The sequence below is a fragment of the Pinus tabuliformis genome, chromosome 1_2 (genome assembly GCF_031772625.1).
Source record: "Pinus tabuliformis cultivar Carrire ecotype Pingquan chromosome 1_2, CPIR1, whole genome shotgun sequence".
Classification (NCBI taxonomy): domain Eukaryota; kingdom Viridiplantae; phylum Streptophyta; class Pinopsida; order Pinales; family Pinaceae; genus Pinus; species Pinus tabuliformis.
The window spans coordinates 843,916,952-843,989,040 of record NC_142298.1 but is presented as its reverse complement, the minus strand read 5'-3'; the positions used below and the strand labels follow the sequence as shown (position 1 = coordinate 843,989,040).

Genomic DNA, 72,089 nt, shown 5'->3' with positions numbered 1-72,089 from the left:
CATGGTATTCTTGCAAGTTGGTTGAAAGTTTGATGAATTGCATAATATGAGTATATTTTCAAATGATTTTTTTTAGATGATTGTACTAACATATATGTGTTGATATAGTTGATATGTACTTGAATATTAGCTTGCTAGGAAACACACTTGGTATTAGCTTGACAAGGTAATAGTCGATGTGTTGATATATGTAACAGTTGGGCGATGTGACAGTATATAGTACGCCTTGATTCCAACAAAGTAAAAAGGTAAGAGGAAGGAATTGGACAAGAATTCATTTGGCTATGTTTGGAAAACCCTAATTCCAAACGAATGAGTTCTTTGCATACAGGAAGTCTTATTAACCTCGATTTTGTTTGACATTATGTGGATATGTGCTAGATTCATGAACATGTACTTGATAGATATATTAGCTAGTCTCTAGTCACAGGTGGATATGTCAAGGGAATTAGAGTCCCTTGAGAGATGGAGTTGATGTGTTCAATTACAAGGCAATGCGTGTGGTACAATAGGCTATGGTAACTGATTTATTGCTATGTTTAATTATGCACTAACAATTATGTGTTTATGGCAGTATGATGCAGGGAGTTGCATGGAAAGAGAGGTTTCCATGAAACCTTGAAGAAGGATCAGGTTGAGTTTTCCTTTGGAAGAACTGGGAACCATGGGGATTGAGTCATGGTGTCTATTTTTATTCTTATGCTTTTGGTCTTTTGTGATTTTCTTGTGCTTGATTTGTAGCTTTTTTATGTCTAGTGCATGATCATGCCATTTTCTTCACAGTTTCGTATTATTGTTGGTTTTTCATGGTTTTCTCTTGTTTTCTTCTTATTCTTGCCTTTTATGTTTTGAGTCCTGGGAATTGGTTGGGAAAGGAGGAATTTAATGGAGCTTTGGGAGAGTTGTGTGGTACCCAACATATGATGTAAGACCCAGATGAATCTCGGTGCATGAGTAAGCGCAGCGGAAGGTGAGACTGTGATAGTGGGTTGGACTGGTTGGGCCAATTGTGGTAAATGGACAGTGGCAGTACGGACATAAGAAAGGTAACCATAAAAGGTAAAGTAAATGGATCTGAGGTGTCAGATGCCTTGGCTAAGTTGGGAACTGTGATTCTCAATGTTGCATATGTTGTGCCTAAATAAGGAAGTTCTCTTAATCTAGACCATATGTTATCTAGTCATTATGTTATGATCATGATTATGTTGATTTTTATATATATACACAATCCAGTGTGTATCTATCTCATGTTTGATAGGGTCTTCATGGATCATGATTGTTAACACTAACATTTATATGTATAAATGTGTTTGTATGTATGGAGTCATCTAACAGGACCATGATTATTCTAAGCTAATGCTTATATATGTATATATGTGTCCATGTCTCTATGTCACTATCTGACAAGGTCAGCAATAACCGTTCTTGTGGAGGAATGATTTCTTATGCAGGTGAATGACATTAAGAGATTCCTAGTTCATGAGAAATCAAGTGGGAAGAGTAGCCTAACAAATATATGAGGTCAGTATCATGTGGATATGAATTGATATTGTATGCTTGTATTATGCCTATGTTTATGTTATGATAGGTATACTGAGGGATACATTGGCAAAATGGAAACAATGTGGTTTTCGGCATGTTGGGACAAGCATGGATAAGACAATGGAAGCAAGGTTTCTTGGTAAATAAAGTGTTGTTTTGAATGTGTGGTCCTATTATTGTGCATATGGTTCTCTGTAGATGTTGGATATGAGGTGTTGTGTGCATATGGTGCTATGTACATGTTGGATATGCAGTGCTATGTACATGCAGTGTTTCCTACATGTTGTACATGTGGCATTATGTACATATGGTGTTATGTGCATGATTGTAGAAGTGGTTTTGTGTGCATGTGGTGATGTGTACATGTTTTACAAGTGGTGTTGCATGCATGTGGTGTTCTATACATGTCATGCATGTAGCACTATGTACATGTGTTGTCACGTACATGTGGTATTGTGTACAATTTTTTACAGTGGTGCAATGTATATATGGTGTTATGTACACATTATGCAGGTGGTGTCGTGTACATGTGATTTTGTGAACACATTGTGCCAATGGTACCATGTATATGTGATGTTGTGCATGCGTTGTACACGTGGTTGTAGTGTATAGGTGGTACTATGTAAATGTGGTACATATGGTATTGGTGTAGATGCATGTATTGCATGGTGTTGTATGTCGTGTGTGGTTATATGTGTGTGTAACGCATTGTGTGTATGCTCACATGCTTGAGGAGAAGGCACTAAGTGATTGTTGGGTGTGGAAAACGATCCAGGGTGTGTACAGAATAAAGACAAAGGTAGAAGCTAAGGCTTGATTAAAGGATAAGTATCATCATTTTAGTTCTATTTTATTATGCATGTTATGTATGATTCTGGTTTATGATGATTACATGTGATCTATGATTCTGGTTTATGATGGTTACATGTGATTTATGATGTTGATATATGATGTTTGTGTTTTGAGATAACCGGATGTGATATGTTTATGCATGATGTCTTGATCAAATAGTTAGTTTGACTTGTTGTGACAGGAAGTGAACATGATTGCAAGTGTACCTTATAATGAGTTACCAATTAGGTATGATTTGAGGTTATTTCAATTTATTTTAATTTAATGGAAATTATGTGCTTGGAACAAGAATGCATGAACATGCTCGGCTAGGTGGTTGAAATCGACTGTAAGAATTTCCAGTAACGATAAAAGAAATTGGAACATGCAGTAGTATGTTGGTAGAGTACATTAGGAGGAGGGCCATTGTGGGACACAGGTTCCCAATAGTGTCCATTGCTTTCAATGAGCATGCTATGACTAGTATGATGGTTTTGAGGCAGGTATATGCCTTGGTTGTTTGATCTTCCGATGCGAGTAAGCCTTGCCAAGGGATGGATCAACTGGGAAGGGGGTGACCATATTTCTCGAGGGACTATGTCACAGATAAGGGAAGGTCATGGATATATTTATTCTAGTTATTATCATTTCCAGATGGAATCAGATGCACATTGGGAGTGTGCCCTAAGAAAATGAGTCGATAATTTTTCATTGAGAGGATAAGTGGCATGGTATTGTAGCACTGGAGATTGGATGCATCTTTGACTGTGGCAGTGGATTCTAGACTTCCTGGGAAGGATGTGAATCTTAGTATTACTTTGAGGGTGGAGGTTTGAGCCTCTGGATTCCCTTATTACAAATGCAGGCATCGTATCTTTTTATTTTTTGGTTCAGAAAAATGTGCATATGTGTATATGTGATTATTGTAAATAACATAACGAGTTGTATTCTAAAGCTCCAGTATGTGGTGTGTTGTCATGTTTGTTAGCCCCATAATTTGCTCTCTTTTTTCCATTTTCCCCTCCCTAAATCATAACCTTTTACCACTATTTTACCTCTCTTATACACCCTCATCTTGCACTAGTCCAACCACGGTGACATATTTCGTATAAACTTTATTTTTCATACTTTTAATTTAACTTAGCGTTAATTAATCATTTATTACATGATTTCTTACTTTTAATCACTCTTTTTAACTTATCGATATCTCCAATGTTTATTTAGTAGTTAGAGTACTTACCGTGACTGCTAATCCTAGTGCAAGATTGGATCTTGAACTATTGCGAGCACAACAAATCCCTGCAGCAGATCTGAACCTCCTTGATCACTGCCTTGTTTTGAGCAGTTTCAACCACAACAACAATATTGATCCAAAGGCAGCTGAGATCGAATCACCTCATTTTGAGCAGCTTCAACCACGACAGCAAGATCAATCCAAAGGCAACTGAGATCGAATCTGTGAAGAGCAAAAGCTGGAGATTGTCTATGGCCAGTTTTGCTAACTGTCTAAGTTTAAAGGCCGAAAAGATAAATTTTGTGTTTGGTTATGTAATCAGTTGAATGAACTATTTTTTCCTTTGGCAAAAGATATATATAATGTAGAATGTAAATAGGAATAAGGGAGTTTTTGGATAGAACAGAGACACAACCAAAGAGGTAGTAACAGGTTGCTGTATTTTGTTATAGCTCGAATCTAGGTTGGACGATGTATTAACGTATGTACTTGCCTCAGTGAATTAATAAAAGGGAGCTCCGCCTCATGTTTCACAAATCCCATTTCTATATTTGAGCTGATGAATTGATTAAAGTATTGAGTAGCATTTTTATTTAAAGGGGAAACGCATTGGTTGGCTAGGGCCCAGCCAACCCAACACGTTTACACCCTTTCCTGTTTCCTGTAATTTGTGTTTACATTGTCAAGTGTGATTTAATTTTAAGCACATGCATTCCTGTTTGAGTGAAAGTGGATCCGTTGTGTGAAGTAGATAAATTTGCTTTCCTGCACTTGATTTGAGATTGGTTTTCCTCTGCCTAGTCCAAGAAGGAGAAATAACCCTGCACCAATGCACATTGGTGTGATATCTCCTTTTCTACAATTCCTTTTGATTGGTTTTCCTCGCCTGGTCCAAGTAGGAGAAATGAACCTGCACCAATGCACATTGGTGTGATGCAACAAGCCTTCTTAGTCTACTTCCCGCAATCTTCTTTCTTTCATTAATTCTTATGACAGGATAAATGTATATTGATTGTTTCTTTATTCCTGCACTCTATCAAGATCAGAAACATTCACTTTTTATGTGTTCAATTTGATTTAACAGTATAATAGCACTTGCAATAATTAAGCACTCATTGTAAGAATTAAATGCTAAATACAGGAAGCTTTGATCCGGTGCAAGAACTAGTTTCTTGCCACGAGATCTGAGTGCTTTGAACTTGGAAATGCTCAAGCCCTTGCAGGAAGAAAAAATCCTTTAGTAAAGACACCATTTATACCTTCTGCATAAATCTCTATTCCTGCACTAGTGCCAGCATACTGCGATAGTACAAGACAGATTAGTGCAAGAAGGAAATTTCTCAAAGAGCAGGTTTAAGGGCCGATCTGATGAGACTACTAAGTTTATCTGCTAAAGAAAAACACATACTCAGTAGTTAAACAATAATTAGCTAGAGTGATTGCCATTTATCTTTAATTCCCTCTTGAAAATGCATTCTTCCTTGTTCCAGTCTTAGATTATTTTTATGGTTCAAGTTGCCTGTTATCTCTTTTTAATTTGATTATGCAATCTTTACTTTAAAGAAAGTAGGGATTTATATTAGAAAGATTCATACCCTCTCTGGCATTGCTTGTGCTTCGTTTTTAAGTTTACGGATCCCCTGGGTTGACAAATTAAGTGTTGAGGAGTTTTCTTAAGTGTAATTCCTGCACCCAACATTTTGGCATCATTTTCGGGGAGGTGATTTGATTTGGTAAGAATTTTCTGATTATATAATAGAGGTAATTTTTCCTTTATTTTTGTAGTATTGTTTGAAAAAGCTTCATTGAAGGAATTTTACTAGTGTTAATTGATTTCTAATAGCATTTTTATTAGAAGTTGTTTGTTATTTTTATTTCCTTTTTGAAATGAATGCCTAGAAAAGGTAAGGGTTCGAAGCCCACTAAGGGCCGAAAGAATTCTGAAAACAATTCTCATATTGGGTCTCCTTCTGTAACCAGGAAGCCTAATCCAATTCAAACCCATCATGCAGGAAAAGTCCACCTAGATTCTGGTGACAACAGCTCAGGTGTGGTTCAGCGTGTTGAGAGTAGTTCAAGCAAAAGGGAAACAATGGCAGACCATGAAGATAATGTGGAAGGGACTGGTGAAAACCAGGTAAGTGGAGAACAATCCACTTCTGTGTTTCCAATTGTGGACCCTGATACTGTGGCACAGATTAAGAAAATTCCACCATCAGCTCTCCCTCATTTCCATGGTAAAGTTCATGAAGATCCTGACTCTTTTCTATTCAAGTTTGATATTCTTTGTAGAAGTTATGATTATTCAACTAACGCTCAGAAGTTAAGATTATTTCCTATTACTCTCAAGGACTCAGCTCTACACTGGTTTATGGGTTTAGGAGGAAGCACTATAACCTCTTGGGATCAGATGAAGAGAGTGCTTTTGTCTAAATATCAAGAATATTGCAAAACTCGTGACATGCAGGATGAGATTTTTACAATCATACAGGATGACGATGAAACTCTTGAAGATTACCTAGAAATATTTCTGTATATTTTACAAAGGTCAAAACTTAAGCTTGATCCCAGTGCTATTAGAACCTTGTTCTTAAGAGGACTTACTGATAATGCTAGAAATAATTTAAATATGTTAGGACAAGGTGATATTTCTCAGCAAACTTTTGAACAAATTTGTGAATTATGCAAGAAATTTTCAAGAAATCAGTGTAGATCTGGTAGAGGAACTCCAAACAGAAATAGAAAAACTAAATCTACTGATGCTATGATTATTGGACTAGAAAATAAAATGGAAAACATGAAAATTGATATAATGAATACTATTACCAAATAGTTGGACTCTTTAAAATTTTAGCAAAAACTCATGAAGGAACAAGAGTCATTATGTATCTTTTGTCCTAAATGTAGAGACAAGCATCCTCCTAAAGAGTGTCCTCTTAATTTGAAAGAAACTAATAAGTGTGCTATTTGTGTAGAAGACCATGTCACAAAAAAATGTCCCTCTATACCAAGACATAAAGTTGTATTTACAGGGGGGAAACCTAAAGCTAAATATCTTTATGCTATGGGAGCAAGAAGGAATTGGCCTCAGGTAGGTGCAAGTATTGTTGGAAATAATACTGAGAGGGGGCGTGAATCAGTATTATCGAATTCTTTTCAACATATCTTCCTTATTTATACTTTGAATAATTCTTCAAATATTGATCATTACTTTGCATGTCAGTATCATAAAATAATGAGCAGGAACAAGAAAAGCAAATAGTCACACAAAAGAACACCAGATATAAGGTGGAAACCCAATGTGGGTGAAAACCACCTGCTGCAATATGTCTCTATCTTCTTTTAATAAGAAACTCCTTTTACAATGATTTTGTACTGGTGCAGTCCTTTACCAATACGCAGGCTACAACCTGCAGAGAGCTACAACCCTCTTAGCTCTTGTACTAGCCAAGATACTAGTACGTAGGTGCTGGCCTACTGAAGGCTACAACCTTCTCTTTCTTCCAGGGACCATGTTTCATAAATTTTTAGACTTGATCCATGAACAACAATCAATCATCAAGTATATCTGCATCAAACAATCTCCTTTTCCCAATTAGCACTGAATCAAGTAAACACTTCTCTGACAGCTGTACCTAGAACACAGTAACAATAACCACACACCAAATTCTGAACCCAGAATACTGCAGCAATAGACAGAGGCAGCTAGATCATAATTTAAAGATATACGCTACTTCAACAACCTGAAACCTGCGTGCAGATCTATAAAGGATAATTCCTTCTTTCAAATATTCAGACACTAATTAACCCAGATTGTCAGATTTATAGATCAAGCATGCGCCTCATATAACAGATCAAAATCATGCAAAAATACTATTATTCAAGCATAAAGATTATGACCCATCAAAAGAACTTATCGTTCTTTATGCGCTAAGGTTCCTCCTTCATTCAGATCCAGATCTGCACCATAACCCAATCACAAATATTTCAGATCTAGCACTTGTTAGATATTCAATTCATTGGATGATCCTTTGCCAAATGATCTCCTTCCTCTTTTATAGTCTTAGGCCTTCCACAATACCACGGTCCAAAACCATAGGATCAAAAAACTGTTGGACTAATACCATGAACCAACCATGAAAGTGCGTGAGATCAACACTTTTGGATGCAATACCACGGGCCAAAACCATAGGATCAAAAACTGTCAAACTAATACCATGAACCAACCATGAAAGTGCGTGAGATCAAACCCTTTTTTTTTTTTTTACATGAAATAAAATTTTCTCTGCATAAAAGTGCATGAAATTTTCTCTCCATGAAATAAACTTTTCTCTTCATAAAAGTGCGTGAACTTTTCTCTTCATGAAATAAACTTTTCCCTGCATAAAAGTGCGTGAACTTTTCTGTACATGAAATAAACTTTTCTCTGCATAAAAGTGTGTGAACGTTTCTCTACATGAAATAAACTTTTCTCTGCATAAAAGTGCATGAACTTTTCTCTACATGAAAGAACCTTTTATCTTCATGAAAGTGCGTGAACTTTGCTGCACTATAATTTATCATCTTAGATGAGTGGGTTGCCATCAAATACAACATATGTATCATAATGCCAACAATCTCCCCCTTTGGACTTGATGGCAACAACAACCAATCACTCTCCCCCTTTGACATCAAGGGCAAAGGGTTATGCTCCCCCTAAGAACATGCTCCCCCTGACTATAAACCAGATCTGCAAAGAAGAACCATAATCCATCAAACACCATAAATGACCATGAAAGAGATAGAGACGTATTACAGCAATATTCAGACAAGCATCCATGATCTCCTTCTGTACTTCCTCCATAATGCCAACAATGCATGATATACTCCCCCTGAACCTGTGCCATTCGATCTTTAACCAATCCACAACCCAGCACATGTATGCATATACTTTAGATGAACCTTGCGTACAACCAACAATCAAAAGAGATTCAACAACAAGATGATGCATCAACAACCCCCAGCTTTTTCCTGAGGTATTCAAAGGTCTCCCTAGGCAATGGTTTGGTGAGTATATCAGCAACCTGTTCCTTAGAAGGAACATAATCCAACTTGACCTTTTGTTCAGGCACTTGTTCCCAGAGAAATTGATACTTGATTGGTATGTGCTTGGTTTTTGAATGCATGACTGGGTTCTTTGAAATGCTGATTGCACTTGTATTATCACATAAGATGGAGATGGGTGGTGTACAAGTGATTTGAAAATCTTGCAAGGTCTGCATCATCCAAAGGAGTTGAGTGTAGCAAGATGCAACAGCAACATATTCTGCTTCAGCTGTAGACAAGGCAATCGAACTCTGTTTCTTGCTGAACCAAGATACTAATCTGGAACCCATAAAGAATGCACCACCACTTGTGCTCTTCCTGTCATCAACGCTTCCGGCCCAATCTGCATCAGTATAGGCATGAAGTGTGAGATCTGTATCTCTAGGATACCATAAGCCATAATTTTGAGTCCCTTGAAGATATTTGAAGATTCTCTTTACTGCCTGAAGATGAGTTTCCTTTGGATTTGCCTGAAATCTTCCAACTATTCCCACTACATGCATGATGTCTGGTCGGGTACCTGTCAAATAAAGTAGAATTCCAATCATAGATCTGTAGGTTGGCTGATGTACTACTGCTGATTCATCATTTGCACTAAGGCTACATCCTGTGACCATGGGTGTACATACTGGTTTTGCATCTTTGATGCCATATTTCTTCAAAATCTGCTTGAGATACTTGGTTTGAGACAAGAAGATCCCTCCTTCCTTTTGTTGGATTTGCAGGCCAAGAAAATATGTCAATTCTCCAAGCAAGGACATTTCGAATTCTTTCTGCATCACCAAGGCAAAGCTTTGACTCATAGATTCTTCATTGTTGCCAAAGATAATGTCATCTACATACACAACAAGTATCAGCAATTTGTCATTTTCAATTTTTATATAAAGATTGCTATCTGCTGATCCTTTTGAAAAACCTTGTTGATGAAGATATTTGTCCAAATGATAGTACCAAGCCCTTGGAGCTTGTTTAAGACCATAGAGAGCCTTTTTCAATCTGCATAGAAGATTTGGATCATTTCCAAGAATGAAACCATCTGGCTGCTCAATGTATACTTCTTCTTCTAAGTCTCCATTCAGAAAGGCTGATTTCACGTCCATTTGAAATACTTTGAACTTTTGAAAGCTTGAGAGAGCAAGGAACATTCGGATGGCCTCAAGTCTTGCAACAGGAGCAAAAGTTTCCTCAAAATCTATTCCTTCTTGCTGCGCATACCCTTTACAAACAAGTCTTGCCTTGTTTCTAATTACTTCCCCATTTTCATTCAACTTATTTTTGAAGACCCATTTTGTCCCTATAACATTCTTATCCTTTGGTCTAGGAACCAACTCCCAAGTGTTGTTCTTTTTGATCTGCTCAAGTTCTTCATCCATTGCTTTGACCCAACATTCATCTTTGCATGCCTCTTTTACATTTTGTGGTTCAGTGGAGGAGAGTAATGCCAAATAGCTTGAAGCTTCTGCAATTGTTCTTCTTGTTTGTACACCTCCTTCTTTCTGCCCCAAAATCTGAGATTCTGGATGATTCTTCTGAACGTACCGGGATGGAGTCTTCTCTTCTATCCTTATCTGTTCCTTTGGTGCTTCTTGAGGTTCTTCTTCTTCATCATTCTGTGTTTGAGGGTAGTCTTCATCTTCTTCGATATTTTCATGATTTACTTGCCTAGGAATGTATCCCTTTTCATCAACCACTACATCAATGCTATCAACAATTCTTCCAAGTCTTTTATTGTAGCACTTATATGCTTTGTTGTGTGGAGAATAACCAAGAAGAATGCCTTCATCTGCTCTAGGTTCAAGTTTGCCAAGTTGCTCATCAGTATTCTTAATATAGCATTTGCTCCCAAAGATTTTGAAGTGCTTTACCGAAGGAGTCTCACCATACTAGAGCTCATGAGGAGTTTGAGTGCTGTTCACTCGGACATTTGTTTTGTTGAGAATAACAACCGCAGCATATGCAGCTTCACCCCAGAAAGTTGCGGGAGTTCCGGACTCATCAAGCATAGCACGGGCCATTTGTTGGACTATTCTATTCATCCTTTCCACCACTCCATTTTGCTGAGGAGTTCTAGCTGTAGAGAATTCCCTTCTTATCCCATGTTCTTCACAGAAATCGAAAAATTCATTTGAGGTAAACTCCCCACCTCTGTCAGACCTGAGGCACTTAATTTTGTAACCTGATTCATTTTCAACCAAGGCTTTGAAGGATTTTAATTTCTCGAATGCTTCGTCTTTGTGCTTCATAAGTCCTAACCAAACAAACTTGGAGAAATCGTCAATGAATAATATCAAGTATTCTTCTCCTCGAGGTGTCCTTTTCCTAAATGGGCCACATACATCTGTATGGACTAGCTCAAGAGGCATGCTAGCTGATCCTTCCTTCTCTGGAAAGTTAGTTCTGGTTTGCTTTCCAAACTGACATGATTTGCATATGGTGTTGTCTGGAATTTTGATATCTGGAAGACCACGAACAGCCTGATATTTGCATGCTTTCCTTATTTGTGAAAAGCTTAGATGCCCCAACCTCCGGTGCCATAACCAGTGTTCATCATCCTTGCTCAAATAGCATTGTTGTTGTCCTTCTTCAAATATGTATAGATTATTTGGAGTTCTTCTACCTTTGATCACTGTTTCACCTGTATCAAGATCACGAACAGGACATCCATTTGATCTAAATATCACCTCGGTTCCTTGATCACACATCTGGCTGACACTTAGAAGATTATGCTTCAATCCATCAACATACAAAACATTTCCATCTTTGACCTTTTCTTTTAACTGAGCAGTGCCTTTTCCTTTTATAGCTGCAGGAGTATCATTTCCAAAAGAAACTTTCTTTCCCTTTTCTAAAGTAGAATATGATTCAAGTTTTTCTTTATCACCTATCATATGTTTCGAACATCCACTGTTAATGTACCATAGATTTTCTTGTCCTTCTGCATAAAATGCTATCCCACATCTTTCTCTTTGTGGTTCCTTTATTCTACATGTTCTGGTGCTTGAGGCTTGTTCCTTTGTCTACTGAAACCTGCTGCTGCATTCAGAATCTTCATGACCAAAGTTATTTCAAATAGAACATTCAACTTCATATTCAAGAGCCGAAAAGTTGTTATAGGTCCTTTTTGTAATCCCGATCATACTTCTTTGTTTTTGAGCTTCTCTAGTCATGATTGTTTTATATGCAACACATTGAGCTGCTTTGTGACCAAAGTTATGGCAAGAGAAACATTGCCCATTGAAGAAACTTCTGCGATTATCAAATCTACCGGCCAAATGATTGTAATTTCTATTGTCATCCATTCTTGAAGCAAATTGAGAAGATTTTACCTATGGCTAGTTGTAGCTTTTGTTCATCCTTAAGACAGATTGCCCCTAGTTTACCTGATAGTCTTTGTTCGTTCTTGATGTAATTCATCCCTGCTTTACCTGGTGATCTCCATTGTGCTTTTGCTCATTCCTTCTTGCTGCATCAAGATAACTCTTTGAGGTGGATGCTTGAGATGTTTCTCCATTATACCCCAGACCTGTCTTGTTTAGCGGAGAACGCTGTACATTGATGATCTCATCCAGAGTTTTAGATCCTTTGACAAACTTAAGATTAATAGCCTTTGTTTTCTCAATTTCTTTTCTAAGGCCAACAATTTCACCTTCTAACTTTTCAAGATATTTTTCTTTTTCATCAATTTGAAATTGTAGAGTATCAATGATCATATTCTTTTCTTCTATACATGTCTTAAGTCTAGAAATCTCATCATAAAAACTATCCACATCTATAGCGTCCATGTAATCATCATCCTCAAATGCCATTAAAAGTTTATAGTCATTACCTCGTTCATCTTCATCACTATTTGATAGACCATCACTGTCTTCATGAGTGTAGTAGCTTTTCTTATTTGCATTCTGTTTCTTGTTCCATCTAGCAGGTTCCTTTCCTTTGTCAATCTTATCCTTATGAGGACATTTGGCAGCATAATGACCTACTCTTCCACAAGCAAAACATTTAAAAGGTAGCTTACCTCTGAACCTTCCAGTACCCCGTTGAAGATTTCTGACAAAATTTGATTCTTCTTCTTCTTCTGGCACATGACTTGATTCATAGTAGTCTCCTTTGCTTGAAGCCTTAAAAGAAGCTTCTCTCCTGTCTAATGGACCTCCTTTTCTCATTTCATAAGCAGTTAGAATTCCGTGTAGCTGAGACATAGTAAGAGTTCGTAGATTTTCCTTTTCTTCTATTGCAGATACTTTAGATTCAAACTTGGGGGACAATGATCTTAGGACTTTTTCAACCACAACAGCCTCTTTTATTTCTTCACCCAAGTTTTTCATACAATTAACAATCTCATCTACCCGAAGGAAATAGTTAGCCACACTTTCATCATTATAGATTCTGAGATTCTCATAATGAATCCTGAGGGTTTGAAGTTTTGCACGTTTTACCTATTCATCTCCTTCGTAGCTCAAAACAATCTTGTCCCATATTTCTTTTGCGGATTTATATTGCATAACCTTCACGAATTCAGATTGAGATAGACATCCTAGAAGAGTATTAACCGCCTTTGCATTTGTTTCATATTTCTTCTTCTCAGCTGAATCTGTAGGAGTAGCTGATGGAAAAGTATACCCTGTTTCTATAATGTCCCATACTTCTCTACCCAAAGATTGAAGATAGGTAGTAACTCTTACCTTCCAATATATGAAGTTTGTCCCATCAAAAGTCGGTGGCCTGATTGATGCTTCCCTCTTGTAGTTGCTCATGATGTTAGATCTTCCTTCAAGCGATCAAGCTTCTTCAGAAGGACCTGATCTGATACCAATTGTTGGAAATAATACTGAGAGGGGGGGTGAATCAGTATTATCAAATTCTTTTCAACATATCTTCCTTATTTATACTTTGAATAATTCTTCAAATATTGATCATTACTTTGTATGTTAGTATCATAAAATAATGAGCAGGAACAAGAAAAGCAAATAGTCACACAAAAGAACACCAGATATAAGGTGGAAACCCAATGTGGGTGAAAACCACCTGCTGCAACATGTCTCTATCTTCTTTTAATAAGAAACTCCTTTTACAATGATTTTGTACTGGTGCAGTCCTTTACCAGTACGCAGGCTACAACCTGCAGAGAGCTACAACCCTCTTAGCTCTTGTACTAGCCAAGATACTAGTACGTAGGTGCTGGCCTACTGAAGGCTACAACCTTCTCTTTCTTCCAGGGACCACGTTTCATAAATTTTTAGACTTGATCCATGAACATCAATCAATCATCAAGTATATCTGCATCAAACAATCTCCTTTTCCCAATTAGCACTGAATCAAGTAAACACTTCTCTGACAGTTGTACCTAGAACACAGTAACAATAACCACACACCAAATTCTAAACCCAGAATACTGCAGCAATAGACAGAGGCAGCTAGATCATAATTTAAAGATATACGCTACTTCAACAACCTGAAACCTATGTGCAGATCTATAAAGGATAATTCCTTCTTTCAAATATTCAGACACTAATTAACCCAGATTGTCAGATTTATAGATCAAGCATGTGCCCCATATAACAGATCAAAATCATGCAAAGATACTATTATTCAAGCATAAATATTATGACCCATCAAAAGAACTTATCCTTCTTTATGCGCTAAGGTTCCTCCTTCATTCAGATCCAGATCTGCACCATAACCCAATCACAAATATTTCAGATCTAGCACTTATTAGATATTCAATTCATTCGATGATCCTTTGCCAAATGATCTCCTTCCTCTTTTATAGTCTTAGGCCTTCCACAATACCACGGTCCAAAACCATAGGATCAAAAAACTGTTGGACTAATACCATGAACCAACCATGAAAGTGCGTGAGATCAACACTTTTGGATGCAATACCACAGGCCAAAACCATACGATCAAAAACTGTCGAACTAATACCATGAACCAACCATGAAAGTGCGTGAGATCAACACTTTTGGATGCAATACCACAGGCCAAAACCATAGGATCAAAAACTGTCGAACTAATACCATGAACCAACCATGAAAGTGCGTGAGATCAAACCTTTTTTTTTTTTACATGAAATAAACTTTTCTCTGCATAAAAGTGCGTGAACTTTTCTCTCCAGGAAATAAACTTTTCTCTTCATAAAAGTGCATGAACTTTTCTCTTCATGAAATAAACTTTTCCCTGCATAAAAGTGCGTGAACTTTTCTCTACATGAAATAAACTTTTCTCTACATAAAAGTGCGTGAACTTTTCTCTACATGAAATAAACTTTTCTCTGCATAAAAGTGCGTGAACTTTTCTCTACATGAAAGAACCTTTTATGTTCATGAAAGTGCGTGAACTTTGCTGCACTATAATTTATCATCTTAGATGAGTGGGTTGCCATTAAGCACAACATATGTATCATAATGCCAACAAGTATGGCTCCTGAATTTTCTCGACATTATTCTGGTTATAATTCACACGCATATTCTTATCCTAACACTAATTAGCAGTGGCAGTATGGGAATCAATATTAGCATGGGAAACCTTCTCAACCATGGCAACAAGGTTGGAGAGGGCCAACTCATTCTCCATATTCCTACCAGCCACCTATGCAGTCATATCCATCTACGCATACACCTTATTCAATGCCTCAACTTCTGAGTCTGTCTGCTCCAACGTTGCCTTTACCTCCTCCTTTTCGACCTCCTCAGTTGCCTGCTGAACCTATGCCCAATCCTAACAATATTAAAGCAGTGCAAATGATCTTTGTAACAAACCCACCTTTACCATTCGAGTGCCAGTCTATTCCAATTGGGGTTCATGATATTCAATTAAGATCGGGAGGGACTATAACATTAGAAAATCAGAAGCAACCTAGAGTCATTATTGAAGAGAAAGGAGAAGAGGAAACTCTTAACCATTCTCCGAAAGCTATCATTAAGTAGCCATTACCCTCTGAATCCTTGCCATCTTCTTCCAACTAGCCTCCCTTCCCAGAGAGGCTAGTAATGGAAAGAAGTGAACCTATTTCTAAGACTAGCTTGGCATCAAAGCTTCAGAATCTTTTCATTAAGATACCTTTGCCTCAAGCCATCAAAGAGATCCCCATTTGTACCAAGATTATTAAGGAACTCTATCTCCAGAAACCTGGGAGGAAGATATTGGAACCCCAAACCATTCAATTTGTTGGTAAGGCAACAAAGTTGATGACGGGATGTGTGTCTATGGAAAAATATATTGATCCTGGAAACCCTATTGTCTCAGTTCAGATTGGTAATGTCCTTGTCTAGAATGTTCTTATAGACCTAGGGGCAGCCATTAATGTCATGACTAAGTAAACCGTGGATCAAATTCGGTTATCTCATCTTTGCCCTAATCCCACTGTGCTTGAATTAGTAGATAAATCTAAAATTAAGCCAGAAGGAGTATTTGATGATGTGATCATCTCATTAGATTCTTGGGAATATCCTATTGATTTCATTGTGCTTCAGCCAAAGAACCCAGTAGGAGGACATCCCTTGATCTTGGGTCAACCATGTCTTGCTACATCTGATGCATATATTGGATGTCGTTCCAGTGATATGTATATTTCACATGGAGATTCTAGGAAGAAAGTTACCTTATACCCCCCTACCAGATCCATTCAGGACCTTCAAGATACTTTATGGTTGGATCAAAGTAGTGATGAGGAGACTTAGCCCATTTCCCTTATCCATCATTATACTATGTCTTCACAAGAAGATGAGATTCAATATTTCCTGAATAATCTAGACACTATGCCTAATTTTGAGGCATTGAGCCAGATTTTCAACCTAGATTTTCAAGATAATCGTGATTCTCATTCTTCTGTACCACTGCATTTGACCACTCCCTTGAGTACTCCTGAGCTTGATACTACTCTTTTTGAGATTAGCCTTGGTAAATCCTTACGTATTAGTTTAGATTTGGACTCATCTCAGTAGGAGCAACTTGTGAATTTGTTGCAAAACCATCTTAGTGCCTTTGCTTGGGGCTATGAAGATATGAAGGGTATTCCTCTTGAAATGTGTACACATCATATCTATATTCAGGAAGGAAGCCAACCTGTCCGACAACCCCAAAGGTGAATGAATCCAACTCTAAGAGATATTGTAAAGGAAGAAGTACAAAAAATCTTGGATGCCCGTTTTATCTATCCCATTTCCGACAGTCAGTGGGTCTCTCCAATAGTGCTAGTACCTAAGAAAGATGGAAGATGGAATATTTGTATTGATTATCGAGAATTAAACAAAGCCACTCTCAAAGATTATTTCCCTCTCCCTTTCATTGACCAAGTGCTTGATACCCTTGTAGGAAAGAAATATTTTTCCTTTTTGGATGGCTTCAGTGGTTATAACCAGATAAAGATTGCACCCGAAGATCAGGATAAAACCACTTTTACATGTCCACAGGATACATTTTCTTATAGAGTGCTTCCCTTTGGTTTATGTAATGCCCCGGTTACCTTTCAAAGGGCAGTACTGGTCATTTTTGCTGATCTAGAATTTGTAGAAATTTATATGGATGACTTTTCTGTGTTTCATGATTCTTTTCATGAAGCTCTCAAAAATCTGCAGAAAGTACTTCTTCATTGTTAGGAAGCCCATCTCACCTTGAGTGACAAGAAAGTAGATTAATGTGTAAAGCGGGAGTGATACTTGGCCATTTGATTTCTGGTAAAGGTATCCAGGTTGATCCAGCAAAGATTGAAATCATTCTACATCTTCCTGCACCCAAAACCCAAAGGGAAGTAATAGGTTTTTAAGGACATGCTGGTTACTATAGAAGATTCATTGAAATTTTTTCTAAGATAGTTGCCCTTCTTTTCCAACTTTTAGCTAAGGATAGTAATTTTCTTGGACCACAACTTGCCAACAGTCTTTTGAAACATTGAAGGAAAAGTTAGTACATGCACCAGTTTTGAGAGGTCCTAACGGGTCCCTGCCTTTTCACATTTCCTCTGATGCTTCAGATTTGGATATTGGCGCACCTTTAGGACAAGAGGAAAATAAGCAATCCTATGCTATTTACTATATTAGTAAGAAATTGTCTTCTGCTGAATTAAATTATACAATTACAAAGAAAGAGTTTTTAGCTGTAATTTTTGCAATTAATAAGTTCAAGAACTATATTACAGGATATGAAGTATTTGTACATATTGATCATTCTACGATTAAATATTTGATGAAAAACCATTAACTAGTGGTAGAGTTACTAGGTGGTTACTATTGTTGATAGACCAAGAAAATCTACTGTTGTAGCAGATTTTCTTTCTAGATTAGATAATCCTGGTGAAGCAACTCCTGTTAATGATGATTTTCCATATGAACATATTTTTGCTATGTCAACAGATTCTCCATGGTTTTCTGACATTGCTAATTACTTGGTTACTGGGAGAACACCACCCCACTTGTCCACTCGCGAAAAGCGAAATATTATTTAGAAAAGTGTTGCATACTCCTAGATTCAAGGAGATATCTTTTACACTGGTCCAGATCTGATTATCCGTAGGTGTGTAAGAGAGGAGGAAGTGTTTGACACATTGAAATCTGCTCATGATGAACCTTGTGGAGGCCACTTTGCTGATAAGTGGACTGCATATAAAGTATTGCGCGCTGGTTACTTTTTTCCTTCCTTGTTTAAGCATGCCAAATAGTCTGTCAAGCGATGTGATAGCTGTCAGCAAATGTTACAGCCTAATAAAACTAATGAAATGCCTTTATGCCCCCAAGTTATGAATGAACCATTTGAAAAATGGGCTATTGATTTTATAGGGCCAATAAATCCAATGTCATTAAGTAAAAGGCATATCTTGGTTTGTATAGATTTTGTTACAAAATGGGTAGAAGCTAGAGTTGTTTCCTTTGCTATAGAAAAATTTGTTGATTTTCTTTTTACTGAAATCTTTACTAGATTTGGTGTGCCTAGAGAAATTTTTTCTAATAATGGTTTGCAGTTTATGATCAAGGGCTCAGTACCAAGTGTCGTAAAATGGTCAAAAATGAAAGTGACCAGAACTAATTGGAACCTGAACAACTGGATAGAGCTCATCTTTTTGATTCCGACGCTGCAAACGGTTCGAAAAACGGTCGCCGTATGAGAAAGTTATGCCAAAAACAAAATTGCCCAATAAACCTTAGTTTTTGAATTTTTTTAAAAAAATTTTAAAAAAGAATATTCCACGAAATATTCCTTTTGGCCAGCCAATCACAGGCTGCCATGTGGCAGGCCCGGAGGGCACCACGTGGCCCATGATGACGTCAGAAAATGTTTGTTGGGCGCATATTAAAATTTCTATGGTGGCGGAGAGGTTTGAACCCACAACCTACTCCACACAAGTGCAATGCGTTACCAATGCGCCACACGTATGAGACTTGTCATATGGGTGGAGAATAGTATTAATGAAGTTTAAACTTCATTTGGGCGGAAACAAAAGGGGGCCAGCCCCCCCCTCATATGACCGTGACTCAGGAACCGTGGGCCAAACCCAACCGCCAGTCCGCAAACAGCCAGCACGAAATCCGAGGCAGCCCACAAACATTTAATGTAACTGCATTTTTGGCGGAAAATCTGGCAGGAGCGCCAAAATTGGCGGACCTGCCATATTTGGCGGGCCTAACTGGAGTTAACCAAAGTTAGCTGGAGTTTTTGTAGGGGCAGCTGGAAGTTGGGAGTAAATGGCCATAACTTTGGCTAGGAAAGTCCGTTTTGGATGAATTCTTTTTTAATTTTGGGTTATTTGGACATTCAGAAGCCATTGGCATAGATTTCACAGCCATCTGAGGTCATTTGCAGGTGTTTTTGCTTCGTGGAAGTTCCAGGAGCCACTAGGGCCAAACCAGTTTGGGAGCTGCATTGGGAATTGTGCAGCCAGTGAATGTGGAACGAAGGTCATTCCTAAAGGTTTTTAGCATTCTGAATCTATTTCTACAGCTACTTTTGCCTTCTAAGGCATTCTTCTCACTATTTAGCTTCAGGGAAGCTTTCAGGGCCACTAGGGCCATTTCAGGGATTGAGCTGTTTGGGGGCTCTGTTCATCCGTTTTTGGTGATTCAAAAGCCTATGTCTACTATTTTCGACCTCCTGAGTCTAATGGCAGAGGTTTCAGAACCAATTGAGGTCATCTTCACCTCGAAATTCTCCATGCAAGTTTAAAGGGCCACCAGGGCCAATTGGGGAAAGTATTGTACAAGGTACAAAATTCATTGTTTAGTGTTTGGGAAAGAGCATGTTTAGCTAATTCCTATCTTCTGATTCTGTATTTACAGTCAGATCTATCCTTTGAGACACCCATATTCTTGTATTAGCCTTTGTAGCAATTTTAATACAAGAGGACAAGCCTAGTTGGAGAGGCTTGGTCTAGCAGATGTAGCCCAGGAGGGGGTGAACTGCTTTATCATTTTGATGTCTTTATTTGCTGAAGATGAGATGCTAAACAAAACTGATATAAAGTTTTAAACAGCAAATAAATATAACTTGCATACACACATAATCAACTGTTCAGCTGCCGAAAGTTACTTGTCTTATTCCGCAAGACCTTAAACTTTAAGTATGTGTATGTCAAAGACTTCTAAGTGTTTACCTTGTTATTTCTTTAGGCAGAGCCTGTAGAGGGCCAGGTAGCCTCTGGAACTCATCCTCTTTTTAGAGGTGACATGTCCAGTGAATGCCCCTACAGTCTATCTCTGTATAAGAAATAAGAAGTTTACACATTTTTAGAGGTCATTTGGAGTGTCTAGCTCACAGTTGAAATTATTGGAAATGGATACCTTGCACCCTTAAACAAGTACATTCCATTTTCAGATCAGATGGTATCGGAGCACCAGGTTTTCTTGATTGACATCACTAGCTTGATTGTATAGCTTGAAAGGTGTCTTAAGCAGTGCTGAAGATTGACTGCTTCATTATTTCCAAACTACTTGTTGTTTGAGTTGTTGAAGCTCTTTTGTTCATTTTTACAATGACAACTTCCATAAGTGAGTTCTCAAAATCATCCTCCTTCACAAGATTCTTTGATGAAGGCTTGAAGCAAGAATTTTTCATCATGATGAATATGGTGAGAGAAATGTATGAGGATGAAAGAAAGAGCTCTAGACTTCAAGAGCAGTTGAATTCCATGAGGGAAGAGAATCAATTTCTTTCTAACCAATTGCAGGAAATGGAAGGCCAACTTCATATTGCAAACATGAAGCTGGAAAGGATGCATGAGTTGGAGACACAACTTCTTGTTGCCAAAGAAGCCTTAGCCAAGTATCAGCTTGAAGAAGAGGTAAACAATTCTAGTCTGTCTTCAAATTCGCATAAGAATGTTTATGTTGGTTCTTTTGAGAAACATACCAGAGGCATAGGGTCCAGGTTGATGTCCAAAATGGGATATGAAGGAAAAGGATTGGGCAAACATGCACAGGGTATAGTTGAGCCAATAATGGTTGAGGTAAGGCCTAAGAATTTGGGTCTGGGCTATGGACAATCTTATGGAGAAAGTTCCAAAGCAGCCATGAAGGCAATTGAAACAGTTCCTAGAAGGAGTTTCATTTCAGGTTCTCTATCTCAAGGTTGTAAAGGTTGTATCCTTGAGGAATGCAATAGTTTGAAACATACCTTGCAAGAAGAAGGTGTGCATAAGCATGCACTTGAACAAGAGAATTGTGAAAGCTCTAAAACCATTGAAGGGATTCATGGTGTTCCAAAAGGAGCTTCTTCTTCGTTTGATTCACCTCCTCATGAATGTAATGAAGGTGAAAGACAAAGGTATAAATCTAATTTCAATCATATTTCCTTTGATCATGTAAAGCATGGAAAATTTCCACACAAGCATTGGAAAAGAATTGCATGTTCTTTTTGTGGTTTGTTTAACCATAGTGTTTCTAGATGTTGGAAAAGAATGGCAACATACATGAAACTTTTGAAGGAAAGGAGGCAAGAAGCCAAAGTTCCATTGAACAATGCAAATCATGCTGTCAAGAAGATGAATATGTGTTGCACTTATTGCCATAAGCAAGGACATACTGTTGAAAGGTGTTGGGCTCTGAATCCAACAATGCTTCCACGAAAATTGAAGAAATAGGAGAAAGAGTATGGCAAGAATGGGAAGGAAGTTTCCATCATTGATATGTGTCAGGATGATATGCATGTTGATATCAATGTGCAGTTAAAGGAAGTGCCTTTGAAATGGATTGGTAAGAAATGGTTAGAATTCTTATCCAATTAAAGTTGCATGTCTTTTGATTGAATGCATTTCTTTGTTAAGGGAATGCAAGTTGTAGGATGGAAAAGCTGAGTATGAGACTCACTCTATTGCAGCGAAAGTTATATTCAGTTCAGCTTTGAAAGTACATGTACATGTGATTGAGGATCTTGTACTTATGATTGTACTTAAGGGAAAATTGAAGGATAAACTGCATGCATGAGAATGATATGCATGAGCACAGGGATCGTGATGACTTCCTTGTTTTTTTAAAACATGTCTGTGTGATTAACTTGAAGGGTTGATTACTTTGTTGTTAACCATGCATGTAATGTAATATTGACTTGGAAAAAGTTAATTTGATCTCCAAGATTGTAAAGAGGAGAAATGATGAGGTGTTTCATCTTTGTAAAAGCCTTCTCATTTGGGAGGCAGCTCTTCTTTTGGAGCGGAGGTGCGATGGATGGGAATCGTGACAGCTAGCAAGCCCACATGTTCAGGAGAATATTTCAGCTCATATATCAGCAAGCTTCATTGCTGGCTTATGCAAACTTTCCGTTTTTCTGGCAAACAAGCTTGGCCGGGATTCAATGAGTACTTGGTTTATGCAGCAACATTCGCCATGACGACAGCTGGCAAGGCAGGACATTTTGGCATCAGTATGCTCTTTTGGCTGAATGGAAGAGGATATTTCTATTCCTCAAGTGTTGTACAGTTCAGTTTAGAGATTCAGTGAGCTTTTGGGGACCAAAAGCCTTCTCATTTGGGAGGTGTGATCAGGAGCTCAGTACCAAGTGTCGTAAAATGGTCAAAAATGAAAGTGCCCAAAACTGATTGGAACCTAAACGAATGGATAGAGCTCATCTTCCTGATTCTGGTGCCGCAAATGGTTCGAAAAACGGTCGCCATATGAGAAAGTTATGCCAAAAACAAAATTGCCCAATAACCCTTAGTTTTTGAATTTAAAAAAAAAAAATTAAAAAAGAATATTCCACAGAATATTCCTTGGAATATTCTGGGGAATATTCCTTTTGGCCAGCCAATCACAAGCTTCCACGTGGCAGGCCCGGAGGGCACCACGTGGCCCATGATGACGTCAACAAATGTTTGTTGGGCGCATATTAAAATTTCTATGGTGGTGGAGAGGTTTGAACCCACAACCTACTCCACACAAGTGCAACACGTTACCAATGCGCCACATGCATGAGACTTGTCATATGGGCATAGAATAGTATTAATGAAGTTTAAACTTCATTTGGGCGGAAACAAAAGGGGGCCAGCTCCCACCTCATATGACCGTGACCCAGGAACCGTGGGCCAAACCCAACCGCCAGCCCGCAAACAGCCAGCACGAAATCCGAGGCAGCCCACAAACATTTAATGTAACTGCATTTTTGGCAGAAAATCTGGCAGGAGCGCCAAAATTGGCGGACCCGCCATATTTGGCGGGCCTAACTGGAGTTAACTAAAGTTAGCTGGAGTTTTTGTAGGGGCAGCTGGAAGTTGGGAGTAAATGGCCATAACATTGGCTAGGAAAGTCTGTTTTGGACGAATTTTTTTTTGATTTTGGGTATTTTGGACCTTCGGAAGCCATTGGCATAGGTTTCACAGCTATCTGAGGTCATTTTCAGGTGTTTTTTCTTCGTGGAAGTTCCAGGAGCCACTAGGGCCAAACCAGTTTGGGAGCTGCATTGGGAATTGTGCAGCCAGTGAATGTGGAACGAAGGTTATTCCTAAAGGTTTTCAGCATTCTGAATCCATTTCTACAGCTCATTTTTCCTTCTGAGGCATTCTTCTCACTGTTTAGCTTCAGGGAAGCTTTCAGGGCCACCAGGGCCATTTCAGGGATTGAGCTGTTTGGGGGCTCTGTTCATCCGTTTTTGGTGATTCAAAAGCCTATGTCTGCTATTTTTGACCTCCTGAGTCTAATGGAAGAGGTTTCAGAACTAATTGAGGTAATCTTCACCTCAAAATTCTCCATGCAAGTTTAAAGGGCCACTAGGGCCAATTGGGGAAAGTACTGTATAAGGTACAAAATTCACTGTTTAGTGTTTGGGAAAGAGCATGTTTAGCTAATTCCTATCTTCTGATTCTGTATTTACAGTCAGATCTATCCTTTGAGACACCCATATTCTTGTATTAGCCTTTGTAGCAATTTTAATACAAGAGGACAAGCCTAGTTGGAGAGGCTTGGTCCAACAGATGTAGCCCAGGAGGGGGTGAACTGCTTTATCATTTTGATGTCTTTATTTGCTGAAGATGAGATGCTAAACAAAACTGATATAAAGTTTTAAACAGCAAATAAATATAACTTGTATACACACATAATCAACTGTTCAGCTGCCAAAAGTTACTTGTCTTATTCCGCAAGACCTTAAACTTTAAGTATGTGTATGTCAAAGACTTCTAAGTGTTTACTTTGTTATTTCTTTAGGCAAAGCCTGTAGAGGGCCAGGTAGTCTCTGGAACTCATCCTCTTTTTAGAGGTGACATGTCCGGTGAATGCCCCTACAGTCTATCTCTGTATAAGAAATAACAAGTTTCCACATTTTTAGAGGCCATTTGGAGTGTCTAACTCACAGTTGAAATTATTGGAAATGGATACCTTGCACCCTTAAACAAGTACATTCCATTTTCAAATTAGTTTATTTCTAATCTGGTACAGGGTGTGATGGAGCAATACAAGATCCAACACAGGAAATCCACGTCATATCACCCGCAAGCAAATGGCTAGGTGGAATCCACAAACAAAGTGATCAAGTCCATTCTTACAAAGATAGTAAATATGCATCAGAAATACTGGGCTGAAAGATTACTAGAAGCCTTGTGGGCATACAGAACCACTTGGAGAAATAACACGAGACATACACCAAATGAGCTGGTATATGGCAAACAGGTTCTCTTACCGATTGAATTCCAGATCAAAACTTTCAGAATTGCAGTTCAGTTAGGACTAGATCTATCTAAGGCACAACAATAGTGTCTTCTCCAATTAAATGAGTTAGATGAATTTCGTAGGGACGTTGTTCAGCAAAACATACTAATTCAGCAGCAACACAAAAGGTGGCATGACAAGTCTATTCAAAAAAAGCAATTCCAACTAGGTGATTAGGTGCTCCTTTATGGTTCTAGATTTAAAATTTTTAAAGGGAAATTCCATACATGTTGGATGGGACCTTATGAAGTGATCTGAGTATTTGAGAATGGAGTAGTAGAAGTTAAAACTATTGATGGACAAAATTCAGTATTCTTGGTAAATGGAAATAGATTAAAGAAGTGTTTTCAGCCACTTGCCAGGAAAGATTTCACACAGCAAGTCCCACAGCAATTTGGGATGGTAGTGGTTAATGGTAATACCAACCTTTTGAAAGCACGAATTCTTCTTCTTCTTAAAATAATAATAATAATAATAAGATAAAATTAAAAAGTAAATAAAAAAACATTTTCCTGTAATTATGAAAATGAATTCGCTGACATGATTGCAGAAGGATTAACCCGAAAACCATCTTGCTGGCAGGAAGATCAAAAATTTCTAATAAAAAGAAAATGTTGCTTGATCTTTAGATATGCTAGCGACCACCAAGTAAAAGCAAGTTTAGTAGAACCAACCTTTATACAATTGGGGTAATTAGCATGGAGATTTTTATTCAAGTAATGCTTAATTTTCACTGTAGTTATTTTTTTCTTGCACCAGTGTAGGTAGACCTTCCAGAAAGTTTTCTGCCTTTCTTCATATTCCACTTTCGTAATATTCCCTCAGTTTTCTTCTTCAGTCCCAGAATGATTAACCTTCCCATATTCTTCTGAATTTACCCTATCCGTTTCATAAAAGCCCCACTTTACCCTTGAATTTTTTTTCCCTATCCCACCTCTGATTATCGCCTCTTTTGGTACTATTCCTGGAATCCTTGTAATAGAATTCCTTCCCATTCTGAAATTTCCCTTTTCCCACTTCTTTGTTCCCTCATGAATTCATTGCAGGATCTCGCGCACAAAGAGCAAAATGATATGTCAGGCCAGGCAGTAACTCTCCAACGACAGTAAAACTGATTCATTTATTTCATTAGGTAGCTATTGTTATATACATGAATGTGACTGATCAATTCATCTTCTTGATGACTGTTCACATTCACCCAATCGCAGAGGATTAGGTGTCAACATTCTCCCCCTTAATCTGAAGGGATGTTGGTGAGTCCAAGCATCGTTCTGAATCTTTCAAGCTTATCTCTTCCAAGCGCTTTGGTGAAGATGTCTGCAATTTGCTCATTTGTGGAACAATGACGGAGATGGATTGTTTTGGCCTCAACATGATGTCGAATCAGATGATATTTAGTATTGATGTGCTTTGTACGATCATGGAACTTTAGGTTCTTGGCCAACTTTATTGCAAAGGTGTTGTCAATCATGAGTGGAGTTGATTGTACTTGTTTTACTTGCAAATCTTCAAGAATTTTCCTGAGCCACACAATTTCTTTCGTTGCTTCAGCTGCTGTCACATATTCTACTTTTGTTGTAGAATATGCTGGAACTGATTGTTTGCATGATCTCCAAGAGACAGCTCCTGATCCAAGACTCATAGCATATCCTGAAGTAGATACCCCAGTTTCTTTGTCTCCATCGAAGTCTGAATCAGAGTATCCAATCAAGCTAAAGTTGCCCACCTGTGTATACTTGATTCCAAGGTCTTGAGTTCCCTTCAAGTACCTTAGAACTCTTTTTGCAGCAGACCAATGTCCCTCACAAGGCTTTTGCATGAACCTGGAGAGGATTCCAACAGTAAATGAAATGTCTGGTCTGGTAGTAGTGAGGTAGATGAGACTTCCTACAAGCTTTCTATACTTTGTTGCATCCTCAAATTCCTTTCCTTCAACAGATGTGAGCTTTAAGTTTTGTTCCATTGGAGTAGAAAGAGGATTGCACTCTGTCATGCCAAATCTGTTTAACAAATCTCCAATGTATTTCTTTTGAGAAAGAAATATGGATTTTGGATGTTGGGTTACTTCAATGCCAAGATAGTAATGAACATAGCCCAAATCAGTCATTTCAAAACTTTTCCCCAATTGCTTCTTTATGGATGCAATGTAGCTTTCATTGTTCCCTGTCATTAAAAGATCATCTACATATACCACAAGATACACAACTGTTTTGCCAACTTTCTTGACAAATAAAGTTGCATCATCAAGATCAAAATGATTGAAGTTGAGTTTCAGAAGATGCTCAGTTAGTTTTTCATACCAGGCTCGTGGTGCTTGTTTGAGGCCATACAAGGACTTCACAAGTTTGCATACTTTATGTTCATGTCCTTTCACAGCAAATCCTTCAGGCTGGGACATAAAAACATTCTCTTTTAGATCTCCATTCAAGAATGCAGTTTTTACATCCATTTGATGGACTTTCCAACCATTCTGAGCAGCTAGTGCAAAGAGTGTCTGGATGGTGGCCCATTTTGCTGTGGAGGCAAAAGTTTCCTCATAATCGACCCCTTGCTTCTATGCAAAACCTTTTGCCACAAGCCTAGCTTTGTGCTTGTCAAGTGAGTCATCAGCTTTGTACTTGTTCTTGTAGACCCACTTGCAGCCAATTGGTTTGGTTCCAAATGGAGGATCAACCAGCTTCCAAGTGCCATTCTTTATGAGGGCATTATACTCCTTTTGCATCGCTTCTTTCCACTCATCATGAGAAGCAGCTTCTTTGAAGGAAGTTGGTTCAAAATCTATAGACAAGTTCAATTCACAATCATAAGTAACATCCATATCAACAGGTGAATTAGAGTCATCTACATCACCTCCATCTTGTCGGTTTGAATTTCTGGTTCTTGTTTTTCCAATTTCATCAGGATGAACACTTTCAAGTGTCTTTGTCAGCCACTTTGGGGGACCTTTCTGAGATGGTCCAAGCTGCTCTGTTGATTGAGTTGGGACTGAATCAAGATTGAGTCTCACAATTCTATCAATTACATCACTTAAAGCATCATCCGTTGTTGGAGTTTCATGCAGGGGAGATTGTTCTTCAGAAGAAGATTCCACATGTTGATCTAGTATAGGAATCCCACCTTCAAGATGTGGAATCTGATTATCAAATTCTTGAAATGATTTTGTTTTCGCGAATCTATCCAAGCGATCAACATGCCACTCAACAACATTGTCAGATTTGGATGATTCCAGAAAAATGACATCTCTAGATACAACAAACTTTTTATTTGCTTCATCATAGAGGCGGTATGCTTTAGAGGTGTTTGAATACCCCAGGAAGATACACTTACGACTTCTAGCACCAAGTTTGTTTCTATGTACCTTTGGTATCAAAGCATAACAGGTGGAACCAAAGATCTTGAGATGTTTTACCGAAGGAACATGTCCATACCACAATTCATAAGGAGTCTTGTTTCTTATAGCATTAGATGGACATCTATTCTTTATATATGCAGCACATAGAACAGCATCAGCCCAAAACATTATCTTTACATTTTTGAAGAAAAGCATGGATCGTACCATATTCAAAATTGTTCTATTCATTCTTTCTGCTACACCATTCTGTTGGGGATTATAAGGTACAGTTGTTTGATGTTTGATCCCATGTTGGCGAAGATAGTTTTCAAATTGATTTGATGTATATTCTTTTCCATTATCAGTGCGAATAGACCCAATATGAGATTGTGCATCATTTTCAATCCATTTATGAAAATTCTTGAATGTTTGAAAAGCATCAGATTTGTTCTTCAATAAATAAACCCAACACATTCTGGTGTAATCATCAATAAATGTCATGATATATTTATTTCCATTTGCAGAAGGAACAGGCATTGGACCACATAAATCTGAATGAATGAGTTCAAGCTTCCTATGTGCTCTTGAATGTGAATCATGAAAAGACTGTTTGCTATGCTTTCCTAGAATGCAAGCATCACATTGCTTATGTTTCCTAGGAATTGTAGGCAAACCAACAACACCATTTTTCTTCAATAAGCGGAGACTGTCATAGTTTAAATGTCCAAATCTAGCATGCCATAATAAACTTGATGGAAGTGTACCTTCTTCATGATGAGAAATATATGAGAAATGTTGTGCATGAGCAGAGGTTCCTTGCAGTTTGAGAAGTCTTTCTTCTTCTATTCCCCTCATGACAAGTGAGTGGTCAGATGCTTTTCTTACCTCAAGTTTGCCATCAAACATATGAATGGAGTGACCTTGCTGGCGGATGTGGACCATGGACAGCAAGTTTCTCTTGAGCTGTGGGAGATATAGAACATGATCCAGAAGAAAGTCTGGAAGACCAGGCAGTTTAAGCCTGATTGTGCCAAGCCCTGATGGCTTGATTTTTGAATGATCTGCAAAGTATACTGCTCCATCAACATTGTCAGTGAAATCTTCAAAAAAATCTTTTCTATGAGTCATATGACAGGTTGCTCCTGAATCAAGCAACCAATCATTTTTCGAAGAAGCAAGTGAAGCATTAAACAAATCTTCATTTACTCCAATGTTACATTGTGCCTCAATATAGTGAGCGGATTCAGGTGCTTTACCTTTGTCTGTATCATCAGTTTTACCTTTCTGCTGGTTTCTTTTCTGCTCAATTTTGTCCCATGGTAGCTTGCATGTAGAAGCATCATGTGATCCATTTCGTTTGCAGCGAATGCAATGCAGATCTGCCTTTTCTCCTTGAGAATGTCTGCCCCCCCTGCCTCTGAAGTATCTTCCTCTTCCTCTTCGTCCACCTCTTCCTCTTGTAGAATCTTGAGCAGGATGCTTTTCTTTATGAGCAAGGCACACAGTCTCTTCAGAAGATTCAGGAGCTGTCTTCTTTCCAAAGGCTTTTTCTCTTTCAGCAAACTTTTTCACAAGAGAGTCAAAGGTTATATCTTTAAGATTTCCATTTGCTTGTAAAGACTCAAGATAATTGGAGTAGGTAGGATAGAGTGCCTTGAGAAAAGCAATGAGAGGGATATCCAGCTCAACCTTAGTGGATTTAATATCATGCATTATAGACTTTACTTCAGATGCAAGAGCAAGAGGATCATTATTTTTCAGTTCAAGAGTGAAGAGTTTAATCATGAGCTGAACAACTTCAAGTGCAGAATGTGAGTCATAGAGTTCTTTCAGCTTTTGTAAAGCTTCAAAGGCAGTTGAATATGATGAAATATGGTGACTTACTTCTTCATTTACAGATGCTGTGATTAATGCATAGGCTTTGCTGTTCTTGTTTTCCCAAATGACGAGCTCTTTGTCTGATGTAGGCTGCACTGGGTCATTGTCTCCTTCTCCAACACACACTCCTTTCCACAACTCATTGAAGATGAGGGTGTGTTTTATCATCTGGGACCATTCAGGATAGTTCTCCTTGCCAGTGAGAACTATTCCTACCATAGAGATGATTGAATGCATTCTGTAAAAAATACTTCTGCTGATAAAAAAAACTTTTGCTGATAAAAAAAACTTTCGCTGATAAAAAACTTCTGCTGATAAAAAAACTTTTTGCTGATATACAATGAAGTTGTACTCAAAAGGGCAACTCAAAAGATTTCAAATCCACAATGTGACCCCTATAAATCCATCATTGTATAAATTCTCCTTACATAAACCTCATATAAGTTTCATATAAGTCCATCATATAACCCTCATAAAACTTCACCTTATAAATCTTATATAAATCTCATAAAACTTCACATAAATCCACCAAATAAATCTCATATAAGTTTTATATAAATCCATATAAATCCACCATTATATATGCATATGGCATACGTCCCATTTTTAAAAAAACATGTGACAACCTTCAAATGGCATACGTCCCCTTTTCAAAAAATACTTAATTACCATGTGACAGCGTTCAAATGGCATACGTCCCCTTTTCAAAAAAATACTTAATTACCATGTGACAGCGTTCAAATGGCATACGTCCCCTTTAAAAAAAAAAAAAAAAACTTAATTACCATGTGACAACGTCCAGCGTTCAACTATGTAACTGCGTCCAGCGTTCAATTATGTAACTGCGTCCAGCGTTCAATTGTATGTGTTGCAGAACTGAGACTCGGCAAACATATATGTGAAGAGGGCAGACGGAAGCGCTGGTTAAAAACGGAACAATGGAGAGCCGAGAGGACACCAAGGAGCAAAACTGGAAATATTGACCAGCGAGCGCTCAACAAGCACCAGCGTTCAATTGTGGAGCAGATGCAGTATTTGTATGTAAGGTTCCGCCTCGGTCTTTGCTTTCTCGAACGATAGAATCCAGTCGTTCATGGTGAGAGACTGTGAAACGTTCAGAAGACTTCCTCCAAGAAGGGAGCCGCAGCAGACAAGAAAGAAGAGCGAGAGGATAGACGAGCAGCGCAGTATGAAGCGCTTTGACACCAGAGAGCAATCAACGCATTAGCAGAGAATATGGTAGAGGAACGTTTGCATATCAGAATACGTGGAACAACAAACGTTTATGGGCAGAGCGCAGGTAAAGGAATATGGCGCAGGTCTCTATAACTGAAAATGACAGACAGAGAGGGCACAGCTAATTGTATGGAGGAGAAACGCAGGTATTATGAGAGTAGACAAGGGAGTTACAAGGAACATGAGCTAAAAAAACGCTGGCTCTGATACCATGTCAGGCCAGGTAGTAACTCTCCAACGGTAGTAAAACGGATTCGTTTATTTCATTAGGTAGCTATTGTTATATACATGAATGTGACTGATCAGTTCATCTTCTTGATGACTGTTCACATTCACCCAATCGCAGAGGATTAGGTGTCAACAAGATATGCTCTGAAGCATCAAGAAAGGGCGAAGAAATTTTCCAGTATAAATTGAGGAAGCCATGTTGGAAGTCCAACCTATGTTTTACTTAAATTCCCTATTGTTTTTTCATATATTATGCTTGCACTAGTGCAAGCATGTCGTCCTATATAATAATGCAAGCAGAATGGTACCAATAGAATAGCATAGTTTAAGCAGTGCAAGTAGACCGGTGTAAGCATGCAACCTATTAGAAACGTAGTACAATTTGTTCTTTTCATAGTATATGTCATAGGAAAGTGGTCATCATGAAAGTTTATAAGAAGTCCTTTAACTTAGTCAATGAGTACTTGTGTTATCATATTAACTAGGAGAAAATTATTTAAAGTACAAGGTGTTTTTAAGTTAAGAATCATGATCATTTTGTAATGAATGCTAAGTTCTTTTTTTGAATTATGGAGTGTGGAAGTGTTTAACTGTTGCTTGGATATAATTGCCCCTTTCCACCATAATCCTAGATGTCCTTCACTCCTAATGATTACCTCACATAGCCGTTAAAATGCCGCCACAAGTACCAATCCGGTATGATCTCACAGATGTCGCGCATCCACGGCTATTTCAATGGAATGATGGGCTATAAGATGAAAGGGATGGTGGAAAATTGGATCCCTATCTATAAGAACCAATTTTCCTAGTGTTGCATGTCAATTCTCAACTATTCATAACCATTAAGCACTGATGCCGCCTGTTCGAAGCGAACCCTCATCTCTCAATAGGGTAGAACAGACTGCTAAGTATCACAATAGTCTTGCACTATTGTGAGACTCGGGATTTCTCTAGTTCTTGTAAAATTTTGATGGGCACAATAGTGAAGTGACCTTACAGTTTGCCAGAAGTTTCAAAAATGGCCAAGTAAAAATTGGGCCTTTAAAATTTGAGGTTACAGAAGAGTTTATAGCAGCACCGACATGCTTGGAAAATATTGGTGACCAGTAGTTTAAAAATGACAAACTAGAAAGGAAGCAATGGCAGTGTTTTGTTGTCGACAAGAAGATGAAGGTAGATTGGAAGGAAGGAGTCCCGCGTAGTGCCCTACTAGGACAGTGGCAAGATCTCCTTTTCATCCTACAGAAATTCGTAACCTATGAGGGAAGGTACTCCCACACTTTTGTGTACCATTTTAGGATGTTGCAGCATTTCGAAGCCACCCGACACATTCGGTGGAGGATGAATTTCCCCTATTTTTTTCTTAAGAGCTTGGAAAAAAGGGCCAAAGGTGTGCGGGACAAACGGGCAGACCAAGCCGACAAGAATTTATATCACCATGGCCCGATAATTATTTTGGTTTAGAAACAATTAGAAGTTAAAGGCATGACCTAGGAGGCACAGTTAAAATAGCTACATAAAAAGACAGCTACTGGAAAGGAGACAGAGGACCCCGCTAGCACAAGCAAGGGTCCAAGTAAGAGTCCTTCTTGCACTAGTTCAAAAAGGAAATGACCTAAAAAATCAAAAGAAGAAAGGGCCCCATCTCCAAATAAGAAGACAACTAGTGCACCTATTGAAGAGACTCCTTCTACGCCACCAATACAGGCACAGATCCCCGAAGAAGACAACCTATCATTCCTTGCAAACGCAGCAAAACTTACAGAGGTCAAAGATGACACTTTGTTGGCAGATTTCATTAAAAAGTCCTAGAAAAAAGAATAAAGAATCTGGTCTAGGAAAAGGACCATAGTCCCCACAAGATGTTGAATCCCCTTCTACACCAGTGCAAGAAGAAGAACCAGAAGAAGAAAAATTTCCTAATGTAACCATGAGGGATATTGAGGTCCCTGAGAAAGACACAGCCCCTGTCGAGACAGAAAAAAGAAGAATATTTGGTAACTCCTACTGCTCAGGTAGTTGAACTATACCTTCAAGTGTAGAACTTAGAACAACTCATAACTAAAGCGCAAGACGATAAAGAACAGAGTAAAGAAAAATTAATTGCAGAGATCCAGAAAAAGAAAAGAGAAATTAGAGTTTGGAAGTACTGAGCTGTGCAATGTTTCAAGCGACTTAAAAAGGTGGCAAAGAAACTAAAGAACATCATAAAGAAGAAGTCTGAAATATTACAGGCTGATGTCAGTATGCCAAAGTAGGATTGAGCAGGAATGCTCAAAATTTTGAAGGTTTTTTGCAAAGGTAAAGAGTTGTGTGAGGACACACAACAACTTAGAGATGGGAGGATGTTAGCCCCCTAATTTGTTCTCTTTTTTCCATTTTCCCCTTCCTAAATCATAACCATTTACTGTTGTTTTACCTCTCTTATACACCCTCATCTTGCACTAGTCCAAGCACGGTGACATATTTCATATAAACTTTATTTTTCATACTTTTAATTTAACTTAGCATTAATTAATCATTTATTACATGATTTCTTACTTTTAATCACTCTTTGAAACTTATCCATATCTCCAATGTTTATTTGGTAGTTAGAGTACTTACTGTGATCGCTGATCCTAGTGTAGGATCGTATCTTGCACTGTTGCTAGCACAAAAAATCCTTGCAGTAGATATGAACCTCCTTGATCACTTCCTTGTTTTGCACAACTTCAACCACGACAATAAGATTGATCGAAAGGTAGCCAAGATCGAATAGACTTGTTTTGAGCAGCTTCAACCACGACAACAAGATTGATCCAAAGGTAGCTGAGATTGAATCTATGAGGAACAAAAGCTGGAGATTGCCTACGGCCAGTTTTACTAACTGTCTAAGTTTAAGGGCCGAAAAGCTAAATTTTGCATTTGGTTATGTAATCAGTTGAATGATCTATTTTTGCCTTCGGCCAAAGATCTATATAATGTAGAATGTAAATAGGACTAAGGGAGTTTTTGGATAGAACAGAGACAAAGCCAGAGAGGTGGTAAGAGGTTGTTGTATTTTGTTATCGCCCGAATTTCGGGTTGGACGATGTATTAACATATGTACTTGCCTCAGTGAATTAATAAAAGGGAGCTATGCCTGATGCTTCACAAATCTCATATCTGTATTTGAGCCGATGAATTGATTAAAGTACTGAGCAGCGTTTTTATTTAAAGGGGAAACATGCCGGTTGGCTAGGGCCCAGCCAACCTAACACATTTAACCCATTTTCTGTTTCATGTAATTTTTGTTTACATTGTCAAGTGTGATTTAATTTTAAGCACATGCATTCCTGTTTGAGTGAAAGTGGATCTGTTGTGTGAAGTAGATAAATTTCCTTTCCTGCACTTGATTTCAGAATGGTTTTCCTCTGCCTGGTTCAAGCAGGAGAAATAACCCTGCATCAGTGCATGTTGGTGTGATATTTCCTTTTCTACAATTCTGTTTGATTTGCTTTCCCCACCTGGTCCAAGCAGGAGAAATGAAACTACACCAGTGCACATTGGTGTGATGCAGCAAGCCTTCTTAGTCTACTTCCCGCAATCTTCTTTCTTTCATTAAATGATTATGATAGGATAAATGTATATTGATTGTTTATTTATTCTTGTACTCTATAAAGATCAGAAACATTCACTTTCTATGTGTGCAATTTGATTTAACAGTATAATAGAACTTGCAATAATTAAGCACTCACTGTAAGAATTAAATGTTAAATACAAGAAGCTCTGATCTGGTGCAAGAACTAGTTTCTGTTGGAAATAATACTGAGAGGGGGGGTGAATCAGTATTATCAAGTCAAATATTTCCTTTTCCAATTCCAGATGATATACGCTACTTCTCTTAATAAAAACCGCGTATATACGCAACTATAGATAAAGAAACCCGCGTATACAAAGCAGACTTACAATTTGATTTATCTTTCAGATGTCAGTTATTAATCTGTGATTCAGAAGCAAATAACTAGTAACCAGAAATAGTAAAGCAGAGTAGAAAGACAATCGCACACAAGAACACAAGATATAAGGTGGAAACCCAATGTGGGTGAAAACCACCTGCTGCAATTTGTCTCTATCTTTTCTTTAATTAGAAACTTCTTTTTACAAATGTACTGGTGCAGTCCTTTTACCAGTACACAGGCTGCAACCTGCAAAGAGCTACAACTCTCTCTCATTTTCAGCTTCCCCTGGAAGGGAGCTACAACCCCCTTAGCTCTTGCACTAGCCAAGATACTAGTACGTAGCTGCTAGCCTACAGAAGGCTACAACCTTCTCTTTCTTTCAAGGACCACGTTTCATAAATTTTCGGACTGGATCCACAAATAACATCAATCAACCATCAAGAATTTCTGCATCAACCAATCACCTTTTCACCAAAACTAAATCAACATAAACACCTCTCTGACGACTGTACCCAGATCACAATAACAGTACCACACACCAAAACTGAACCCAGAACACTACAACAATAAACAGAAGCAGCAAAAACACAACTCAAAATGTATACGCTACTTTAATGGCCTGAAACCTGCGTGCATACGCTTCTGCGTATGGAACAACCTGCGTATACGCTGTTTTCCTTCACTGAACCTGCGTATATACGCACCTTAGCTGAACTGAACCTGCGTACAGATCTACAAACATAATTCACTCTTTCAAGTATTCAGGCACTGATTAACCCAGATTATCAGATTTATAGATCACGCATGTGCCAGATATAACAAATCAAAATCATGCAAAGATATTATCATTCAAGCCAAGAGATTATGACCCATCAATAGAACTTATCCTTCTTTTCGCTAAGGTTCCTCCTTCATTCAGATCCAGATCTACTCCATAATTCTAATCACCAATATTTCAGATCTCATACATTATCAGATATTCAATAATAATTCAGATGATGCCTTGTCACATGATCTCCTTCCTCTTTTATAGTTTTAGGCCTTCCACAATACCACGGTCCAAAACCATAATAAACCAATACCAAGGCCCCAAAACTTGGGGTCAACACTTCTGACGAGATACCTTGGTCCAAAACCATAGGTTCAAATTCCAAGGACTAACAACCATGGACCAAAAATAAGTTTCCCACCATGTACGCGCTTTTCTGTGCATAAAAGTGCGTGTATACGCATACATGACTTCTGAACGTATAACCCGCGTGTATACGCGTCTTCGGCAAGGTGAACCTGCGTATACAAGATTTCCTTCATTCTGAGCGCCTGAACTGAGGTCTGACACCAAAGTGAGTTTCCATCAAGGACAACACCTGTACCATAGGGCCACACCTATGCCAAAATGCCAACAATCTCCCCCTTTGGACTTGATGGCAACCCCACGATCCTCAAAGTCATTCTCCCCCTTTGTCATCAAGGGCAAAGGGCTGTGCTCCCCCTGAGTACATGCTGATATCTCTGCTCTGTTGTGCTGAACATGCTCCCCCTGACTGTAGGCAAGATCTGCAAAAAGATGTTCTTCAAGAAGAACCATATACATCATAAAAGACCTTCCTATCACCAAAAGACTCAATACATACAACCATCACCCAACCAAGTGGGGATCATCCAAGTGGGGATACATCAGAATTTTACATATGACAACCAATCACATCAATCATCCCAGGGATAGTGGGGAAACCAAAATAGGCCGTTACATGACCTTCATAAAATAATATACATGACATAGAGACTTATGCAAATGACCAATAACTACTATCAGCAGCTTCTGACAATCACTCTATATATCAGCAACCATGTTCTCCTTCTGATCTCCTTTCTGCAGCTGATCCACCTGAACCAAAAATAGCTTGAGTAGTAGAACCAAGAGCTTCTAAGGTAATGCCAACAATGCATTATTAGAAGATTATCTGCTCCCCCTGAACCCGTGCCTGATGGTCTCTAACAGACCCATATCAGACTCTCTTCAACTAGAGTCTGTCCTTGCTGATTTTCTCCAGATACGCGACTGCACCTGCATAAATCGGCATATGTACGCAGATTCCCCTCATCCAACTCGCGTACACCAACTTTTCTTTGATACAGACAAGCTTCAACAGCAGGATGAAGCATCAACTACTCCCAGCTTCTGTCTGAGATATTCAAAAGTTTCCCTGGGCAGTGGTTTGGTGAGGATATCGGCAATTTGTTCCTTAGAAGGAACATACTCCAACTTGACTTTTTGCTCAAGCACTTGTTCCCGAAGAAAGTGATATTTGATAGGTATGTGCTTGGTCTTTGAATGCATGACAGGATTCTTTGAAATGCTTATTACACTTGTATTATCACATAAGATAGAGACAGGTGGAGTACATGTGATTTGAAAATCCTGCAAGGTTTGCATCATCCAAAGAAGTTGAGTGCAACAAGATGCAGCAGCCACATATTCCTCTTCAGCTGTAGATAAAGCAATCGAACTCTGTTTCTTGCTGAACCAAGATACTAATCTGGAACCCATAAAGAATGCACCACCACTTGTGCTCTTCCTATCATCCACGCTTCCGGCCCAATCTGCATCTGTGTAAGCATGAAGTGTGAGATCTGTATCTCTAGGGTACCATAAGCCATAGTTTTGAGTTCCTTGAAGGTACTTGAAGATTCTCTTGACTGCCTGAAGATGAGTTTCCTTTGGATTTGCCTGAAATCTTCCAACTATTCCCACTGCATGCATGATGTCTGGTCGGGTACCTGTCAAATAAAGAAGACTTCCAATCATAGATCTATAGGTTGGTTGATGCACTGCTGCCGATTCATCATTTTCACTGAGGCTGCATCCTGTAACCATGGGGGTACATACTGGTTTTGAATATTCCATGCCATACTTCTTCAGAATCTGCTTGAGGTACTTGGTTTGAGACAAGAAGATACCGCCTTCATTTTGTTGGATTTGCAATCCAAGAAAGTATGTCAGTTCTCCAAGCAAGGACATTTCGAATTCTTTCTGCATCACCAAGGCAAAGCTTTGACTCATAGCTTCTTCATTGCTTCCAAAGATAATATCATCTACATACACAACAAGTATTAGCAATTTGTTATTTTCAATTTTTATATAGAGATTGCTATCTGTTGATCCTTTTGAAAAACCTTGTTGATGAAGATATTTATCCAAACGATAGTACCAAGCCCTTGGAGCTTGTTTAAGCCCATAGAGAGCCTTTTTAAGTCTGCATACAAGATTTGGATCATTCCCAAGGATAAAGCCATCTGGTTGCTCTATGTACACTTCTTCTTCTAAGTCTCCATTCAGAAAGGCTGATTTTATGTCCATTTGAAATACTTTGAACTTCTGGAAGCTAGAGAGGGCAAGGAACATTCTGATGGCCTCAAGTCTAGCAATGGGAGCAAAAGTTTCTTCAAAGTCTATTCCTTCCTGTTGAGCATACCCTTTGCAAACAAGTCTGGCCTTGTTTCTAATCACTTCCCCATTTTCATTCAACTTATTTTTGAAGATCCATTTTGTTCCTATGACATTTTTGTCTTTTGGTCTAGGAACCAACTCCCAAGTGTTATTCTTTTCGATCTGCTCAAGCTCTTCATCCATTGCCTTAACCCAACACTCATCTTTGCATGCTTCTTTTACATTTTGCAGTTCAGTGGAAGAGAGCAATGCCAAATAGCTTGAAGCTTCTGCTATTGTTCTTCTTGTTTGTATACCTGCTTCTTTCTGCCCCAAAATTTGAGATTCTGGATGATTCTTCTGAATGTACCTGGATGGAGTCTTTTCTTCTATCCTTATTTGTTCCTCTGGTGCCTCTTGGGGTTCTTCTTCATCATCTGTCTGATTTAGAGAGTAGTCTTCATCCTCATTGATATTTTCATGATTCACTTCCCTAGGGATGTATCCTTTTTCATCAACCACTACATCAATGTTGTCAACAATTCTTCCAAGTCTTTTATTGTAACACTTATATGCTTTGTTGTAGGGAGAATAACCAAGGAGAATGCCTTCATTTGCTCTAGGTTCAAGTTTGCCAAGCTGCTCATCAGTATTCTTAATATAGCATTTGCTCCCAAAAATTTTGAAATGCTTTACCGAAGGAGTTTCACCATACCAGAGCTCATGAGGAGTTTGAGTGCTGTTCACTCGGACATTTGTTTTGTTGAGAATAACAACCGCTGCGTATGCAGCTTCACCCCAGAAGGTTGCGGGAGTTCCAGACTCATCAAGAATAGCACGAGCCATTTTTTGGACTGTTCTGTTCATCCTTTCCGCCACTCCATTTTCCTGAGGAGTCCTAGCTGTAGAGAATTCCTTTCTTATTCCATGTTCTTCACAGAAATCAAAAAATTCATTTGAGGTAAATTCCCCACCTCTGTCGGACCTGAGGCACTTAATTTTTTAATCTGATTCATTTTCAGCCAAGGCTTTGAAGGATTTGAATTTTTCGAATGCTTCGTCTTTGTGCTTCATAAGTCCTAACCAAACAAACCTGGAGAAGTCGTCAATGAATAGTATAAGGTATTCTTCTCCTCGAGGTGACCTTGTCCTAAATGGACCACATACATCTGTATGGACTAGCTCAAGAGGCCTGCTAGCTGATCCTTCCTTCTCAGGAAAGTTAGTTCTGGTTTGCTTACCAAACTGACATGATTTGCATATGGTGTTGTCTGGAATTTTGATATTTGGAAGACCACGAACTGCCTGGTATTTGCATGCTTTCCTTATTTGTGAAAAGCTTAGATGCCCCAACCTCCGGTGCCATAACCAGTGTTCATCATCCTTGCTTAAATAGCATTGTTGTTGTCCTTCTTCAAATATGTATAGATTATTTGGAGTTCTTCTGCCTTTGATCACTGTTTCTCCTGTATCAAGATCACGAACACTACATCCATTTGATCGAAATATTACCTCGGTTCCTTGATCACACATCTGACTAACACTTAGTAGATTATGCTTCAAGCCATCAACATACAAAACATTTCCAGCTTTGACCTGTTCTTTCAACTGAGCAGTGCCTTTTCCTTTTATGGCTGCAGGGGTATCATTTCCAAAAGACACCTTCTTCCCCTTTTCTACTGCAGTATATGATTCAAGTTTTTCTTTATCCCCTGTCATATGCTTTGAACATCCGTTGTCGATATACCATATATTTTCCTGTCCTTCTGCATAGAAGGCTATCCCACATCTTTCTGGTTGTGGTTCCTTCATTCTCCATGTTCTGGCACTTGAGGTATGTTCCTTCTGAGTTGTCTTCCAAAACCTGCTCCCGCATTCAGAATCTTCATGACCAAAGTTATTACAAATAGAACATTCAACTTCATTTTCAAGGGCCGAAAAGTTGTTATAAGTCCTTTTCGTGATTCCATTCATATTCCTTTGTTTTTGAGCTTCTCTAGTCATGATTGTCTTATAGGCAACACATTGAGCTGCTTTGTGACCAAAATTATGGCAAGAGAAACATTGGCCATTGAAGAAACTCCTGCGATTATCAAATCTATAATCCAATCGATTATAGTTTCTACTGACATCCATTCTTGAGGCAAATTGGGAAGATTTTACCTATGGCTGATTGTAGCTTCTATTTGTCCTTAAGGTAGCTTGTCCCCGATTTTCTTGATAGTCTTTATTCGTTCTTGAGGTAAACTGTCCCTGATTTACCTGATGATTTCTATTAGGCCTTTTCTCGCTCTTCTTTGCTGCATCAAGATAACTTTTGGAGGTAGAAGCTTGAGATGTTTCTCCATTATATCCCAGACCTGTCTTGATTAGTGGAGAATGCTGCACATTGATAATCTCATCCAGAGTTTCAGATCCTTTAACAAATTTAAGATTAATAGCTTTTGTTTTCTCAATCTCCTTTCTAAGACAAACAATTTCACATTCCAATTTTTCAAGATGTTTTTCCCTTTCAGCCAGTTGATATTTTAGAGCCTCAATAATTGCACTTTTCTCTTCTAAGCAGATTTTGAGATTAGTTATCTCTTTAGAAAAACCTTCTACATCTATAGCATCCATGTAGTCATCATCTTCAAAAGCCATTAAAAGTTTATATTTATTACCTCGTTCATCTTCGTCACTATTTGAAAGTCCATCACTATCTTCATGAGTGTAATAGCTTTTCTTATTTGCATTCTGTTTCTTGTTCCATCTAACAGGTTCCTTCCCTTTGTCAATCTTATCCTTGTGAGGACATTTGGCAGCATAGTGACCGACTCTTCCACAAGCAAAGCATTTGAAAGGTAACTTACCTCGGAACCATCCAGTACCCCGTTGAAGATTTCTGACAAAATTTGATTCTTCTTCTTCTTCTGACACGCGTCCTGACTCATAGTACTCGCCTTTTCCTGAAGCCTTGAAGGCAGCTTCTCTCCTGTCTGATGGTCCTCCTTTCCTCATTTCATAAGCAGTTAGAATACCGTGCAGCTGTGACATTTTAAGGCTTTGTAGATTCTCCTTTTCTTCTATTGCAGAAACTTTAGATTCAAACCTAGGGGACAAAGATCTTAGAACTTTTTCAACCACAACAGCCTCTTTTATTTCTTCACCCAAATTTTTCATACAATTAACAATCTCATCTACACGAAGAAAATAGTTAGCCACACTTTCATCATTATAAATCTTGAAATTTTCATACTGAATCCTGAGGGTTTGAAGTTTTGCTCGTTTTACCTGATCATCTCCTTCATAGCTTAGGACAATCTTGTCCCATATTTCTTTTGCTGATTTTAACTGCATAACTTTCACGAATTCTGATTGAGATAGACATCCCAATAGAGTATTGACCGCCTTTGAATTTGTTTCATATTTCTTCTTCTCAGCCGGATCTGTAGGAGTTGCTGCTGGAAAAGTATATCCTGTATCTATGATATCCCAGACTTCTGTACCCAACGATTGAAGATAGGCAGTAACTCTTACCTTCCAATATACGAAGTTTGTCCCATCAAAAACCGGGGGCCTGATTGATGCTTCCCTCTCGTAGTTTCTCATGATGAAGGATCTTTCTTCAAGTGATCAAGCCTCTTCAGAAGGACCTGCTCTGATACCAATTGTTGGAAATAATACTGAGAGGGGGGGTGAATCAGTATTATCAAGTCAAACATTTCCTTTTCCAATTCCAGATGATATATGCTACTTCTCTTAATAAAAACCGCGTATATACGCAACTATAGATAAAGAAACCCGCGTATACAAAGCAGACTTATAATTTGATTTATCTTTTAGATGTCAGTTATTAATCTGTGATTCAAAAGAAAATAACTAGTAACCAGAAACAGTAAAGCAGAGCAGAAAGACAATCGCACACAAGAACACAAGATATAAGGTGGAAACCCAATGTGGGTGAAAACCACTTGCTACAATTCGTCTCTATCTTTTCTTTAATTAGAAACTTCTTTTTACAAATGTACTGGTGCAGTCCTTTTACCAGTACACAGGCTGCAACCTGTAGAGAGCTACAACTCTCTCTCGTTTTCAGCTTCTCCTGGAAGGGAGCTACAACCCCCTTAGCTCTTGCACTAGCCAAGATACTAGTACGTAGCTGCTGGCCTACAGAAGGCTACAACCTTCTCTTTCTTTCAAGGACCACGTTTCATAAATTTTCAGACTGGATCCACAAATAACATCAATCAACCATCAAGAATTTCTGCATCAACCAATCACCTTTTCACCAAAACTAAATCAACATAAACACCTCTCTGATGACTGTACCCAGATCACAGTAACAGTACCACACACCAAAACTGAACCCAGAACACTGCAGCAATAAACAGAAGCAGCATAAACACAACTCAAAATGTATACGCTACTTTAATGGCCTGAAACCTGCGTGCATACGCTTCTGCGTATGGAACAACCTGCCTATACGCTATTTTCCTTCACTGAACCTGCGTATATATGCGCCTTAGCTGAACTGAACCTGCGTACAGATCTACAAACATAATTCACTCTTTCAAGTATTCAGGCACTGATTAACCCAGATTATCAGATTTATAGATCACGCATGTGCCAAATATAACAGATCAAAATCATGCAAAGATATTATCATTCAAGCCAAGAGATTATGACCCATCAATAGAACTTATCCTTCTTTTCGCTAAGGTTCCTCCTTCATTCAGATCCAGATCTGCTCCACAATGCTAATCACCAATATTTCAGATCTCGTACATTATCAGATATTCAATAATAATTCAGATGATGCCTTGTCACATGATCTCCTTCCTCTTTTATAGTTTTAGGCCTTCCACAATACCATGGTCCAAAACCATAATAAACCAATACCAAGGGCCCAAAACCTGGGGTCAACACTTCTGACAAGATACCTTGGTCCAAAACCATAGGTTCAAATTCCAAGGACTAACAACCATGGACCAAAAATAAGTTTCCCACCATGTACGTGCTTTTCTGTGCATAAAAGTGCGTGTATACGCATACGCGACTTCTGAACATATAACCCGCGTGTATATGCATCTTCGGCAAGGTGAACCTGCGTATACAAGATTTCCTTCATTCTGAGCGCCTGAACTGAGGTCTGACACCAAAGTGAGTTGCCATCAAGGACAACACCTGTACCATAGGGCCACACCTGTGCCAAAATGCCAACAATTTCTTGCCAAGGGATCTGAGTGCTTTGAACCTAGAAAAGTTCAAGCCCTTGCAGGAAGAAAAAATCCTTTAGTAAAGACACCATTTATACCTTCTGCATAAACCTTTGTTCCTGCACTAGTGCCAGTAGACTGCGATAGTACAGGACAAATTAGTGAAAGAAGGAAATCTCTCAAGAAGCAGGTTTAAGGGCCCATCTGATGAGACTGCTAAGTGTCTCTGCTAAAGAAAAACACACACTCAGTAGTTAAACAATAATTAGCTAGAGTGATTGCCCTTTATCTTTAATTCCCTCTTGCAAATGCATTCGTCCTTGTTCCAGTCTTAGATTATTTTGATGGTTCAAGTTGCCTTTTTTCTCTTTTTAATTTGATTATGCAATCTTTCCTTTAAATAAAGTAGGGATTTATATTATAAAGATTCATACCATCTCTAGCATTGCCTGTGCTTTGTCTCTAAGTTTATGAATCCCCCAGGTTGATAAATTAAGTGTTGAGGAGTTTGCTTAAGTGTAATTCCTGCACCCAACAATGTTGTCATGATGTTTTGCTTTTGATAAGGTCTTTCAATGTAAATATTGCAATGAACTATGTTATCGGCAGTATGTTTTGTTTTAGCGGTCTTGTTGGTTATAGGTGTCATTGAACACCGAGCATAGTGTTCCCCCAAGGGGGAGGGTTCTGTAATAGCCCCAGTTAAAAACTCATGTAAAAATATATACGGCCATGATGATGGGACATGTATTCCAAGTTGAATGGTGGGCAAGACATCATAGTGTGGGTGTTCATTTGGCTGGTTATGGCTAAGGAAATTGGAAAAGGAAATGGTTAAGGCTTTGGAAAGAAAAATGGCATTTTTGGCACATTTATTTATGAAAATAATGGAAATTAGGAGAAAATGAAGGTGAAAGGTCAAAGGTTGCATGTGAGGAGGAAAATGAAGGAAAATAATGGAAATTGAAGAAAATGGAGATCTCATTCATAAAAATGCTTATGAGGACCAGTTGTTAACCTTTTTCCAGTTGATTTTTGGAGCTCTCTCTCACCATTGGAAACTTAGAGCTTTCTTGGAGAATTTTGGTATTGGATCAAGAGAGGTAAAAGAACGAAAGAGGAAGTAAAGATTAAGCAGGGAAAGGTAGGATCAAGTAGCGACAACATGATTCTTTGCAGGCATCAATTTGCATGTGTATTTTCCTTGCTATACTTGGCATGCATGGTATTGTGTGTGGTTATTTTTTGTTGTGGCATGGTTTTTTCCAGGTGTAACAATGCTTCCAGCCTAGCCTTTCCATTTCTGGATAGCCATGGTGTGATGGAGTTATCATGTTTTGGTTGAGTTGGATTTCTGGATGGATTCGAAGCTGAGTAGGTTGGATCTCCGAATGATATAGCACATGGCCTAGTGGTCCCTGAACTGGGCTGTGGATCACGATAAATCAACTGGCCTAGTAACCCCTAAGATAGACTATGGGTTGCAGTAAATCCAGGATTATGTGCCTAGGTGGGCCTATGAATCATTGTTGGTGAATTAGGGACATATAGTAAAGCCAAGAGGTGGTTTGCTCTCTATTGGGCCTAGTAATCTCAGGTTTGGGATATGTGTTAAATCTTGGAGAGTGGGTCTTGGTTTGGGGCCTAGTGATCCGATTTTGAATTATGGTAAAGCCTGAGAGACTAGGAGACAGGAAAATTCCTCACAATGTAGCCTGAGAAATTTGGTGGCATCCATGCTTGTTTGGCCTAGTGATCAGGAGGAGATCATGGTAAATCCTATTATGATGTGTTCATTATGCTTTCCTAATGATCTAGGATGGATTACAGTAAAGCCTGGTTTCTATTGATGAGGGTGAGGTGTTTCAACCTTAGTATGCCCTGGTTGGTTCTTTTTGTTTGAGTCCCAGATTCATTCTTGGAATATGGCATGGGGGTGAATGGATGATGAGAGATTTGGATCAACCAATCTATGTTCAGGTGGAACGTGGAAGTCCCATCCTGGCTTTGGTTTTTGCATCATTAATGAAACATTATTTCTCTTTGTATTTCTATGATAATTTTGATGGATTATATGTGGTTTATATGGCTATACTCTCATGAGTATTTATGTTGTTATTATGTGGGTATATGTGTGTTTTATGACAATAGCTATGTATCAACATGTTTTTGCTTGTAAATTAATGGATATGATATCTATGGCCTAATATATGGTAATGCAGCAAATGGCACGATGTGTGTTGTTGACGTGTTCCATCCATTCCACTTCCTTAAGGTCACATAGGACATCGAATCCAATACTATTAGCCTTTCGTCACATGTTTAGCCCAGTTGGATGGTTTCTTGGGTAGATGTGTGTGGAGGGTTTTATAGGGAATATGTAGAATTAAATGGAAAACGGTCAATAAAATGATGACGGGAAATGTTTATTACCAAAAATCAAGAATGGATTTATGCGCAGGGGGTAGGTGGTAAGTGGTAATAGGTGAGGGGGAGGGTGCACAATTCATATGACATTACCACATTGCAAAATTATTTTTTAAAATGAAACTTTTTGCATGCCCCCCAATTAAATTTCATGCAAGCGAGGGGAAGGCATGGTAAAAGAAGAAGCATTGATCACTAAGAGGTAATCAACACTGATGAGAGATTCATAATATTTAATGGATGTGCGATTAGGCTATTTTACTCAGAAATAAAATAAACTAATAAAAAATAATATCTCGCATTATATCATTGTGCATAAAATATATTTTTTTTTTTTGCAAATTTCATCGTAACAAGAAAATGCTACAACAACAACATCAATTGTTACAACATTTTCAATAGATTTAACATTGATAGGCTATTATGGCATCTGTGGTTATAACATATTCTACTACAACATCTATTGTTACAAAATTTTCTTATCAATCCGGTGTTTTCTATGTTTTTGTTTCTCAATTTGTTTTCTTGATCCCCCAAGTCCTTGTGTAGTGTTAGGTGGAAGAAACACCTCTTTGGCTACCCACTTTCAAGATTTGACAAGCACGATGAAATGACTTCCTATTCCAACATCTATTGTTACAACATATTTTATGGCATTTGTTGTTACAGCATCAGTTATTATAACATTTTCTTCTCAATCTGAAGTTACCTATGTTTGTTCTTCTCAATTTGTTTTCTTGATCCCCCAAATATTGGTGTAGTGTTGGGTGGAAGAAAAATCTATTTTTCTACCCACTTTCAAGCTTTTAAAATCAATATGAAATGGATTTCTACCAACCCATTTATAGTTACAACATCCATTGTTACAGTTTTTGTTGTCACATCAGATGTTGTAATGGTCATTGTTTCAAAAGTTTCAATAGCAATATTTGTTATAGCATCAATGTTTACAACAACTTCAACACATTCAACAATAATGGGTGTTACAAGATCAATTCTTACAATATTTTCAACATATTTAACATTAACATGTTATGGAATTAACATCCGCTTTTACAACAACTTCTTCTCAACCTATTGTTACTTATGTTTGTTCTTCTAAATTTTTTTCTATGATCCCCCAAGTGTCGATGTAGTGTTGGGTGTCAAAAACACCTCTTTGGCTGCCCACTTTCAAGCTTTGATAAGAAAGATGAAATGTTTTTCTATTACAACATCTGTTGTTATATCATTTGTTTCTCAGTCCGTTGTGACCTATGTTTGTGCTTCTCAATTTGATTTCTTGATCCCCCAAGTGTTGGTGTAGTGTTGGATGGAAGAAACGCCTCTCTGGCTTCCAACTTTCAATCTTTTACACGCAAGATGAAATGGATTTATACCCCCTAAATTTTCTCCTCAAGGTGTTGTATCTCTTTCATCCTCCTACAAGTTCTTGACTTGTTTTTACCTCTAAGCCTAAGCCTAGGGAGGAAGGATCCCTCTATCCCCTAGATATTTTGTAAGTGAGCTTCAAACACAACCATTTTTCTAGGAAGTGACATAGACAAAGGAAATCTCCCTTTCAACACTTCTTACAACTAGAGAGTTAGTGCTACGAGTTGCAATTTCACTTACGCCATTCGTGCTAGTCCTTCTACTGCACCTGGAGTTGACTCCAGTCTCATTCCCCATAACCCTTTCATCTTCAACACCTTTACTACATCAAACTACTCAACATTGAAAGGAAACATTGACCATCTCTTCACTTGAGTGTCAAAATGTAGTGTATTTATAGCACAAAATGGAGAGAGTTTGTACTTAAGCTTATGCAATAGAAATTACAATTTATAGTTAAATTGTATAACATTTTTTTTATGATCTTGACTAACGTTTATTAGAATTGTTGAATGTTTTAAATCATTGGAATGACATATTATTTGTAACTTATTTCATATTTTATTATCATATGTGTGCTTTGATATCATGTAATTTGATTATTGTTTCATTTCATATGTTGTAATATAAGATATATAATAGAGAAATTAGTTATTGCTTGAAATAAATAATAAATTTTCAATCTAAATGTTTTATTCTGCAGAACAAGGATCTTTCAAAAGATCTAAATAATCCACATCACATATCTATATCACATTGGGTTTGATGTTGAGATGGTAGATGATGCTAATGATGACATAGATAGAGATGAAAATGAGGTCGATGCCAATATAGATGATGATCATGATGATTATGATCACGATGGCTTTGATGATCATGAGCCAGTTGTTTGTAGCTTCTAGTGACATTCATGATGATATAGACTACATCATGGATCATTTTTTATATATTTTTATGATACCGATTTTCATGGTATGTATCATTTTCAAAGCCTCTAATACCATATTATTGAGTTGTATCTCTTTTACATGTATCATTTTGACTTATATAATTTGGACATGAAGCATCATATTGACTTGTCTCATTTTGTATTACATAATTTATCATTTTGATTTTTATCATTTTGATTTATATCATTTGTACATGATATATCATCTTGACTTATGTCGACTGTTGGACATGTATCATTTTGACACGTTATTGATCTGTTGAATTGAGGCTTGTGTGATCCATATCAAGTTTACGAGAGATTTTTCAGCGTAAATCACATGATATTTCATTTGTCGACGTGTTTCGAACCAACCAGTGTGGTTCATCATCAGGATGATGAACCACATTTGGTTGGTTCGAAATGCATCGACAAATGAAATATCATGTGATTTACGCCGAAAAATCTCTCATAAACATTGTTGATCTACTAGTATATGTGAATTTCACTTGTTTTAGTTATGTATGATCATGATCTTATCAGTATTGACTCGTAATTTTTTATATATTCAAAGTGGTTGGTGATTTGGATGCATATTTATTACGTATGATGATTTTGATTGACTGCTGATGATGGATGTTGTCAAATTCACTTAAATTATAGACATTTAACTCAATTTTTTTAATTATAGATGGTGATCATGTTACAATAATTATCTTTTTATTTTATATATACTGGAAGTTGTACATCTATTTTGATGGAGATTTAATATGTATAATGATGTTGTTAATTTATATGGATCTATATTTCCCTAAAATAAATTATAAATGTTATCCAATAAAATATTTCAAACGCATTCATATGACTTATTGTACAATCATATAACTTATTTAAGGGACATGATATATTTATCTAAATAAATTGAAATAAAAATATTAATTTAACTATATGAAAAACAATAATCATTTTTGGAAGAAAAAAGAAGAAGCAAGAATGGAACAAAAATTGGAAGCCACACTAGAAGTAAAAATGGATGCCAAATTAGAATCCAAACTAGATGAAAATCCTAGTACTAAACCTGTTATTCCAAACACTTGAAAGAAAAAAAATAAAAATAATGGAAGCCAAATTGGAAGAAAAATTAGAACCCACACTAGAAGAAATTCTGGAAGAAAAATTGGAAGCCACACTAGAAGAAAAACTGAAAGCAAAATTCAAAGCCACACTAGAAGCAAAATTGGAAGCAAAACAAGAAGAAAAACTAGACTCAAAACTGCAAGCCAAACTAGAAGAAAATTTGGAAGCAAATCCTTGCGTTAATTTTGACACTAAAACTGGCGCTATTCCCAACTCCATTCTTGACATTCTTTCTGATGCTATTCCAGGCATTATTCCTGGCATTATGCCTGGCACTATTTCCGACGTTATGCCTGGAACTATTTATGACATAATTTCCTGCGCAGCTTCTGATGAGATTTATGGTGTTATTTTTGGTGCTATTTCTAGCATTATTTCTCTATTTCTATTCTAGGCACTATTTACAGCATTATTTCTGGTGCAATTTCCTATGCTAAATTTGGAGCTATGACAAACATTCCTAACTATGCCCACTTTTGCACCGAGAAAGGTATCCAATTTGTAACTAAAATAAACTAAATCTTGGCACCATTTTAGGCACTATTTTCCTATTCTATTGTAGTATAGATATTTGAATGATATCTCCTAAATCCAACTTGGCCTTCATCTCTTTTACCATGGATTTCAAGCAAAAGGGAAAATGTATTTTCCAAACAAGTCCATATAACTTGGCCACAATGTGGCTCATCATAATTGTCTTGTAATTAGAGGGACTACTCTTATCCAAACTTTTAAATATATTCGTAATAAGGATTTATATCCAACACTTAAGGAACCCTTGCTTCACTACCAAACTGAATATCGTGTGTATGTGAGGGATGAGGATAGGTCCTGTTAGACTCCGTCTCATGTCAGAGATTGATTCTTCTTCAAAACAGGGTTTTGAAGAAGAAATCATTAATGTGTTGTTTTAGATTATGTAATTTGTTCTTCAGCTCTTCAACTGGCAGCGACTTCAACTTGCAAGTGTTGTGCTGGCCATGATGATTCTGGGCCTAGCGCTTCTTCCTCCAAAGGCTTGTGTTGTGACAGAATGCGGTCTTATAATCCACACATTGCTAGTCTGCTATATTGAGAATCGATTATTTACCTATACTAGCATCTATTACTTTGGTTTTAATGATGCTGTTGCTACTCTGGATGCTATTGTGAAAGCATATCCTGCTGCTGCCTCATATTTCATCTCACGAAGGGTTTTCCAATGAAGATAATCGAGAATTTCTTTCTGCCTTGGCAAATATATATAATTTTCTGCTGCCATTATTAAAGAATGGTTTTACTTTGACAATGGATAATGCCCTCAAGCTGTCAGTTCTTGTTTTGGTATTCTGCACCAAGTTCTAAAAGGACATGTTGGCGCTTACTGGATAGGCGGTGCTCTATCGAAGAGAATTACTGAACCTGGTTTCCATTTGAAGATGGGTCTGTCCGTGGTGCTTGGGAGAAGATTGGAACTATTGTCAATATACTGCAAAGTAATTCACATCAACAGTTTCAAGTCGACTAGCTAAATTTTGATGGTGTGGTTGTGAGCTCTCTTGAAGCAAAAGTCATAAACTCTAGCCTCATGCAGGAACCTTTTAGAATGGTACCTGTCATATGGATCATTCATGAGGATACATTAGGAAAGCGTCTAAGGATTTATGCTTCAAACACACACAGAACCATTATCAGCAACTGGAAGTCTGCATTTGAGAGAGCTAATGTGGTTGTTTTTTCAGACTATGCTATGGCAATGATGTATTCTGTATTTAATTCTGGCAACTTCTTTGTTATCCCTGGCTCCCCAAAGGAAACATGGGAGGTGAAGCATTTTATGGCATTGAACAGGAAAAAGTACTTGCTATCCAAATTACGCTTCAAATCTGATGATTTTGTAATTGCAGTTGTTGAAAGTCAATTTTCTTACACAGGTATATGGAGGGAGCATGCACTGGTAATGCAAGCTACCATGCATTTAATGGAAAAGTTTAAAATGAATGATTCTATTGGTACTTCTTTAAGGCTTGTCATTGTGAGTAACAACTTCAACAGCACCTATGGGATGGCGTTGCAGACAGTTGCACTTCAAACTGGGATTTCGAACTGGAATTGTCCAACATGCTTCTCAAGATGACGATGTAAACATCTTACTGAGTACTGCAGATTTGGTGGTTTATGGATCCTTTCATGAAGAACAAGCGTTTCCAGCTATTCTGATACGAGCAATGTCCTTGGAAAAGCCAATAATTGTTCCCAAACTCCCCATAATTCAAAAATATATTGAAGATGGAATACATGGGCTTCTATTTCCAGTTGGAAAATATTCAGATGATAACAGAAGCAAATGCGGTTTTCCATCATGCTCGAGTGTATAATGCTGATATGAAATGCCTCTCATTTTTGAAGCCATTACCAGAAGGATTCTCTCAGGCATTTGACAATATTCAGAGAATTGCCACCGTCAATGGTGATTGCCATTGCTGAAGGACGATTGGATCCAATAACAATGGAAGCTTTTGATGAATTTCCACAAATGCCTTCATCGCTGGAACATCGAGTAGTCTATGCAAATGAGACAACGCTCTTACAAAGTCAATCAAGAGAATCAAAGGCCAAAAAAGACAGCAGTCCATTTGTCTTGTTATCTGAGAAAACTCGAGACGAGTTTTGTGTACAGATTGGAGAGGACACTGGCCAGGTATATGAATTACGGCTTGAAGCATAATTTGCAGATTGTAAAACAAAGACTTCTACTGTATTGTATGGTGACTGTATCCTTTATGAGGGCTACTGGAAGGCGTTGCATATGCTTAGATCCTGCATTGTTTGCAAGAAGAAGAGCACTTGTTACAGATGCTGCTCGTGCACTAGACAAGGCAAAAATGATCAGGTCCACAGAAACTTACATTCACAGTACCTATATTTGAACCATGTCCACCGCAAATACTACCTATGGGCCATTTGAGACAGCGCAGGCCGATAAGAGCACTCAATGAATACAACTGGCACACAAGTGTGAAATTGTTAAAGATTTCGAGCAGAAAACGAGGAGCGATTGCCTATGTTATTTTTAGCAAAGGGAAGGACACCTGTAATGCCACCTATTCACCAGATTTGCCTCGAAATTAGCCAAATCATCGACAGATTTCAGTGGAAAGAGCGCCATTCTCTCTTCAGGAAGCGCTGATTGTTTTTTTAGTTTATTTTTATTAATAATGATAAAAATAAATGCCGGGTCTTGGGGTCGATTTGTTTTCCCCCAGTGGTTTTTTGTTTCATATATTAAAAAGAAAACGTTCTTTCCAATTTTTGTGTAGTTAGTTAAAACAGCGCCCCTGTTTTGGGCAGCAGTTTTATTTAATGTATTAAAAAATTCATTTGTAAGAGAGAGTTAGAGGGGAGTTTTTTCTGAGTGCTGAGTGCTGGAACAGAGCTTTCAATGTACAGTTTTTTGCAGGGATTTTTAATGAAATTTCACAGCTCTAACTTCTGAGATTCATGTGGTATGTTAATTTAGCATTAGTTTTTCCTCTGTTACATATGTAAACCGTTATGTTTCATTTCATTTCACGATCATTTCTAGCTGAACAAATGAAGTGTTAAAGTGAGAATTCATGCCTGCCATGCTCCACTTTTAAGTTTGTTCAATTCAATGTTTTCTTCTGTTTAAGGAGGATTCAAAGTATTATTTGCCCTCCTTAGCTCCTCACCAGTCTTGCCATCCCATTTAAAAAATCTAGATTTGATGCTAAATTCCTTGCCTACCTTGCCTCAGTCGTCAACCTGTGTTGTTCATTATATTTCTCTGTTTGAAGCTGTGATTTTGCCCAAGCAGCCCAGAAAAACCCCGTTATTTAATTAAAACCCCCAAATCAATCATTCTAATCCGTTTACTAGCCTAATATCAGTGTTACTTTTGTGGGTCATCTCGCCATTGAATATTTTACTGAGATAGACCGGAGAGAGCCTTCTCATACCCCGTAGGGCTAGCTACGAGGTGAAATGGTTTGATGTTGCCTTGAAGGTTTACCTTCCTCAGCCTAGGGTGAAATCTCAAGCGCTAACAGGTCCTACTATTTTAAAATTTTCAACATAGTAGCCTTTAATATCCTTAGCTTTCCCATTAGCAAGCTACTTAATTTTAAACTCAATAACATCTAAAGAAAAGGTATTATCCCCTTTATCAACATTCAAAAAGGTATCTTTGGTATTAGAGGATTCATAAAGATTTTTAAGGTAAATATTTGAGTTCTTCAAGGGAATCAAAATATTTTGTTTAATTTTTCAAATCATAAATTCCCTTCAGAACATGGTAGGATTAGACTAGAGAGGTGCAATAACCATTTTTTTCATTTATATAGTATATTTTATTTCTTTTAATAAGAGTTTTGTACATATTTATCTTATCAAGTTTTAAGGTTTTTTGAGGAGAATCCCTAATCACTTTCCTATCAATTTTACAATCATTATATTAAGGGATGGTAGTTCTATTATTCCTTCTATATGAAACCTCCAAAGAGAAAATTCTAATGGTAGCAGAGAGGGTTGTAGTAAAATTTTGATATAGGCATCATTTGTCCCTATAATTTAAGAGGTGTAAATCCCTATTTAGATCCTTTAAAAATGGATCCATTTTACTCTCATCAAAAAGTAGGTGTCTTTCACTCTCACAATTCTCTTGCAAGTGGTTGTTGTGCATACAAATACAAATAGTAGCATGGATAGTAAGAGAATTCACATTGTAGTTATCTAAAACATTATATTAAAAACGATAAAAATACTTACATTAAACTAAAAAGATACAAGTTGGTTTCAGAGTAAATTTATCATTATCTTTTAAAATTAGAACTAGCATACTTTGGTATAGGAACATCTCTCAAAATTCCACATTGACCTATAGAAAATAATTTTGAGCCTACCTAAAGGGAATGTGTTCCCTAAATTTAGTTTTAGAGATTAGAATAGTTGTAATTAGGGTTTGTTTTCCTAAATCGATATGTAATCTCTATTTTTAGTAATTAGTATTTAATAGGCATTTTTTCGATATTGTTTTCCAATAGATCTTGAGAAAATTTGATAGATCATTTTTAGTAAATATAAAACATAGCTCAAAAATTATAGGTGTGGGATTTTTGGAGTTCTTATTTCTATTAAAATTTTGTCATTGATTTTTTTTTTAATTTTGAATGCATACCTATAAGGTAAAATCATCATTTTTAAGTATATTCTTGTATTCTATGTTGTGGATAAGTGTCAAAATTCCTTTGAGATTTATTTTGCTTCCATATCAAAAAAAATTCTAAGTCTAATCTAGATTCATTTAACTCTTTCTAAAATCAATAGTTTGGATTTGAGAAAAGGTGTGCAATCCATTTCTTCTAATTTTTAACAATTAATAGTTTAGTGTATTTGAGACCTAGAAAATATTTTGTTTATAATATTTGAAGATCAACAACTCAAAGCATTTTGGGTAGTGAAGATCTATCCATTTGTGTTTTTGTCAAACAAATTCTCATGGAGTGTTTATACATAGGAGGAAGGGGCAGTATATAACAATCATTGGAACTTTGGCAGGCGAGGGTTTCGTCAAAGGTAGGGTAGAAGGGCTGTCGATCGTGGAAGCAGCGCACCAGGACAGATCTCGGGTGTGAGAATCAGAAGTATAGGAACCAGAGCAAGAAAAGGACAAAAACCTAAAGACTGGGGGATAAATAGAAGCGCAAGATCTGAGGGAACGAAATGGAAACGGAGCAGGGGAGGGGAGAGATCCCCTCCTTCAAAGCAGTGATAACGGGAGAAGCGAGGAAGGAATGACAGAAGGAAGGAGACAGAACAAATGAAGGAGAGACCTCAGCAATAGGAACGCAAAGGAGAACGGGAGCAACAAGTAAATGTCTGCCGAGGGCGACGAACAAACCCAGGTTTGTAATACCGCATAATAGATTAGAGAAATATAGAAGCTACATGAAGGATTATGCTTTGATCTGTAAGTTTGTAGGATATTGGCCAGTAGAGAAAGACCTTCTCAGATGGATCCAGCAAAGGTGGAAACCAAAAGGACATGTGGAAATAAAGCTGGGGGCGAAGGGATTTTTTACAGTCATATTTTCCAATCTAGAAGACAGGGAAAGGATCTTTGAGGAAGGACCCTACTTCATAAACAATGCTGGATTATTTATGAGACAGTGGGTAGACTGTTACAACCCAGATAAAGAAAGAATGTTAGCAGCCCCGGTATGGATCAGACTCTTTGGCCTACCAACAAAATTCTGGGACCCAGAGATCCTTGAGGGTATAGGTAACACAATAGGATCGTTTGTGAAAGTGGCAGAGTCGACAAAGAGGGGAAGATATACAACATACGCAAGAATATGCGCGTATATGAACATAACAGAGCCACTTCCAGACACAATAGAGCTGGAATATCACGATGAGATTTGGCATCAACCAATTGATTACGAGCACATTCCCTTTCGTTGCAGAAGATGCCATGAGTATGGTCATCTATACCGAGAATGCCCTATCACGTTATCAGAAAAGCAAAAGGAAGTAGAAAATGAGAGGAGAAACACAACAAAGAAATCAGGAAAGGAGAATGAAGAATTCAGAGAAGTGTAGAGGAAGAAAAAAAGAGGGAACAGCAAGACACAGACAGACAAACAAAAAGGAATCCATATTATAGAATCCCAAAACAAGTTCCAAATATTACAGGATGAAGAAGTAGAAACAGAGGAGAACGAAGATGAGGAAATAGAAGGAATGGAAGTCATAAAGGAAAACACAGATAAAGAGGCAGATCAAGTAGATAAAGGTCAAGAGAGGACAAAGAATCCAATAGAAAACCAAGAGGATCAACGAGGAATGGAAATAGACCCACATAAAACAAAAGGAGAGGAAGAAGAACAAGTAATGACGAAGCTCTTGCAGGAATGGAAGAGGCTCGATGAAAGATTTATTCTAGAGGATCAGAAACAGATGTACAAAGAGGCCTTTCAAAGATACAAAGAGAAAAAAGGAATAACTGAAGATCGAAGAGGTGGGAAAATGGAGATGCAGGAAACACAAAATCTAGGAATGAGCAGTATTGGCAAGGGAGGCAAAAAAAGAGGTAGAAGAACAATGAGTGAAACAATTCAAGAAGTCGGAGAGATGTTAGTAAATTCAAGAAGAGTTATAACTCTCTCAGAGGTATTTCAATCCCCTCCAAAACTTTTGCGATGATCATCACAAGCTGGAACATAAGAGGCCTCAATAGTAGAGGCAAACAGAGGTATTTAAATGACAGACTGAAAAAAGATAAGCCCAGCATAATGATAGTACAAGAAACAAAAATAAGTACTGAGAAAATGAGATATATTTTGAATAAAACCAAGAATAGATATGAAATGATGGGACAGGATGCGATTGGGAGTGCGGGGGTTTGGTAATAATTTGGAACCCTGAAGAAATACAATGAAGCAATTGGATAAGATTTCCAAGAATTCTAACAGGAACTGCAAAGATAATAGGAACAACAGAGGAGGTTATTATAACAGGGGTTTACGGACCCCATACCCAAGGAGAACGGGAAAACTTTCTGCAAAATCTAAAAGCATTGAGGAGTCTAATCCCTGGAAAGAAGTGGATAGTAGGAGGGGATTTCAATCTGATTAAAATCTTAGCGGAAAAAAGAGGAGGGCTAAGGAGAATGGATAAAGCAATCGAATAGTTCGGAGATATGATAAGGGAGCAGAGACTGATCGATATTCAAACTATAAATGGAAACCATACTTGGAACAACCGAAGAGGGGGAGTTAATCAAATTGCTTCACGACTTGATAGGTTCTTGATTTCCGAACAAATAATGATGAAAGATGTTTTCATAGAAGCCACAATTCTTCCAGTCACAGGATTGGATCACTGGCCGATTAAAATGGAAATAGATCTCAAGCAAAGACCAAATAACAAACCTTTTAGATTTGAAGCATTTTGGCTCAGAAATGAGGGGCTGATAAAGAAACTTGAAGAATGGTGGAGGAAGAGTGAACAAAAATGGAAAAATAAAATGCACACCTTTCAACTCAAATTAAAGGAGCTGAAAGACAAAATAAAAAAGTGGAATAAAGAAGAATTTGGAAATATACTAGAAGAGAAACAGCGCCTAGAGAAAAGAATGGAAGAGCTACAGCAGATGGATATTCTAGAAGGTATACAGGAAGATAGAATAAAGGAAGAAGGAATTATAATAAACCAGCTAGAAGGGAGAAGGAAACAAGAAGAGATATTATGGAGACAGAAGTCAAGGGTTTAGTGGCTTAGAGAAGGGGAAAGGAATACTAAGTTATTCCATAAAGCAATGATACAGCATAGACAAAGAAACAGAATTTTCTCCATAAAAAACCAAGAAGGTCAGCGAGTCCTCCAGCATGAAGAAATTGAAAAAGTTCTGGTTAATCATTTCAAAAACTTACTAAATGAAACTCAAGACAATAGAACAGAGGCTATAATGAACATAAGCAGGGAGATCCCTAAAATGGTAACCAGAGAACAGAATTTGGCTCTGATGAGCATAATTACAATGGAAGAAGTGGAGGAAACGATCAGGAATATGAAAAGGAACAAAGCCCCCGGGCCAGATGGGTACACGGTAGAATTCTACCAAGCAGGTTGGCACTTCCTTGCTGAAGAGGTTCTAGAAGTGGTGGAGGAAACTAGAATCAATCAAAGAATATGGCCAGGTATAAACTCAACCTTGTTGACTCTCATTCCTAAAACTACCCAAGCGGATCAAGCTGAAGGCTTTCGCCCTATAGCTTTATGTAACGTTATCTATAAGATAGTGGCATCAATGGTGGCCTAGAGGCTGAAATCTATTCTCCCGAACATAATATCCCTAGAACAAACTAGGTTTGTAGAAGGAAGACAGATTCTGGATGGATTAGTGGTGGCCCAGGAAGTAATCCACACATTGAAAATGAAAAAGGAAAAAGGAATGCTGATAAAATTAGATCTGTCAAAAGCCTATGACAGATTAAACTAGAGATATCTAGAAGCCATCCTTCAAGCCTTTGGATTCTGCGACAGATGGGTGAAGTGGGTCTTAAGCATGATTTCCACGCCAAATTTCTCCATCCTGCTAAATGGAGCCCCATCTATTACTTTTAATGCTTCAAGAGGACTTCAACAAGGGGATCCCCTATCCCCCTTTCTCTTCATAATAGCAGCAGAAGGATTAGGTAGATATTTCAAAAAAGAATTAAGAGAAAGGAAAATCCAGGGTCTGAGACTATGGGGCAATCATACTACTGTCACTCATCAACAGTTTGTGGACGACATCATGATATACTGCAAAGTATCCTTGAATGAGGTGAGAAGGATAAAGAGAATTCTAGAGGTGTTTATGAAAGGTTCAAGTATGGAGGTAAATAATGAAAAATCAAGAACATTCTTTTTTAATACAGTGGAACCCATAAAAAATCATTTAACCAGGACCTTGGGCTATAGAAAAGGGGAACTTCCAACAAAGTATTTAGGAACTATGCTAGAATCATCATCCCTTAAAATAGGAAACTGGAAATCCATCTTGGAAAAGATCATGAAAAGACTGGAAAATTGGTCTTTCCGTACTCTGAATCTTGCTGCAAGGGTCGTTTTGCTCAAATCAACCATTCAGGCGATTCCGATATATCCATTATTAGTAATGGTAGCACCAAAAGGGATATGCAATAAGCTGATAGAGATATACAGAAAATTCCTATGGGGAGGGCCTAAGCAACAAAAGAAATGGGCACTCTGCTCATGGGATAGCCTAACCAAACCAAAAGAAAAAGGTGGACTAGGTCTAAGGGACCCATCGGTCCTAAATCAAGTTCTAGCAGCCAAATTAAGATGGAGATGGATGCAAGGAGGGAAGGACCTATGGAAAGAAATATGGACAACAAAATATAATATGCCATCAACTCCTGAAGAAATATTAAGGAAACAAAAAACACCGCGAGGATCAGATATATGGAACCTAACTAATCAAAGCAAAGAATTAGTTGATGGACATATATTTTGGGAAATCAGAGGGGGCCAGAATGCGATATTTTGGGAGGAAGCGTGGTAGCAAAGGGAAAAAATGGTGAATCTACAGGGAATGCAGGATATCTACAGAACAGGGATGGACAGAGAACTCATTTGGGTCAAAGATTATTGGATAGAAGGAAGAGAAAATGAAGAATGGAGGGAATGGAAAACAATGGAAGACTGGAACAGGAATGCAACGGAGGAACAAAAAACCTTGTTCAGTAAGGAATTAGAGTCCAGGAAAATAAAAAACAGAGGAGGCAATGATATTCTACGATGGGGTAAAGAAACTAAAGGAACTTTCACTATTAGGGAAGCATATAATATAAAAATCCAGCAAGAGCAGAGGGAAGATGAGCAGAAATGGAGGAAGCTTTGGAAAAATAAATGGTGGCCGAAGATAAAGATGTTCGTATGGTTGGTAGGGAGAAAACGCATTCTAACCTGGGATCGAATCCAAAAAAGAGGATTCTCAGGCCCATCAAGATGTTGTCTCTGCTACCAAGACGAAGAAGACCAGGAACACCTCCTAAATGGTTGCAGAATGGCCCAATTCCAATGGGATAAGACTAAAGATCTATTTTCAACAACTGAACGAAATCCACAGGATATCATACAAACTCTATGTAATTGGGGAGAAGGAAAGTTTAAAATCTCGGTGGTAAGAAGAGCCTGGAACATGGTGGCAGGTTTCAATGTGTGGAATATTTGGAAAGAGAGAAATGGAAGAATTTTCCAGGGGAAAATATCAAATCCGGAAGAAGTTTGGCAAAGGACCCTGAGACAAATCAGGGAATCAATCCTTGCAGAAATTTGGACAGAGGAAGATTGGAAGACCTCTGAGGAAGAAGCAGAAATCCTAAAAAGGCTGAACCTGGAACAAGGGATGGTCTTTCAACAAAAAACAAAGCAACAACAACCTATCGCTGGCCAAAGTCTTGCAGTCTTTCGAAGGCCTCAAGAAGGGTTTATCAAGCTTAACTTTGATGGAGTGGCTAAGGGGAATCCAGGTCCAGCAGGATATGGAGGAATCTTTAGAAACAGACAAGGAGAGGTAGAATGGATCTATGCAGAACATGGAGGAATAATGAGTAATAACGAAGCGGAATTTATGGCAGCTTACCAGGGCCTCAAAATTGCTGCAAGAAACGGATATAGGAAAATAGAGATCGAAAGCGATTCAACCCTGGTCATAACCACCATTAGAAAATTAATACAAGGGAAACAATGGGAGCAGGTTGTCAAAAGTTGGAGAACAGCGAGCATAGTCCAAGAAATTGAGGAAACATTGAAAGATATTGAATACAAGATCACCTCGCATGTTAGGAGAGAAGGAAATAAGCCTGCGGATTGCTTGGCCAATTGGGGAAGTAAGGAATTAATGGGGAAAGTGGATGACAGCTGGACAAATCAAATAGTGATGACAAGATGGGATAGCTTAAAACAACTCATAGACAACGATAACCATGAAACAACATAATGGTAATCAAAAAACCGTGAAGATCCGGAGCGGGAAGATAAGGCAGGTGTATTCGGCAGCAAAGACAGGACAGAAGGACGGCGGCCACACCTCCCTGACTATAGCAATTAATGATAATTCAGAGCAACAGGTACACAATCCAAAACAAATCTTGGAAAACACCAAAGAGAGCATCATTCAAGTTACAAGGGAGAAAGGAAGTGGAAGGAAAACTCATCATAAATGGAAAGGTGGCGAGAAATCTATAAGGCGGAACAAGAGAAGGATGAAAGACAGCAAGAATTTGAAGAAGGTGGCGAGGAAAGGAGAGACCTGGCAGAGGAACCAAAATCAACACCTCAAACGAATCAAAATGGCAGCGAGATGGGATAAAGGAGTCCAGGCAGAGCGGGAGGAATTCGGAGACAGGCAATTTGAACGGAGCAGAATAAAAATTGAAATCGAAAGCTCAGACGAAATGGAGATTAACTAGGACGAGGGTTTTCAGAGTAAGACTTTTGAAACAGGTCAGAGTAGCAAAGGTGCTAAACGAGGTAGAACAGATGGAAGAAGGAAAGCTCATGAACAAAGAGGCAGAGGTAGACCCCGGCAAGCAAACAACGGAGAGGAGGGGAACCAGCCTCAGGGAAGGCGAAAAAGGGGAAAGAAATCTATCTGCAGGACGGTGCATGAGGCAGAACAGGCGTACAATCTAGAAACGAATGAAGACATCCGGAAAATCATTGAAGTTATGGAAAACAGAGTCCTGGAAGAACCGTCAGACCCTGAGATGGAAGAATGGACAACCCAGCTGCCTGACCCAGGCAACACCAGAGGCAGATTAACTCTATACCGCCGAGCTCTTCACACGTACTGGGTACTGAAGCATCTTTTGGCCAAGGCCATGGAGCAAGTCGCGGCAGAAATGGTGGAAATGGCTCAGGAAGCGTCGGTAGCGAAGAAGGAGGTGGCGAATGTTGAAGGTATACTGCGTCAACAGAACGAACAAATTAAGGAGATTCGGGAGATGCTGAAGGAGCTGGTGAAGACCAAAGACAACAATGAAATCAAAAGGGGAAGCGCGGAGAATTGAGAGGCTTGTTAACTGTCTTTTTTTGAATTTAGATGCTACTGCTCTGTTTTTTTGGAAATTCGTTTGCATGTCTCAACAGTAGTAGTGAAGATAGGTCTTTTAGCAGATCTTTGAAAGAACAGTTTATGGAAACATTTGGATTAAAAAGGTTTAATGTCCTGCAAGTTTTTCATGACAGTATGTAGAACGAAAAACAGTATTGAATGTTTGATGAAGAGGAACCAACAGATCCGGTTTCCCATTTGGGCGGATTGAGGTTTCTTAGTTTGTATTTTTAAATTTGATGTAGATAATAGAAATGCAGTAGTTTACAAAAAAAAAAAAAAAACAATCGTTGGAACTTTGAGACTACTATGTGATAAATTCCAAGTTAAATTTCAATCCTCATTGTTCATTTAAAATAAACGCATTCACTATTTTGCAGTCAAAGATAAAATCACTAGAAATGGAGAAATCAATCACTGTGAAAGGATAGTGCACAATTTTCTCAAAATATTCAATACTAGCGTATGAGTGGAAGGTTGTTCCTTTCACCTATGCCATTTCTGGTATCAAAATGGGAAACAATTTACATAGGTGTGAGATAATATTATAGTTATCAAGAGATGGCCTTTAGGGTATGGGGGAGAGGATGCGATCAAGGAAGAGAAGCTAGAAATGCTAATTTGTTGGAAGAGGTGAGAAATATTGAAACTCATTTTAATCCAAGGGAAAAAATAAAAAGAGGGATATTAACATAGTGGATGTAAATGGTGAAGAGGAAAAGCCCTTGGGAGAAGATGCAAAACCTGTTAAACAAAATACAGAGATAAGTATACTTAGATCAATCTTGGGGACTAGTTTGAGACCCAAAACATAAGTTCCTACATGTTAAGTCATGTTAAATGTGGAGAAGGTAATTGATCAGGTGAATTCCATGGATAAATACTTCAATCATGAGGAATTTGATGAAGAGAAAGAGAGTTAAATTTTGGTGACTAGTCTGAGACATCATGTATCACTTTGGTGGGATGATGTGTAGGCCAAGACAATGAAAATGGGTTTAGTGGAAGATTAAAATATTGTATAGGATGGTCTCTAAGATAAAAGGTAAATTTTTACCTGAGGAATATCATCTTTCTTTATTTAATAAAATTAATAATTTAAAATAGAGAGTAATGCCTATTATAATGTACATTGAAGGATTCTAGAGAGTGAACATTTTATCTTGATATGTTTATGATACTCTTGAAAAAGCGGCTTAATATATTAATGTTTTAAGTATTGGTATTCAAGTTTGTTATCCCTAAATATAGTAGAATATGCATATCAATTTGTTCTTAAGGCCGAAGAAAAGATGGCCAAAAGTAATGGAAGGATTTGAGGAAACATAAAACAACAATGACAAGAGGATGGAAAAGGTAATTTTTCAGCTTAGAGAAAGGAGATTGGAAATTCAAGATGGAAAGAAAAATCCCCCAATACAAAGTAATCTTAGAGGAGGAAGACCTCACCTAGGAGGTAGAGAATATTCCTTCATGTTATTTTAGTGAGACAAACTTATAAATAGATGATTTAAGTGTCCATAGAACGATTCCATTGGGAAAACGAGTTCACACATAGCTCAAGGCAAACAAGGGAATGAGAAGACAACCACATAGGAGAATGCACCACATACTGGAGAGACTTTATTGATGAACAAAGTCTTATTGAAGCCAGTTGAAAAGACAAAAGAAATAGCATGAAGAAAAAAATTACCGAGGACTATCTACAATGCAAAGAGAAAGTGTTGTACAATTGTAATTGAGAACAGTAACACTGAAAATTTACTATCAACAAAGGTGGTTGACAATTTCAGTTTGAAAAATACAATAAGCCCTAATCCATATAAGTTATCTTGGTTGAAGAGAAAACATAATATTCTGACCAATGAACAAATGTGAAATAGAATTGCATATTATATGTGATATTATTCCCATGGATATCTATCACCTTTTGTTGGGAAAACCTTGGTGTATGTTCTAAAGGAAATAGATGATAGAAGGATACTTCTTTACACCTTTTAAAAGGATGGAGAAAAACATACATGCTTTCCATAAAAGGAGTAAAGGATAATTGAAGAAATAAAATCTAAACTTTTATTGATAAGTGGGAAGGAATTACTACGAGGAATAAAAAGTGTGGAGGTAAACTTTTTATTTGTTTGTATGCCAAAGGAAATTCTTATTAACACCAATCTAAATGAGTTACCTGAAGAAATTAATGATTTTTTAGATGATCTTTCTAACATTGTGCTTGATGATTTTCCACATAAGTTACCTCCCATAAAAAGCATAAGCCATCATATTGATCTTATTCCTAGAGCAAGTCTTTTGCTAAAGAAGCTTAAAGAATGATCCCAAAGGAGAATGAGGTGATTAGAAGATAGGTACAAGAAATCTTGTACAAGTGATTGATTAAATAAATCTTAAGTCCATGTGTTGTCCCTATAATGTTATGTCTAAAGAAGGATGGAGAATGGAGAATGCACTTTGATTCTAGATATAATGACCTTCAAAAGTCCGAAACAACCTCACTTAGGACAGTAAAATTATACTAAATTAAAAAAAAATTATGAAAACTTTTTATTATGGATCAATAAGATTTAATTAGAATTACATGGTCACATTAACTTTAAACAACTTAACTATTGAAAATAGCAACAAGAAATGTTAAAAATAGAATCCATAAATTCCAGTTTAATTTTTCCTTGAATTAAACTGAGAATTAAAATCAAATTCTATTCTCATAGAAACTTGTAATAGTTAACTAGAGTGTGTTGACTTAGTTAACTTAGGAATTTCATGTTGGAAGTATTTCTGAAGTCATGTATATGTTCTCTCTATATTATAGGGGTCCATGATGAGTTAAGTATCAGTGGTAATTAGTTATCTCAGTTTATTGAGTTAAGTCCAGTTAATTTAGTTCCAAATTGTTTGAGGAACTAATGGTGAGTTAATACTTAGTTGATGCATTAGTGCACTCAACTAGTGCTACTCTAGTTAACTGAATATTCCCTCAACAGAAACTCATGCATGTCAATTCTCAGAAAGACCCAGTTGAGACTAGAGTGCAAGGATAGTGTACTATTTATTTTAGATTTTTCTTAGTTGCACTAATAGTGCATGCATTGAGGAACTGATCCTTAAGGGATTGCACAGTTTTTAGAGGCTTTATTTCCCTTTAAATAAAAGCTATCCTCCATAGGAATTGTGAAAGGAAATAGGGACTTGGAGAGTAGGAGAATTGGCTAAGTGTTGGCCAATAATTTGCTTGTGAGTTGGAGATTAATTTTACTGAGTGCTAGGATTTTTCTTGAGAGACCAAGCATTGTAATTTCATCTTGATTTTCAGGATTAATACAATACAAATAGTGGGGTTTTGAGCTGCGCCTTTCGCCATATATTTATTATGTTATGTGACATTGATTTGTCCTCCTCTTTCTTTCTATTATTGTTTTCATCAATCTATTGGCTTCTGCTAGTTGATAGTATAAGTAGATTATTGTCATGTGCTTTAGTAAATTGCATGAGCTTGTGAATCTACAAGATTTTCTACATTAACAATGTTTTATCACAAAATATCAATTCATGTTAGAGATCATGTTGATGGTGCTGGACCCACCAATATCTGGGGGAACTCCCCAGTATGAAGTCCCAATTAGACCTCACACCATTTTGTGTAGGAGTCCCATCCAATATAAAGACTGGTTTCCAAATCCTTAAAGATTTTCCTTAGCTCTAGCTATCAACATGAGAGAGGGATGCAATGATATCTTTAAAAAGAAAGGTGGTGTGCTTGGTGAGTGTTTAGTTTCAATTGTGTCAAGGTTTTTATATTACAAAGGTGGGGGGAGGAAAGTGAGCCTCTAAGTGAGAGGTAATAGTACCACCCAAGAAGAGACACATGTGAACTAGAAGGATCCATCTAACATCCAGCAGAGTAGTCCACAAGAATGGGACAACAATAATAACCATTACAACACGTTATCAATAAGATAAGAACTATAATAACTAAATTAGTTCAATTATATTAGCACATGTGAAAGCAAACATGAAATAAAAACATCGAAATAATACCCTTACAAATATTAATATTTCATGCATGAAGAACATGTTGGACATGAATGCTTTTATTATTAAGTAAAAGTTCCAAGACACATGTTTACAATGTACATCACTAGCCCCAATAGTGGGACATTGGAGCCACTCCACGCTCCTTAAAGAACTAGTTGACCTCTCTAATTCTTGCAGGAGGAGCCAAGGTGAAAAGTAATTTTCTCATACAATAAGGGAGTATATATAACCAAGGGTGAATCTTTGACTATGCTCATGAATGTTTGACTTCCTATGACTTTTCAACATACATGACTCTTTACATCCCATGTGTGTCCTTTGGACTTCCACTTTACAATACATTTGAATACAATATACATGATCCACAATAGTGTTGTGGAATGTGAACACTCATGACATGACATGACATGAAATTACTAACATGGAATGTGTGATGATGTGGCAATGTCAAGCAAGTGTTGTTTCTAGGTGTTATATGTCTTCTTTGATATGCTTTCTCTTCACCTTTGCATTGCTTGGTGATGTGAAATATTCAATGATCTTTATTCTTAAATGGTAGTTGAAAACTTATGTCCCTTTTCCTTTGCTCGATTGATCAACTTGTAATTTCAGCTACAAGAGAGTCTTCAGGCATGCTTCCCTCCTTCTTCTCCTTCTCCATCATCTCGCCATGACATGATATTATATTTGTTCCTGCAATTCACTCATGAGGAGACGACGTCAATTTGAAAACCCCCAGTCTAATATGATGCATTCTTATCCATCAACTAAGCCCATGACAAGTGACAAACTATGAAGAGGGGCTCAGTGACTATTTATTGCATAGTTCCAGTAGTCAAGGGGAGAGCTTAGCCTCTGATACTATGCAATGTGTAGTTCAAAGAGGCTTTATGGACAGAACTACACAGTTTTTGGGGTTAGTGTGGTCTGGTTGAGGGAAAGGACACTACAATAGCCAATTGAATAGTTTTCGATATCAAGGGAGGTTGGGGTTCTGTGCATTGTGATTTTTCAGTAGCCAAGGGAAAATTTTAAGGGTTGAAGATGTGAATTGCACAATTCAAGGTAGTTTGGGAGACATAGTTGCACAATTATGGGGGTCAAGATCGGGAGCTAAGCATTAGAATTGTGTAGAGAAGTACTCCTGGGGGATAGGGACTATGCATTTTGAAGTTCCAATAATAAAAATTATAGCTTAGAGGGTTGAGGCTATGTAATGCGCAGTTCAATTGGATCTCAGTGAAGCTAAATTTCTCGGTTGGGAAGATTTTTTGAAAATGGCTAAATGTGAGATAAGTGATGAACTGTGATGAACCTTGATTGTGATCACACATTTAGCATACTTTGATGACACGACAATGTAGATCATCAGAACAAAGAAGAAAATTTTCCTCCATGTGACTGACTCACGACAAGATACGATAAGTGCGACACTTAAGATAGGCTTTAGGACGACCATGATGACACTTTTGCGACAGTGCTCAAGACCTTGTGTATGGGTGCGAAAAATGATTACATGGTTGGTACAACACATATAGACAAATACCAAACTTTGAAACCATCATAATAGGTTTGCAAACATTGCACAACAACTAAACATGCCAAAAGACAACAGTTAACCCAACATTCCAAAGGGACCAAAGCACTATAAGAAATTTTATGAAATGAGCTCTAGTGTTTGAAACAAGAATGAAAATGACCAAGGAAGCCCCTGAAATTGAGTGTAAGTCAAAATTTTGGAGGGTTTTATAGCAACTACAACACTTGGCGACACATTGGTTGAACTCTAGCTTCTCTATCTTGGTTAACTTCTTCTGTGTAGGGCCTTGGTTCTTCAACGAGTATTGATTCTTTGTACATATTAATTTGGCCTTCAAACTTACCCCACAAACCAACATGGTAGCCTCTATACACTCTCAGTTAAACAAAAAATAAGATTTAGGATAATTACAATTTTATGAGTTGCGAAGGGTAGTGTAGCTCGTGAGCTTAATATTTTCAGGGTATAATTTTTCATCTCCAGTGTTGCTCCACTACTACCAGGCCTAGACAATACCTTGATAGAGTCATGTAGGAACACAAACATTTCTACACTTCCAGCAAGCTTGGATAGTACCCCGATGGATTTTCTTTCTTCACCTCTCTGCGTAGGAAGCTTCTCTTCTTTCGCCTTTATTTATTTATTAAAGAGAAATGTGCATTAGAACTTATTTATTCAAGGGTGGAAGAGGAATCCCAAATTATTAAGAGAAAAATAAGTTGTTCCTTTAGAGAAGCATATAGAGACCTTTGATTTAGGTTTGATCGTTTATATTTTTCCCCTTTTCCATTTCTACTAGTTGGATAAGCATTAAAAATGCCAAAGAAGAAACAAAAGAGTATGGTCATGAGGTTTTTGGACTAGACATGGGTTCATGATTGGACCAAAACTCTCCTTATGGATGGATCGTATTTTTTGTCGAAACTTCATCGACCAAAAGATGTAACCAACATAAGGAAGACGAAAAGAAGGCTAGCCAAATTCTGAAGTGTCACAAGGCTCTTTATAGTTCGGTCACACACATACTTAGAAACCACGATATATTCGTGCACAACATTTATTCACACAACAATAACTAAAATAAAATTCAAACAAACAACAAACAAAAAAAGAGAAGACTATGTACACAGTGTAGGGCACAACCCCAGCTTTTAATTGAAAATATTATTTAAAGTGTTGGTGATTGACAGGGAGGGAGTCAGTCTTCCCGTCAATTGATTGAAGACGATATGTGTGTTGGCCAAGATTTGCGTGCACTGTGAATGGCCCAATCCACAGGGACTAAAACTTAGTGTGTTTTCCTTTGTCCTCATGGGCTTTATCCCATTTTAAGAGTAAGTCACCCACACTAAAGTTGTTTTTCTCTGTAGACTTCTTGTCAAACCACCTCTTGATATGACTCTGGTGAAGTGAAAATTTTTATTTATCTTTTAACCTTTCTACCTGTTGCTTATGAATAGTTTTTATCCTACCTTGAACTAACGGACATGGCTTGCCTTGGGATACTTGTTAGAGTTAGAGAGCATAAAAGTAGTTGTTTGGTAGGAGGATGGATTCTTTTCTATACAGCAAGAAGTAAGGGGAGGTTTTCAAGAAAGGTTTTAGCGTGACTCGGTCAGTCCATAAGGCAGTCACCAAAGCAGAGTGCCAGTTTCATTGTTCAAAGAATATGGTATTTTTGATAATGTGGATAAGGTTCTTGTTCATGGATTAAACAAGACCATTCCCCTCAGGATAATAATTACTTGAATGTTTCAATATGATACCATTTTCCAATGAAAAATCATAGATTTTTAATGATGAAAAGTATGTTGCATTGTCAAAAAAAAGTGAATTAGGAATGTCAAACATAGAATTGATGTTATGTTGCAGAAAGTTGATGACTTCCTAATAATTCACCTATTTGAGAGAAACTACTTCTGTCCACCACGAGAAGTAAGTTTTAGCAGTTAAGATGTAGGAGTGATGCTTTTACGAGTAGGTAAAAATACCCCCAATAATGTCCAATCCCCACAGTTGAAAAGGTTCTTCTACTGCAATGGGATGCAATGGGATAGTTAACTTCTTGCTTCTGTTGACACATGTTTGAAAGACCAGACACTTACGAGCTTAAGCATGAGAATCTCTAAATAAGTAGCCCAGTAAAAGCTAGCCTATATAACCTTGTGCGCTATACTGTTTCCTGTAAAGTGTCTCTCGGCTAGTCTATCATGGAGATCACGCAATACCTTTGCTGAATCATGTGCCTCCGAACACTTGAGTAGTACTCCATTGTGGTGCTTTTTTAACAACACCCATGCACCAAATGATAGGATAGTGATTTAAGTTAGAGTATCCTCTTCTACTATGCGGAAATGTGGTAGGGCACTGTGTCATTATCAAGGTATTGGTTCACATACATGTACCAATATTTTTTTCTTATAGTGGGGGAGTCTCTCTCAACATTATACATCTCAATTGCTTGCTCCCATCCTAAAATATCTTCTTCTTCCTCCTTCACATTTATTGCTTCTGCTACTATTTGACAAATACCATGGCCCTTGATCATGTCAAATGCCTTCATTTCTAGATCATACTCTTGGAACTTGGTCATCTAATTCACTCTCCTTTCACACAGCACTTGTTGAACAAGTAGTGATCTAATTGTTGGGTGTGATACAAAGATAAAACAATGGTTCTTTGATAGATAGGGCTGAAAATTATTTACCACCTTGTATATTGCATAATATTGTTTTTCCATGATGGGGTAGTTAAGCTTTGTTCCTTGCAGACTTACGCTCATGAAGGAGATAAATGATGAGCCTCAATATTGTAGCAAAGATACTGCAACTCCTATGGCTACCAACTTTACTTTCTCAACCCAGGGTTTCATACAAACTTGGAGATGACAGTGTTATATACACAACAGATGCAGCATTCTACTCATGTCACTTCTCAACTGGGGCGCTTGACCACTAGGGTCCCAGACTAATCTTCTATTGACTAGAAGGATTTTGATCACTCACAGTGAATGTAAAGCTATTTCTAATGTAGGAAAGTAAATTCTTTCCTATTTAGGAAATGTAAGTTGTTGAATGATAAATGTTATCAAATGCCTCAAATCATCTAGCTAGAAAATAACAAAAATTACTTGCAGAAAAGAACTAGGCTAAATCTCCAAGTGATCATCTAGCTATTTATACTGTTTTGACAAGGGAATTTGTTCTATCATTCTATGATTTATATATGCATGCACTAACTATTTCATTTTGTATTTTCAGAAAAAAGAGTCTTTTAATTTCCAAATTCAAAAATGTAAATGTTATGCTTATTTTGTTTGATCATACAGGGGGGAAAGGTATGCGAGATTTGATCTTAGGTGGCAATTATAGGCATGGAATATAAGATAAGAGCCTAACCTACTCTTATACTAGCATTTCTGGTCAAAACATAGTCAAACAGGGTACTACAGGAAACTGCTACAGGATGTCCTACTTTGCTAGAACATGTCTTGGTTTTCTACAAAAAGTTAGCTCAGAGATTTAGGAGGGAAAGAATAGTGGAATTAGTTTCTGGAGAGATGTATGATAGTGAGAGAAGGTGTGGGGAAGGTGCACATTTATCGAGGCTAAGCCCAACACTTCAGGGAGGTTAGATTTGCCTATGGTGGTTGCTCATGGTGGCTGCAAAATAGAGATTTGGACTATGGGCTGGTATTTGTTGGTCACTTTAATTTCTTATTAATTAAACAGTCGAGTGCCACATAAATTGTCAACCTGAGAAAGTCTGATTATTTCAAAGGCAACTACGTACTGTATGTACTCGATTTTAATAGCATTAAAAGCTGTAGTATAAACAATTCATACTCTGTTAAACCCTTACTCTGTGTTACAGCAGTTATAGCCTATTGCAGGAATGGAATAAGAACAGATAACTAATTAAAGAGAATAAATCTGCAAAAGGAAGCAATGGTTGTCCTATAATAAAGGATCAGG

The 72,089-nt window shown here is 37.7% G+C and overlaps 1 protein-coding gene across 1 annotated transcript; it reads left to right on the top strand.

Moving 5' to 3' along the window:
• Positions 1–55,846: 55,846 nt before the first annotated feature.
• Positions 55,847–56,500, top strand: LOC149208581 (uncharacterized). The gene has a single exon (XM_089398384.1). It carries the CDS (start codon positions 55,847–55,849, stop codon positions 56,498–56,500), a length of 654 nt encoding a protein of 217 aa, XP_089254510.1.
• Positions 56,501–72,089: the final 15,589 nt, after the last annotated feature.

Bases quoted from the DNA above. Each gene is read 5' to 3' on its own strand.
- LOC149208581 (XM_089398384.1), top strand. From the start codon at position 55,847: ATGAAGGATTATGCTTTGATCTGTAAGTTTGTAGGATATTGGCCAGTA.